The 72,089-nt window shown below is 42.0% G+C and overlaps 2 protein-coding genes across 2 annotated transcripts; one reads left to right on the top strand and one right to left on the bottom strand.

Moving 5' to 3' along the window:
* Window positions 1–3,528: 3,528 nt before the first annotated feature.
* Window positions 3,529–23,030, top strand: LIM2 (lens intrinsic membrane protein 2). The gene is made up of 4 exons (XM_044278697.1): window positions 3,529–3,703; window positions 3,901–4,050; window positions 22,714–22,848; window positions 22,969–23,030. The coding sequence occupies exons 1-4, from the start codon at window positions 3,529–3,531 to the stop codon at window positions 23,028–23,030; spliced, it is 522 nt and encodes a 173-aa protein (XP_044134632.1).
* A 5,786-nt stretch (window positions 23,031–28,816) lies between these two features.
* Window positions 28,817–50,339, bottom strand: LOC122927117 (serine/threonine-protein kinase PknH-like). The gene is made up of 5 exons (XM_044278698.1): window positions 50,189–50,339; window positions 45,703–45,875; window positions 44,817–44,945; window positions 31,223–31,345; window positions 28,817–29,595 (listed from the first exon to the last, which is right to left on the bottom strand). The coding sequence occupies exons 1-5, from the start codon at window positions 50,200–50,202 to the stop codon at window positions 29,246–29,248; spliced, it is 789 nt and encodes a 262-aa protein (XP_044134633.1). The 5' UTR covers window positions 50,203–50,339; the 3' UTR covers window positions 28,817–29,245.
* Window positions 50,340–72,089: the final 21,750 nt, after the last annotated feature.

Raw genomic sequence — 72,089 nt, forward strand, 5'->3', positions numbered from 1 at the left:
AAAACTGTCGCCCTCATCATATCCATTCATGGGACCAGAATGCCAGCTAAGCACATGCCTTTATCAGGAACCCACCCAGCTCTCAGCCTGGAGGGGCAGGGGGCCGGCTATTCACCCCTTTCTATCAGCCCTGAGAGGGAGGTATCCCGAATTAAAAAGATTTTCCTCCGTCAACAGAAACCCTGCTCCATGTTCAGCATCATGGGTTTTTTGGACTGGAGCCTAGTGTGATCCCTTTCAACGCTGTCCTGCGCTGGAGTGAGAACCTCTGTCTGCTCACCTCTTGTTAGGACACAGGTAAGGGGCTCACCTTCTCCGCCGTCCGCCCGCAGGGTGCCTCTGGTCACCTGAGGCACAGCTTTATTATTGCCACGCAAAACTCCACACACGAGGCAAATTAACGTAAGATTGCGCTGCGAAAATATTCTGCAAACTTTACGTTGCAAGTCATTGTATGGAGCAACTCCGAAGTGCCATAACTTTCCTTTTTTTTTCCCGTTCACATAGCCGCATGCGGGCTTGTTTTTTGCGCGACAGGCAGCACTTTTTAATGTCACCATTTAATATTGTATACAATGTACCAGGAATCTGGAAAAAAACATTCCAAATGGGGCGGAATTGGAAAAAAAGGCAATTGTGCCATGGTTTTATGGGTTTCGTTTTTACAGACTTCCCTAACACGGTAAAAATGACCGGTTCCCCTAATTCTCGGGTCAGTATGATTACAGCAATACCGAATTTATAGAGTTTTTCTTGTGTTTTAATACTGGAATTTTAATTTTTTTACAAAAATGCTTTTTTTCTTTGCATCGCCATATTCTGGCACTTGTGATCCCATAAGTTTTTATATTTCCTGTGAGAGCTCATTTTTGCCGGCCAATCAGTTTTTATTGATACCCTATGACTTTTTTTCCAGTGTTTTTGGGAGGTGAAAAATGCAAATCATCCATTTTTTCATTACGGCATTCACCGTCTTGGATAATTACGTTTCTGTTTTAATAGATTGGGCATTTTGGGACGCGGCGGCACATATGATCTTTATTTTTATTATGGCGAAAGAGGTATTATTTAAATATTTATATTTTTTATATTTGCTAAGCGCCCCTAGGAGGCTTAGATCTTCAATCTTTAGATCGCTTGTCCCTTAGGCCTCATGCACACGAATGTATTTTCTTTCTGTGTCTGTTCCGGGTTTTTTTTGCGGACCGTATGCGGAACCATTCATTTCAATTGGTCTGCAAAAAAAACTGAAGTTACTCCGTGTGCATTCCGTTTCCGTATGTCCGATTTTCTGTTCCGCAAAAAAATAGAACATGTACTATTATTGTCCGCATTGCGGACAAGGATATTACTGTTCTATCAGGGGCCAGCTGTTCCGTTCCACAAAATACAGAATGCTCACGGAAGTTATCCGTATTTTTTGAGGACCGCAAAATACATATGGTTGTGTGCATGAGGCCTTACACTGCAATGAATTAGAATTGTAGTGCATGGCAGAGTCGCTGTTTTATTATGGAGCCCCGCCACCTGCAGACCTCCATAACAACTACAGCTGTGATAGTGTGGAACTTTTCAGAAGACACATGCTATTAACACGAGTGAACTGCTTCCCTGATCTCAGCACAGGGAAGCCATTCAGGTCCAGTGAGTGCAGCATTCTCTGGGAAAGCCATCTCAGAGATCCCTGCCGATCATCTGAGACGGCACCGGCGCTCCTGTGAGCGCTGAGCCTTCTTACAACTAACCAAACACAGCGCCATACATCGTATAGCGACTGTGTTTGGTGCTCATTCACTTTAGTGGGGCTGAGCTGCGCCTAGGCCATGTGACCGATGACCCAAAACATTATGCCCTCTCTACCAAGCCCAAACCATGATGTCCCCTCCATTAGCCCAAAATCATGATGCCCAAACCATGATTTCCCCCTCCATCAGCACCAAACCATGATGGTCATCCAACATTATCAAACCAAGATGCTCCTTCCTTCAGCCCCAAACCATGATGTTTCCTTTACCACCACCAAACAATGAGGTTCTCTCCACCAGCTCAAAACCATGATGTCCCCTCCACGAGCCCCAAACCTTGATTTCCCCTCCACCAGCTCTAAACCATTAAGCCTGCTTCACCTCTCCAAACCATGATTTTTCCTCCGCCAGCCCCAAACCATGACGTTCCCTCCACCAGCTCCAAACCATGATGCTCCCTCTACCAGTCCAAAACCATGATGTCATCTCCACCAACCCCGACATTCCCTCCACCAGTCCCAAACTCTCATGTTCCCTCCACCAGCCTCAAACCATGATGTTACCTCCACTAACCTCAAACCATAATGGCTCATCCACCAGCCCCAAACCATAATGCTCCCTCTACTAGCCCCAAACCATGATGCTCCCTCTACTAGCCCCAAACCATGATGCTCCCTCCACCAGCCCCAAATTATTATGTCACTTCCACCAGAACCACCCATGACATTCTCTCCACCAGTCCCAAACCATGATGCTCCCTCCACCAGCTCTAAACAATAATGCCACCTCCACCAGTCCCACCCATGACATTCTCTCCACCAGTCCCAAACCATGATGTTTCGTCCACCAGCCCCAAACCATCATGTCACCTCCACCAGTCCCACCCATGACATTCTCTCCACAGGCCCCAAACCTTGATGTCCCCTCCACCAGTGCAGAGCTGTATTCCAGAGTGGTTAACTCACAATAGATATGTTATGCACACCTGACATCCTTAGGAGGATGGGCTGAAAGGTATAAATCTGTGTGCACAAAGACAAAGAACTCAGCTCCAATGAGAACATTATCCAGTTAGGATGTTGTAGGTCACTATATCTTTCTTGTATTACTATGGGGCGCCAGCCATGTGCTATGAGGGTAGCAGGACGATGGGAGCTCCCCTATTGTGTTGTAGGCCAGGTGATTATTAGTTACCTTTACTATTCTGTATGTGATTTGTCTGTTTTAAGATGGTCTTTATTAAAAATATGGAGTCCCTTTTTCTATACAGAGCTGAGATGCTCTAGTAGCACCCTTTGGATTTTGGAGAGCTGACAGACTCCTTATCTCTGATCTCTTACCTCCTCAAAACTCATTATAGCTCAGTTCTTATCTCACTGATAAGAGTGTGGCTTAAATAAATCTTTTAATTATCGTTAAAACAAGGAAGATGATAAATCTCACCATATGTTTGAAGGAGATAAAATACTGAAAAACAGGGGCCCTTAATGGTGTCATCCACTTTGCTATTAGATTATTCCTCCACACAACATCCTTCTGAATCCCCGATCCATTATAGAGACCAATGGTAGATTTGCTATGGGGCCCTTCTCTTCTGTGTTGACCACTGGTGGTACCTAACTGTAAACCTGCAATAAGTTCCACTCCATCTGTGTACATAATTCAGTAAATCATAGGACCTCATAGGCACTACATTAGCAAATATTTAATGGCCCTAGTAACGTATAATTATATACTCTGTATAACTTGTCATCTTCTCCAGACATCATCTTCTGCTGTCAAGATGTATAGTTTCATGGGTGGAGGCCTCTTCTGCGCCTGTGTAGGTAACATCCTCTTAGTCGTTTCCACCGCCACAGACTACTGGATGCAGTATCGACTGTCTGGGACATTTGCACACCAAGGCCTGTGGAGATACTGTGTGACCGGAAAATGCTACATGCAGACGGAGAGCATCGGTAGGTATCCATCACTCTAGGCCATGGGATCGTTTGGCTTCTGCACATCAGCACAAGCCCAGCATAAGTGACCCACCTTATCTCTGCTATGACAGAGAAGTTTTATATTGCACAGGTGTCCTATAATGTTGTATTGGTCCCTATACTATACAGGGCTCAGTGTTTTGCTGTAGAGCTGAACTCTTCCTCTCTTCCAGCGTACTGGAACGCCACAAGAGCGTTTATGATCCTCTCCACACTGTCCTGCTTTGCTGGGATCATTGCTGGGATCTTGTCCTTTGCACATTTCTCTACTTTTCAGAGATTTAACAGATCATTTGCTGCAGGCATCATGTTCTTCATCTCCAGTAAGTAAACGTGTCCTGTATACATGACACTGCAGTGTCCACTATAGAGAAAATCTAACTGATAATGCTAGGCTATAGTGTGCAGTATTATAGTAGTAATATGCCTATACATAGGAGCAGTATTATAGTAGTTATATTCTTATACATAGGAGCAGTATTATAGTAGTAATATGCCTATACATAGGAGCAGTATTATAGTAGTTATATTCTTATACATAGGAGCAGTATTATAGTAGTTATATTCTTGTACATAGGAGGCAGTATTATAGTAGTTATATTCTTGTACATAAGAGCAGTATTATTAGTTATATTCTTATACATAGGAGCAGTATTATAGTAGTTATATTCTTATACATAGGAGCAGTATTATAGTAGTTATATTCTTGTACATAGGAGCAGTATTATTAGTTATATTAGTTACATTTATTGTACATAGGAGCAGTATTATAGTAGTTATATTCTTGTACATAGGAGCAGTATTATAGTAGTTATATTCTTGTACATACGAGGCAGTATTATAGTAGTTATATTCTTGTATATAGGAGCAGTATTATAGTAGTTATATTCTTGTACATAGGGGCAGTATTATCGTAGTTATAATCTTGTACATACCGTAGGAGCAGTATTATAGTAGTTATATTCTTGTACATAGGAGCAGTATTATAGTAGTTATATTCTTGTACATAGGAGCAGTATTATAGTAGTTATATTCCTGTACATAGGAGGCAGTATTATAGTAGTTATATTCTTGTACATAGGAGCAGTATTATAGTAGTTATATTCTTGTACATACGAGGCAGTATTATAGTAGTTATATTCTTGTATATAGGAGCAGTATTATAGTAGTTATATTCTTGTACATAGGGGCAGTATTATCGTAGTTATAATCTTGTACATACCGTAGGAGCAGTATTATAGTAGTTATATTCTTGTACATAGGAGCAGTATTATAGTAGTTATATTCTTGTACATAGGAGCAGTATTATAGTAGTTATATTATTGTACATAGGAGGCAGTATTATAGTAGTTATATTCTTGTACATAGGAGCAGTATTATAGTAGTTATATTCTTGTACATACGAGGCAGTATTATAGTAGTTATATTCTTGTATATAGGAGCAGTATTATAGTAGTTATATTCTTGTATATAGGAGCAGTATTATAGTAGTTATATTCTTGTACATAGGAGGCAGTATTATAGTTGTTATATTCTTGTACATAGGAGGCAGTATTATAGTAGTTATATTCTTGTACATAGGAGGCAGTATTATAGTTGTTATATTCTTGTACATAGGAGGCAGTATTATAGTAGTTATATTCTTGTACACAGGAGGCAGTATTATAGTAGTTATATTCTTGTACATAGGAGCAGTATTATAGTAGTTATATTCTTGTACATAGGTGGCAGTATTATAGTAGTTATATTCTTGTACATAGGAGCAGTATTATAGTAGTTATATTCTTGTACATAGGAGCAGTATTATAGTAGTTATATTCCTGTACATAGGAGCAGTATCATAGTAGTTATATTCTTGTACATAGGAGCAGTATTATAGTAGTTATATTCTTGTACATAGGGGCAGTATTATCGTAGTTATAATCTTGTACATACCGTAGGAGCAGTATTATAGTAGTTATATTCTTGTACATAGGAGGCAGTATTATAGTAGTTATATTCTTGTACATAGGAGCAGTATTATAGTAGTTATATTCTTGTACATAGGTGGCAGTATTATAGTAGTTATATTCTCGTACATAGGAGCAGTATTATAGTAGTTATATTCTTGTACATGGGAGCAGTATTATAGCAGTTATATTATTGTACATAGGGGCAGTATTATAGTAGTTATATTCTTGTACATAGGAGCTGTATTATAGTAGTTATATTCTTGTACAAAGGAGCCAATTTTTATTACTAAAAACAAACAGAAATATGAAATATACATTTTCAACAAACGTTTGAAAAACAATGGTCATTAAGCAGAAATCATAAACCTCTACTGCACAGTAAACTCATAATTTCAATATATCATGATTCTATTTCTGTTAAACGGATAGAAAAATAATATCAAACATAATCCAATTGCATTAAAAGTATAATCAATCCATATACACATTCCTCCATAAAGTCACGTCGTTCTTACTTCCGTGACTTCCAGGGATTTGATCCACCTCAGCTCTGACATAATGAGGGTCAATGCTTTTGTGTGCTGGAATGGCTCGTTACTGATGGACACTCTGGTTCTGCTATTCCAGTAATAGTACTTGATGATGGTAATGATGAAATACATGGTCCCCCGGTCAATGTCACCTACATTATATGGTCCCCCATAGATGATATCTGGGTATTTTAGAGACTGCAGTCTTGGGATTTTTAGCCTACTGGATATTTCCTGCCATATTTTTCTCCCTCCTCAGCACTCTGATATAAAATGTGCCATGGTCTCCTCCTGCTGACAACCCAAGGGACACATGCGATCTGACATGATCAAAAAATTTAAATTCTCGTTAACAAAAAGCTTCCCATGCAAGGACAGCCAAGCAATGTCATTAAATTTAGGGGGAGCCTCACCGCATTAAGGAACCTCAGACTGTCCTGTAAGATGGTGGTCGGACAGTCTTTCAGTGTGGGCTGTAAACAGAAGAAGGTCTAACATACCCTAAAGCACAGCTCTTTCCTGGTCTTAGCCTGAATGGAAGACTTCTCTATACCCCACTTCTTCAAGCATCTGAGACCATAGTCCAGGTACTGGGGGAGGTAGTCACGAGTCAATCTCCCCCTATTGAGACTGCTGCCTTGTTCCCAAGATTCTGCAAAAGGCAATATCCAGTCCATGACACTGTTTACCCACAGGGAGATGTTCTCCGAGTCCAGGCAACCAAAATTAACTTTTAGGAACAAGGAGTCAAAGAACACCCTTGGATTTATCATATCCAGCCCACCCTCTCTCCTCTGTAGGTAAGTAATCCCTCTTTCAACTGGGTTCAACCTGTTCCCCCAAATAAGTTGTAAGAACAGGCTAAAGAGCCTAGCTGAGAAAGATTCTGGCAAAGGAAAGACAACAGAGACATATAAGAACACAGGGACCAGGTGAATCTTCAACATGTTAACCCTTTCTCTATAGGTCAGCCTCCAGTTCTTCCATCGCTCAGCCTTTGCATTTCTGGCTTCCAACCTTTCTTCCCAATTTATCCTGGCATTATCTTCCCTCCCGAATTTAACCCCAAGGATTTTAATACAGGTGGAGGCTTTCGCAAATTGTGTCAGATCAAAGTCTGGATCATAATTCAGTGTCCAGAAAGCTTGACTCTTCTCAAGATTGACCAGAGACCCTGAGGCCTCCGAGTAGCTTCTGATGGCTGCCGACAACATCTGCACCTAACGAGGCTCAGATATCTCCACAGTTACTTCATTTGCGTAGGTAACAACACTCAGAGGCAAGCAGTGGGGGTCCGGCACCCCTGAAAATCACACTCCTGCAGTGACCTCAGGAACGGGTCTCAGGCAAACACATACAGCAGTGGAATCAACGAGCAACCCTGTCTCACCCCCGCCTCAACCCTGAACATGTCACCCTGCCAACCATTGACCAGAGGAAAGCTCTCTGCCTCTCTATATAAGGTTTTTAGACAATCAATAAATTGTCCTGGAATACCGTACTTCATAGATACTCATGGTCTACTCTGTCAAAGGCTTTAGCCTGGTCAAGACCTACAACATATCCACCACACCTCAGAGCTTTACATCTCTCAAACATCTCCCTTATCGAGATGACTGCTCCAGAGATGTTCCGCCCTTTTACTGTGCCGAACTGACAGCCTGCCAACAGTGCCCGGGACTAATCTAGAGAACAGGATTTTTGCCAGAATCTTCCTGTCGACATTCAAGAGGGCAATCGGCCTCCACTTCTTGATGTCACTAGACTCCTTACCTTTAGAGAACAGTATTAACGAGGACACCCTTATGGACGGAGGCATCAGGTGATTTTCTAGACAGTTATTGTACACATCCATGAGAATTGGCGCCAAGTGGTTTTTAAATTTCTTATAAAATTCTCTTTATCCAAAACCTTCCTCTGAAACAAGTCAGCATAGTAAGATCTCACCACCCCCAGGATACCCTCCTGAGATTCCTGCAAAACACCCTATGAGTCAGTGAGACCTGTGACCACTTTTTTTTCCACACGCTCCCGGCAGTTCTCAAAGGAATTAGGTGACCCTAAGGTCCCATAATCCCATTCAAGAACCAGGGAGGTGTACCTGCTGTACTGATACTGACTTATTTCAGATTTCAGTTGGTTGATCTTTTGGTTTTCATTGCCACCCGCCAAATACAGTGACTCCCATTCTTTCCACAGCTTGAGATACTGGCCATACTTACTCTTCCCTTTCTTAAAGGGGTTGTCCGGGACCAAATGTTTTTTTAAAAAAAACACGTTTACTCACAATGTACATCTAAGTAAAGGCCTCCATACATTTTCAGCTATTTTTGCCACTTCTTTGTGGCTCCAACGGTCCCCCACTCATTGTTTAGATATCTGTTTATCTTTACCTGACTTCCGGCTGCACTGCCCTGTGGGTCCTGGGGCAGCGCAGCATCAGGTGGTTACAGCTGTCTCTCTGCTCCGCTGTAACTCCGCCCCCTCATCAAAATTCACCTCAATTCATTCTGAAGCTCACCGGACTGGAGGGGCGGGGCCGAGCTTGTTAAGGGGCGGGGCTTAGCGGGATGTCGGCCAGCCACTGTAACTCCGCCCCTCATCTATATTCACCTCGATTCATTTGCTGCCAGTGACGTCACCGGGCTCCCTGAGCAGCGGAAGTGGAAGCTTTGCTTGCCTGCAAGGGACCCGGTACGTCACTGAGGAGAAGAAAACAGTAACTTCCGGCCATGAATTTCAAAGATGAAAACGGGGCTGCAGAAATCTGTGACAAAGGTACTACCTGCTTGTATGTAATGTGTATGCCACACTTGTACTATTAGAGCAATGTCCCCAATCCCGGAAAACCCCTTTAAATGACAGTCTCCTAAAGAGGGATCTGATCTCCTCCTTGACGTCCTCCCACCAGTCAGCCATATTGTCATAAAAGTCTACCCTCTGTAGTTGATGCTGAAAAAGAGAGAGGACACAATCCTGGACAGAAGGATCCTCCAGAAGACTGGAGTTAAGTCTCCACAACCCCCTACCAATATCAGGTCTCTTCATGGATACCAAGCAGAAAAACAAGGCCAGATGATCTGAATAAGAGACTACTCGCTCCTTCATCCCACTGACAGTCTCTGCTGAAATTAACAAGAGTCAAATATATCCTACTTCTTCTGTCGGCACAAGAGTAGGTGAAGTTTGGCTTCCTACCTCCCTGGGTGAACACATCAGTGAGGCCTGCCTGAGAGATCATGTTATTTAAGACCTTAGAGTCCCTGGTCACTGCTCGGCCAGAGGATCTGTCACCTGATGTTCTAGCGACATTAAAATCTCCAGCCATTACTTCAGGTAAAGAGATATTGCTTCACCTCAATAAACAACTGGATCCTTTCCGCCACTGACTGTGGTCCATAAATATTAATGAGCCGGAGCCTCCTACCATTAACAGTGACTTCTAGAACCAGACGTCTTCCCATAGCTACCTCTGTCAACGGATGTACTGTCACATTATTGGTGGTGAAAATGAGGCATAAGGCTCCACAGCCAGTGACCAGAAAAAAGGACCAGACCTCCATTCTTTTTATGCCTCACCTAAAAGCCCATCCGCACCCAGATACCTGAGATGGTCGTACACCGCGTGTGTCATACTCCTTACTTTTATGCTGTTCACATTACTTGAAGCTATTTTTAAAGAAAACGTGGCCATCAGAGCACAAAAAAGTAAAAGCAGTAATGTCCCCATCATCATAGCTCAGAGTCTGAGCTGTTCTGTCTGCCACTTGTTTCCATGTCTGACTCTACCTGATCTTCTATGGCAAAGGGTCTCCTTTTTGTTGGGGGGTCTCCTGTGTCGCCTTCACCTTCATTGTCTATCTTTTGTAGCGCTCGCTCATAATCACCATCTGACTGTCAGAAATTCATACCTATTAGATATCACCATTACATCTGCACCTGTACTTTTTCTTGGCCCTAGGGCCCATGTTGTAATCTGCCTCAGGCTTATGGGAGGACATGTCTTTTTTCCTCCGTTTGCCCTGCTTACTCTTGCTCTCCTCAGGTACAAATGGTGATACAGACGACGCTTCATCTGTTGTTGGACCTGAGGGACAGTCTCCATATCACCCTGCCCACTCTCTGAGCCCTGATGTTCTGGCTCTACACTATCCGACCTCTGCTGGACTTCTTGTCTGATCAGTATTGTCCCTGACATCAAGGCCTCCTCCTCTACAGCCTCTGCCTCTTCCACCAGTTCCTCACCAGGAAGCTCTTTACAGATGTTATGCCATGCTTCTGGGCAATCTCTGTAAGGGAGGCCAATATTTCCACACAAATTGCATCTGATGGTCTGACAGCTTGCTCTTGCATGGCCGACCTCACCACACAGATTGCACTTCACCACAGTGAAGGCACTGGCCAGATAACCGGCCTTGCCACATCTGAAGCACTTCCTGGGCTGACTAGGGTAGAAGCAGACGTCTTTCTGTCTCCCAATGTAGAAGGATTTGGGTAGATGGCATGCAATATTATTGTGATGGCGCAGTTTGACCAGGACCTTCCACCCTCCCGTCCAGATACCATTATCTTCCCTGTTCTTAGTTAGGTCAGACATAAGGTTGCAGTGTCTCCGGAGCCACACCACAATATCCTGGGGAGTGACAGTGTCTGGTTTGGAGATTGGAATAAAAATGAATTTACTCCAACCTTCTGTGTCCCTAAGCCTGGGGAAACTAGTCCAGTACCTATCCAGATTAGACATGAGCTTAAAACTGACATCATAACCCTGTCTATCTGGTAGGTTTATCACTGCCAAGATGTCTGCTGGCATTAAACCCATCTGGCGACACAGAAGTTCTCAGACCACAAACCTCCTATCGGGGAGGTCTTCTTTGGCGCCTCAGTTCTTTGAACCTCACCACGTTTCTTCTTTTAAAGGCCTGGCCTGTATATAGGGTGGCCACTGGCTTCATCCCAAAAAGCCGGACCTCCCCAGCCAGGCACCCAAATGGATAAGCCACGCCCGACTCTGTGAAGCCACGCCCCCATTGCTGGCCGGCCGGGGAAAAACGGGGGGAGAAGAGGGAAGAACTCTCTTAATGGAAGGTGAGCTGGGGGCAGCCGGGGCGCCTCTCTCCCCCTCAGTCAGCCATGTCTGCGGCTCTAGTGACTGACTGGGGGTGAGAGAAGCCTCATTAAGTTGCTGCAGCCCACGGTCAGACAGCGCAGTGCTGCTGTCTGAGCGTGAGCTACTGCAAGGGTGGACATCCCTGTGTCCGTCCAGGCCCTGCGCCGGACAGAGGAGAGGGAGCCTGAAAACCGGACTGTCCGGCCTAAAACCGGACGTCTGGCCACCCTACCTATATAGAGGAGAAGAATGGAGCGCCACGGCTCCAAGCATTTCTAGGGGGGTCCTGGCGAGTCTCACAGGCCTGATCTACAGGGGGGGAGTCTGTTCTAGAGAGGTCTGTACTACCTTGTGTGGTTGTAGGTTAAGGGGGGAAATCCTGCACATTACTCTGCACAGCTTCTCCCACCCCGTCCAGCTCTATGTCACCATCAGCTAATTCCCACACAGATTGCATGTCCCGTCCTGACGCAGCAGGTCCATGTCCGCCATCAGTCCCAGTCTGTTCCCCAGCAATAGAGCTCTGCTCTGTCACCACATCACCCTGACACCTTGATGAATGTCCACTGTTCTGCTGCTGTGCAGTGCCTGCTGGGACTTGTGGTGCCTCTGCTAGTTCCTGGGCTTCATACTCCTGCTCAGGGACAGCTGTAGAACTCTGTGGTGGCTGCTGCACACTGCCTGCTGGGAGTTGTGGTGCAGGTCTCTGTGGCTGCTGTTTTACAGTGGCTGCTTGGGCTTGTGGTGCAGGTCTATGTGGCAGCTGTTGCATGGTGCCTGCTAGGACTTGTGAAATATGGCTCTTTTTCAAGGTGCCTGCTGGGACTTGTGGTGCAGGGCTCTGTTGTTGTACTTGCGTCCCTCTGCGTGTATCTCCCTCTTTGAATGAGAAGCTTGCAGCCTGCAGCACAGGCCGTGTCATCTGCTGGGGCTCATCTGGGGTAATATCTGACCGTGATTCAGCGTCAGAGGATCTCGAATCAAGTTCTGGCTATATGTGTTCTGGCTATATGTGGCAAACCGCTCCTGGCTCCTATAAGCCTCTGTCAGGGGCCCCATCTTCTCCAGGACACAGTCCATCTCCCTCACCACCCCAGCCAGCTCTACGCTCAGTGAGTGCAGTCTGCCATCATACAAGGTGTTACTCTCAGGGTTTGCAGTCTTTAGTTTATACAGACAGTCTTTCTGCATCTGCAGCATTTCCTTATGGTGGTTCAGCTCCCCCGATCTCCTTACCAGCCCTGAGATCTCCTCGCGCTGCCTCCTTTACCGGTGGTCTTGCTTTCGGACCATTCCAGGCTTGATGGTCTCACAACTGGCTCCAGAATCTGCACCTGTGATAATCCTGGAGGCTCCTGCAGACTTTGCTGCAGGTTTCCCCTGGGCCATCTCCACAGGCTTCTCAGCATGCTTGATGATCCCAACACCAGCCTGAGATCTTGTGCAACCTGAGCACGCCATGTTGGACACCAGATCATGCTGCTGCAGGTTCTCCTGCAATGTCAGTCTCTCCAGGGAGGTTCTCCACTGTCTGTAGGTGGAGGGGTGAGCTCTGTCCTCCATGCTGGGCACCTTGCTGGATGTTCTTTGTATTTTTTAAGTTTCCACCATAACATTCCCTTTCAGACGCGCTTGGCTTTCCAGGATTCTGTACAACATGCATTGCAGACTCTCACCTCACTTTCCTTAGTACATGTTGCTGTTTCTTCTTTCTTTTCTTTAATCCAGGGATGGACAGACTATAGCTATTAGGGCATGCTGGGAGTTGCAGTTTTGCAACAGCTGGAGGGCCGCAGGTTGAGCATGCCTGCTTTAGTCAATTCCATTTCGTCCTCTTCTTTCCTTGTGCTTACAACACTTCCATCTTGAGCATTTCTTTGCTCAAAGTTCACTTTGGGATTTGCATCCACCATTGAAAGAGCCTGGGAATTTTCTCCCAGTGAAGGCCTGGAAGCCTGGGCCTTGTATGAGGAAGTTCCCCACCCCGGGTAGCCCCTCTCTGGGCTTTCTCCAGACACCAGGAGAGCTACAACACACAGCCTCTCAGCTAGGAGGCAGTATTATAGTAGTTATGTTCTTGTACAGAGGAAGCAGTATTATAGTAGTTATATTCTTGTACATAGGAGCAGTATTATAGTAGTTATATTCTTGTACATAGGAGCAGTATTATAGTAGTTATGTTCTTGTACAGAGGAAGCAGTATTATAGTAGTTATATTCCTGTACATAGGAGGCAGTATTATAGTAGTTATATTCTTGTACATAGGAGCAGTATTATAGTAGTTATGTTCTTGTACAGAGGAAGCAGTATTATAGTAGTTATATTCCTGTACATAGGAGCAGTATTATAGTAGTTATATTCTTGTACATAGGAGGCAGTATTATAGTAGTTATATTCTTGTACAGAGGAGCAGTATTATAGTAGTTATATTCTTGTACATAGGAGCAGTATTATAGTAGTTATATTCTTGTACATAGGATGCAGTATTATAGTAGTTATATTCTTGTACATAGGAGGCAGTATTATAGTAGTTATATTCTTGTACATAGGAGAAGTATTATAGTAGGTATATATTCTTGTACATAGGAGCAGTATTATAGTAGTTATATTCTTGTACATAGGAGCAGTATTATAGTAGTTATATTCTTGTACATAGGAGCAGTATTATAGTAGTTATATTCTTGTACATAGGAGCAGTATTATAGTAGTTATATTCTTGTACATAGGAGCAGTATTATAGTAGTTATATTCTTGTACATAGGAGGCAGTATTATAGTAGTTATATTCTTGTACATAGGAGCAGTATTATAGTAGTTATATTCTTGTACATAGGAAGCAGTATTATAGTAGTTATATTCTTGTACATAGGAGGCAGTATTATAGTAGTTTATATTCTTGTACATAGGAGCAGTATTATAGTAGTTATATTCTTGTACATAGGAGCAGTATTATAGTAGTTATATTCTTGTACATAGGAGGCAGTATTATAGTAGTTATATTCTTGGACATAGGAGCAGTATTATAGTAGTTATATTCTTGTACATAGGAGGCAGTATTATAGTAGTTATATTCTTGTACATAGGAGGCAGTATTATAGTATTATATTCTTGTACATAGGAGGCAGAATTATAGTAGGTATATCTTGTACATAGGAGCAGTATTGGAGAGTAGTTATATTCTTGTACATAGGAGCAGTATTATAGTAGTTATATTCTTGTACATAGGAGGCAGTATTATAGTAGTTATATTCTTGTACATAGGAGCAGTATATAGTAGTTAGATTCTTGTACATAGGAGCGTAGTATAGTAGTTAGATTCTTGTACAAGGAGGCAGTATTATGTATTATATTCTTGTACATAGCGAAGCAGTATTATAGTATTTATATTCTTGTACATAGGAGGCAGTATTATAGTAGTTATATTCTTGTACATAGAGGCAGTATTATAGTAGTTATATTCTTGTACATAGAGGCAGTATTATAGTAGTTTATATTCTTGTACATAGGAGCGTATTATATAGTTATATTCTTGTACATAGGGACAGTATTATAGTAGTTATATTCTTGTACATAGGAGCAGTATTATAGTATTTATATTCTTGTACATAGGGAGGCAGGATTATAGTAGTTATATGCTTGTACATAGGAGCAGTATTATAGTAGTTATATTCTTGTACATAGGAGCAGTATTATAGTAGTTATATTCTTGTACATAGGAGGCAGTATTATAGTATTTATTTCCTTGTACATAGGAGCAGTATTATAGTAGTTATATTCTTGTACATAGGAGCAGTATTATAGTAGTTATATTCTTGTACATAGGAGGCAGTATTATAGTAGTTATATTCTTGTACATAGGAGGCAGTATTATAGTAGTTATATTCTTGTAAATAGGAGCAGTATTATAGTAGTTATATTCTTGTACATAGGAAGCAGCATTATAGTAGTTATATTCTTGTACATAGGAGCAGTATTATAGTAGTTATATTCTTGTACATAGGAGGCAGTATTATAGTAGTTATATTCTTGTACATAGGAGCAGTATTATAGTAGTTATATTCTTGTACATAGGAGGCAGTATTATAGTAGTTATATTCTTGTACATAGGAGGCAGTATTATAGTAGTTATATTCTTGTACATAGGAGGCAGTATTATAGTAGTTATATTCTTGTACATAGGAGCAGTATTATAGTAGTTATATTCTTGTACAGAGGAGCAGTATTATAGTAGTTATATTCTTGTAATAGGAGCAGTATTATAGTAGTTATATTCTTGTACATAGGAGCAGTAATTATAGTAGTTATATTCTTGTACATAGGAGCAGTATTATAGTAGTTATTGTCTTGTACATAGGAGGCAGTATTATAGTAGTTATATTCTTGTACATAGGAGCAGTATTATAGTAGTTATATTCTTGTACATAGGAGCAGTATTATAGTAGTTATATTCTTGTACATAGGAGCAGTATTAGTAGTTATATTCTTGTACATAGGCAGTATTATAGTAGTTATATTCTTGTACATAGGAGCAGTATTAGTAGTTATATTCTTGTACATAGGAGCAGTATTATAGTAGTTATATTCTTGTACATAGGAGCAGTATTATAGTAGTTATATTCTTGTACATAGGAGGCAGTATTATAGTAGTTATATTCTTGTACATAGGAGCAGTATTATAGTAGTTATATTCTTGTACATAGGAGGCAGTATTATAGTAGTTATATTCTTGTACATAGGAGCAGTATTATAGTAGTTATATTCTTGTACATAGGAGCAGTATTATAGTTTATATTCTTGTACATAGGAGCAGTATTATAGTAGTTATATTCTTGTACATAGGAGCAGTATTATAGTAGTTATATTCTTGTACATAGGGAGCAGTATTATAGTAGTTATATTCTTGTACATAGGAGCAGTATTATAGTAGTTATATTCTTGTACATAGGAGCAGTATTATAGAGTTATATTCTTGTACATAGGAGCAGTATTATAGTAGTTATATTCTTGTACATAGGAGCAGTATTATAGTAGTTATATTCTTGTACATAGGAGCAGTATTATAGTAGTTATATTCTTGTACATAGGAGCAGTATTATAGTAGTTATATTCTTGTACATAGGAGCAGTATTATAGTAGTTATATTCTTGTACATAGGAGCAGTATATAGTAGTTATATTCTTGTACATAGGAGCAGTATTAGTAGTTATATTCTTGTACATAGGAGCAGTATTATAGTAGTTATATTCTTGTACATAGGAGCAGTATTATAGTAGTTTATTCTTGTACATAGGAGCAGTATTATAGTAGTTATATTCTTGTACATAGGAGCAGTATTATAGTAGTTATTCATATTAGTATATTCTTGTACATAGGAGCAGTATTATAGTAGTTATATTCTTGTACATAGGAGCAGTATTATAGTTTATTTCTTGTACATAGGAGCAGTATTATAGTAGTTATATTCTTGTACATAGGCAGTATTATAGTAGTTATATTCTTGTACATAGGAGCAGTATTATAGTAGTTATATTCTTGTACATAGGAGCAGTATTATAGTAGTTATATTCTTGTACATAGGAGCAGTATTATAGTTATATTCTTGTACATAGGAGCAGTATTATAGTAGTTATATTCTTGTACATAGGAGCAGTATTATAGTAGTTATATTCTTGTACATAGGAGCAGTATTATAGTAGTTATATTCTTGTACATAGGAGCAGTATTAGTAGTTATATTCTTGTACATAGGAGCAGTATTATAGTAGTTATATTCTTGTACATAGGCAGTATTAGTAGTTATATTCTTGTACATAGGAGCAGTATTATAGTAGTTATATTCTTGTACATAGGAGGCAGTATTATAGTAGTTATATTCTTGTACATAGGAGCAGTATTATAGTAGTTATATTCTTGTACATAGGAGCAGTATTATAGTAGTTATATTCTTGTACATAGGAGCAGTATTATAGTAGTTATATTCTTGTACATAGGAGCAGTATTATAGTAGTTATATTCTTGTACATAGGAGCAGTATTATAGTAGTTATATTCTTGTACATAGGAGCAGCATTATAGTAGTTATATTCTTGTACATAGGAGCAGTAGTATAGTAGTTATATTCTTGTACATAGGAGCAGTATTATAGTAGTTATATTCTTGTACATAGGAGCAGTATTAGTAGTTATATTCTTGTACATAGGAGTATTATAGTAGTTATATTCTTGTACATAGGAGCAGTATTATAGTAGTTATATTCTTGTACATAGGAGCAGTATTATAGTAGTTATATTCTTGTACATAGGAGCAGTATTATAGTAGTTATATTCTTGTACATAGGAGCAGTATTATAGTAGTTATATTCTTGTACATAGGAGCAGTATTATAGTAGTTAATTCTTGTACAGAGGAGCAGTATTATAGTAGTTATATTCTTGTACATAGGAGCAGTATTATAGTAGTTATATTCTTGTACATAGGAGCAGTATTATAGTAGTTATATTCTTGTACATAGGAGGCAGTATTATAGTAGTTATATTCTTGTACATAGGAGCAGTATTATAGTAGTTATATTCTTGTTACAATTTATGGAGCATTATTATAGTAGTTATATTCTTGTACATAGGAGCAGTATTAATAGTAGTTATAATTCTTGACATAGGAAGCAGTATTATAGTAGTTTATATTCTTGTACATAGGAGCAGTATATAGTAGTTATATCTTGTACATAGGAGCAGTATTATAGTAGTTATATTCTGTACATAGAGCAGTATTATAGTAGTTATATTCTTGTACATAGGAGCAGTATTATAGTAGTTATATTCTTGTACATAGGAGAGTATTATAGTAGTTATATTCTTGTACATAGGAGCAGTATTATAGTAGTTATATTCTGGTACATAGGAGGCAGGTATTATAGATAGTATATTCGTGTACATAGGAGCAGTATTATAGTAGTATATTCTTGTACATAGGATGCAGTATTATAGTAGTTATATTCTTGTACATAGGCAGTTATATAGTTATATTCTTGTACATAGGCAGTATTATAGTAGTTATATTCTTGTACATAGGAGCAGTATTATAGTAGTTATATTCTTGTACATAGGAGCAGTATTATAGTAGTTATCTTGTACATAGGAGCAGTATTATAGTAGTTATATTCTTGTACATAGGAGCAGTATTATAGTAGTTATATTCTTGTACATAGGAGCAGTATTAGTAGTTATATTCTTGTACATAGGAGCAGTATTATAGTAGTTATATTCTTGTACATAGGAGCAGTATTATAGTAGTTATATTCTTGTACATAGGAGCAGTATTATAGTAGTTATATTCTTGTACATAGGAGCAGTATTATAGTAGTTATATTCTTGTACATAGGCAGTATTATAGTAGTTATATTCTTGTACATAAGAGCAGTATTATAGTAGTTATATTCTTGTACATAGGAGGCAGTATTATAGTAGTTATATTCTTGTACATAGGAGCAGTATTATAGTAGTTATATTCTTGTACATAGGAGCAGTATTATAGTAGTTATATTCTTGTACATAGGAGCAGTATTATAGTAGTTATATTCCTGTACATAGGAGCAGTATTATAGTAGTTATATTCTTGTACATAGGAGCAGTATTATAGTAGTTATATTCTTGTACATAGGAGCAGTATTATAGTAGTTATTTCTTGTACATAGGAGCAGTATTATAGTAGTTATATTCTTGTACATAGGAGCAGTATTATAGTAGTTATATTCTTGTACATAGGAGCAGTATTATAGTAGTTATATTCTTGTACATAGGAGCAGTATTATAGTAGTTTATTCTTGTACATAGGAGCAGTATTATAGTAGTTATATTCTTGTACATAGGAGCAGTATTATAGTAGTTATATTCTTGTACATAGGAGCAGTATTATAGTAGTTATATTCTTGTACATAGGAGCAGTATTATAGTAGTTATATTCTTGTACATAGGAGCAGTATTATAGTAGTTATAGTCTTGTACATAGGAGCAGTATTATAGTAGTTATATTCTTGTACATAGGAGATAGTATTATAGTAGTATATTCTTGGTACATAGGAGCAGTATCTATAGTAGTTATATTCTTGTACATAGGAGCAGTATTATAGTAGTTATATTCTTGTACATAGGAGCAGTATTATAGTAGTATATTCTTGTACATAGGAGCAGTTATTATAGTAGTTATATTCTTGTACATAGGAGGCAGTATTATAGTAGTTATCATTCTTGTACATAGGAGCAGTATTATAGTAGTTATATTCTTGTAACATAGGAGCAGTATTATAGTAGTTATATCTTGTACACTAGGAGCAGTATTATAGTAGTTATATTCTTGTCAGTAGGAGGCAGTATTAATAGTAGTTATATTCTTGTACATAGGAGCAGTATTATAGTAGTTATATTCTTGTACATAGGAGCAGCATTATAGTAGTTATCTTGTACATAGGAGCAGTATTAGAGTATTATTATTCTTGTAATAGGAGGCAGTATTATAGTAGTTATATTCTTGTACATAGGAGCAGTATTATAGTAGTTATATCTGTACAATAGGAGCAGTATTATAGTAGTTAGCTTCTTGTACATAGGAGCAGTATTATAGTAGTTATATTCTTGTACCTAGGAGCAGTATTATAGCTAGTTATATTCTTGTACATAGGAGCAGTATTATAGTAGTTATATTCTTGTACATAGGAGCAGTATTATAGTAGTATATTCTTGTACATAGGAGCAGTATTATAGTAGTTATATTCTTGTACATAGGAGCAGTATTATAGTAGTTATATTCTTGTACATAGGAGCAGTATTATAGTAGTTATATTCTTGTACATAGGAGCAGTATTATAGTAGTTATATTCTTGTACATAGGAGCAGTATTATAGTAGTTATATTCTTGTACATAGGAGCAGTATTATAGTAGTTATATTCTTGTATAGGAGCAGTATTATAGTTTATATTCTTGTACATAGGAGCAGTATTATAGTAGTTATATTCTTGTACATAGGAGCAGTATTATAGTAGTTATATTCTTGTACATAGGAGCAGTATTATAGTAGTTATATTCTTGTACATAGGAGCAGTATTATAGTAGTTATATTCTTGTACATAGGAGCAGTATTATAGTAGTTATATTCGTACATAGGAGCAGTATTATAGTAGTTATATTCTTGTACATAGGAGCAGTATTATAGTAGTTATATTCTTGTACATAGGAGCAGTATTATAGTAGTTATATTCTTGTACATAGGAGCAGTATTATAGTAGTTATATTCTTGTACATAGGAGCAGTATTATAGTAGTTATATTCTTGTACATAGGAGCAGTATTATAGTAGTTATATTCTTGTACATAGGAGCAGTATTATAGTAGTTATATTCTTGTACATAGGAGCAGTATTATAGTAGTTATTCTTGTACATAGGAGCAGTATTATAGTAGTTATATTCTTGTACATAGGAGCAGTATTATAGTAGTTATATTCTTGTACATAGGAGCAGTATTATAGTAGTTATATTCTTGTACATAGGAGCAGTATTATAGTAGTTATATTCTTGTACATAGGAGCAGTATTATAGTAGTTATATTCTTGTACATAGGAGCAGTATTATAGTAGTTATATTCTTGTACATAGGAGCAGTATTATAGTAGTTATATTCTTGTACATAGGATGCCAGTATTATAGTAGTTTATTCTTGTACATAGGAGGCAGTATTATAGTAGTTATATTCTGTACATAGGAGGCCAGTATTATAGTAGTTATATTCTTGTACATAGGAGCAGTATTATAGTAGTTATATCTTGTACATAGGAGCAGTATTATAGTAGTTATATTCTTGTACATAGGAGCAGTATTATAGTAGTATATTTCTTGTACATAGGAGCCGTATTATAGTAGGTATATCTTGTACATAGGAGCAGTATTATAGCTAGTTATATTCTTGTACAATAGGAGCAGATTATAGTAGTTATATTCTTGTACATAGGAGCAGTCTTAGTAGTTATATTCTTGTACATAGGAGCAGTATTATAGTAGTATATTCTTGTACATAGGAGCAGTATTATAGTAGTTATATTCTTGTAATAGGAGCAGTATTATAGTAGTTATATTCTGTACATAGGAAGCGTATAGCTAGTTTTAGATTATAGTAGTTATATTAGTGTACATAGGAGCAGCTATTATAGTAGTTATATTCTTGTACATAGGAGCAGTATTATAGTAGTTATATTCTTGTACATAGGAGCAGTATTATAGTAGTTAGATTCTGTACATAGGATGGCAGTATTATAGTAGTTATATTCCTTGTACATAGGAGCAGTATTATAGTAGTTATATTCTTGTACATAGGAGGCAGTCATTATAGTAGTTATATTCTTGTACATAGGAGAAGTATTATAGTAGTTATATTCTTGTACATAGGAGCAGTATTCTAGTAGTTATATTCTGTACATAGGGCAGTATTATAGTAGTTATATTATTGTACATAGGATCAGTATTATAGTAGTTATATTCGTGTACAAGGAGCAGCATTATAGTAGTTATATTCTTGTACACAGGATGCATGATTATAGTAGTTATATTATTGTACATAGGAGCAGTATTATAGTAGTTATATTCTTGTACATAGGAGCAGTATTATAGTAGTTATAGTCTGTACATAGGAGGCAGTATTATAGTAGTTATATTCTTGTATATAGGAGCAGTATATAGTAGTTATATTCTTGTACATAGGAAGCAGTATGATAGTAGTTATATCTTGTACATAGGAAGCAGCATTATAGTAGTTATATCTTGTACATAGGAGCAGTATTATAGTAGTTATATTCTTGTACATAGGAGGCAGTATTATAGTAGTTATATTATTGTACATAGGAGCAGTATTATAGTTATATTCTTGTACAGGAGCAGTATTATAGTAGTTATATTCTTGTACATAGGAGCAGTATTATAGTAGTTATATTCTTGTACATAGGAGCAGTATTATAGTAGTTATATTCTTGTACATAGGAGCAGTATTATAGTAGTTATATTCTTGTACATAGGAGCAGTATTATAGTAGTTATATTCTTGTACATAGGAGCAGTATTATAGTAGTTATATTCTTGTACATAGGAGCAGTATTATAGTAGTTATATTCTTGTACATAGGAGCAGTATTATAGTAGTTATATTCTTGTACATAGGAGCAGTATTATAGTAGTTATTCTTGTACATAGGAGCAGTATTATAGTAGTTATATTCTTGTACATAGGAGCAGTATTATAGTAGTTATATTCTTGTACATAGGAGGCAGTATTATAGTAGTTATATTCTTGTACATAGGAGCAGCATTTAATTCATTATATTTTAGTTTTTTAACTGATGCCTCCATTTTCATGTTTACAGCTCTTTTTGTATTACTGGCTATGGCAATTTACACTGGAGTAACAGTTAACTTTTTGGGAAAGCGGTTTGGCGACTGGCGTTTCTCCTGGTCCTACATCTTGGGCTGGGTTGCTTTGCTTATGACATTCTTTGCAGGTAAGATTCGAGAACAGGTCGCAGTACAAATCTGTGGAAATAAAGTTGTCAAAAAAGACCCGTATAGATCCATTTGCCTTTCACTGCTCATTGATTGAACCATATCTTTTTTTTTTTCAGGAATATTTTACATGTGCGCCTATCGAATGCATGAATGTCGGCGAGTCACCGGACCTCGCTAAAATGGCGGGAGTAGTAATAAAGACAATTCTATGGCATGATGTTCAGCAACGTTCTCTCCGCATCTTCCAGGACAAGGTGGTGACAAGATTCTGCGCACACTGGACACCTTATCACCACATACATATATACACAGGACCCGATCCGCAGCATCGGGGTTCATATACTTTAATGGGCATTTCCACCCATCATGACAAATATGACCTGTCTGTAGTCTTCTCTTCCATCAGTGTCAGGGAAAGCTGGGTGATAGGCAGCTTTACTAGCAATGTGTAGTTATATAGTAATACACTCAATTACTAGGCTGAATTGTTTTTCAGGAAAGCTGGGTGTCACTTATAGAAGTGTATTCACTTGTTTTTTAGTTCACATATTATAGCCTTTAGTCCTCCCAGAGTGGTTATCGCCCAGGTTATCACCCAGAGCAGTCATCTCCCAGGTTATCACCCAGAGCGGTCATCTCCCAGGTTATCACCCAGAGCGGTTATGGCCCAGGTTATCACCCAGAGCGGTCATCTCCCAGGTTATCACTCAGAGCGGTCATCTCCCAGGTTATCACCCAGAGCGGTCATCTCCCAGGTTATCACCCAGAGCGGTTATCGCCCAGGTTATCACCCAGAGCGGTCATCTCCCAGGTTATCACCCAGAGCGGTCATTTCCCAGGTTATCACCCAGAGCGGTCATCGCCCAGGTTATCACCCAGAGCGGTCATCTCCCAGGTTATCACCCAGAGCGGTCATCTCCCAGGTTTTTACCCAGAGCGGTTATCGCCCAGGTTATCACCCAGAGAGGTCATCTCCCAGGTTATCACCCAGAGCGGTCATCTCCCAGGTTATCACCCAGAGCGGTCATCTCCCAGGTTATCACCCAGAGCGGTCATCGCCCAGGTTATCACCCAGAGCGGTCATCTCCCAGGTTATCACCCAGAGCGGTCATCTCCCAGGTTATCACCCAGAGCGGTCATCTCCCAGGTTATCACCCAGAGCGGTCATCGCCCAGGTTATCACCCAGAGCGGTCATCTCCCAGGTTATCACCCAGAGCGGTCATCTCCCAGGTTATCACCCAGAGCGGTCATCTCCCAGGTTATCACCCAGAGCGGTCATCTCCCAGGTTATCACCCAGAGCGGTCATCTCCCAGGTTATCACCCAGAGCGGTCATCTCCCAGGTTATCACCCAGAGCGGTCATCTCCCAGGTTATCACCCAGAGCGGTCATCTCCCAGGTTATCACCCAGAGCGGTCATCTCCCAGGTTATCACCCAGAGCGGTCATCGCCCAGGTTATCACCCAGAGCGGTCATCTCCCAGGTTATCACCCAGAGCGGTCATCTCCCAGGTTATCACCCAGAGCGGTCATCTCCCAGGTTATCACCCAGATCGGTCCTCTCCCAGGTTATCACCCAGAGCGGTCATCTCCCAGGTTATCACCCAGAGCGGTCATCTCCCAGGTTATCACCCTGAGCGGTCATCTCCCAGGTTATCACCCTGAGCGGTCATCTCCCAGGTTATCACCCAGAGCGGTCATCTCCCAGGTTATCACCCAGAACGGTCATCTCCCAGGTTATCACCCCATAGGTATAATTCAGAAATCTAGGAAAACTGGGTAAAACCCCATGAGAACTGTAAAAACAGTAGCCATATTACTTCTCACCCAGCTTTCCCAAAAAGGGCGCCCTGAGCAGGAGTATTTTAGGGGTCTTTGTTATTTTCAGGGTAAATGCTCATTAAGGAAGAATCGTGCATACCGGTAATTTTAAGTCTCTTTTTTGCTGGGGCAGAGCGGTTATGATCATTTACTGGTGTGAATCTTCGCTGTGTGGCATGAAAATAAAAACCAACCAGGGTTGGAGATTGATTACACTGAGTCCTGATTGTTTTACACAGATCTCTGAAACTACAACTCCCAACATGTAAGCTGAAAAAATCTGCAACAGAAAATCTACGGACGGATCCGTTATTTCAATGCATTTTTCAGACGGATCCGGCAGGCAGTTCTGACGACGGAACTGCCTGCCGGAATCGCAAGTGTGAAAGTAGCCTTAGTGCGGTATTTTTTGGCAATGAGAGTATAAAAGCGCCATTCTCTAACATTCACAAACGAGTGCACAATCAATATCAAATAATACATTTGAGGTTCCCCGCTTTCCTGAAGACACCGATCACGTGATCAAATTCAACCAACGCGGATTTTGATTTTCCATTACATACAGGTTATGTGTCGGAGTAGCTGCCACCTTTTGTGATTGGACGGGTTCTTGCTCCGATTGGCTGTTTAGGGTTTTGGTGTTTCCCCTCATGGGAGGGAATCCCACAGCCGATACCTTGTATATAATCTCTTGATTGCAGAGTTCAGATCAGCAGGGAATTTGAAATGTATTATTTTATATTGATTCTGTGCAGGGGTTTTTTAAGCAAAAGAATAAGAAACACTTCTGTGCCCTGTGCTGAAGAATTCCAGTGGACTCTCAGCTAACATCTGGAGCTGGAATTTTTCCTGCAGAAAATACACCAAAAATTACACGTGCAAAAAAAATATATAATTAAAAAATGCAAAAGGCTATAAAAAAAGAATATGGGGCAGATTTATAAAAACTGTCTAAAAGAGAAACTGTTTGCTGGCAACACAGCAACCCAACCCATCACAGCACAGGTTTTGGTGTTCAAGAGCAGAATGTGAAATGAAAGCTGCACTGTGATTTGTCGCTGTTTGCAAAAAAGTCAGTTTCTGTTTTAGACAGTTTCATAAATCTGCCCCTATGTGTGAATCCGGTCATAGAGGCAAAAATGTGATCATCCAATAAACACAGTGACAACCATTTCACATACAAAAAGAGGTTTGTCATAGCCCCGCCCCCGAGGACCTTAGTGCAGTTTAAAAGGAACCTGTCACCTGGAATTAGCCCTATTACCTGCAGCACTGCTTTTTATTTTCATACTGCTCTCATGCATTCTGAAAGCTCCGCTGTGCTACATTGTCTGAATTGCTGAGCTTGCATGCAAATAATGGAGATCAAGTAGAGCAGTCTTGGCTAGAGTTGTTGCGATACCAAATTTTTGATTCGGTTTCGATACCATGAAAAAGTATTGCGATATTCGATACCATTCGATACCACGCGAAAAAAAATAAACCAAAAAAGCCACGTGCATTCCGCATGTTTAAAAATGGCGAATCGCGCAGTTTTTATTAATTTTTTTGTGTTCCGGCGTTCACCACCTAGATTTTTTTTTATATTTTAATAGTTTGGACTTTTCTGACGTGGCGATATGTAATATGTTTATTATTTATATATTTTATATATGTGAAATTGGGAAAAGGGGGTCATTTATACTTCATATTTTGGTGGGGGTTTTTTTTACTTTTTTTTTTACACTTTTTATTTAATAACTATTTCCCCCCTTAGGCTACTTTCACACTAGCGTTCGGGTGTCCGCTTGTGAGCTCCGTTTGAAGGGGCTCACAAGCGGCCCCGAACGCATCCGTCCAGCCCTAATGCATTCTGAGTGGAGGCGGATCCACTGAGAATGCATCCGTCTGCCAGCGCTCAGCCTCCGCTCCGCTCAGCAGGCGGACACCTGAACGCTGTTTGCAGCGTTCGGGTGTCCGCCTGGCCGTGCGGAGGCAAGCGGATCCGTCCAGACTTACAATGTTTACAATGGAAGTCAATGGGGACGGATCCGTTTGAAGATGACACAATATGGCTCAATCTTCAAACGGATCCGTCCCCCATTGACTTTCAATGTAAAGTCTGGACGGATCCGTTCAGGCTACTTTCACAGTTAGAATTTTTTTTACAATATAATGCAGACGGATCCGTTCTGAACTGATCCACCGTCTGCATTATAATGCAGACGGTGGATCAGTTCAGAATGGATCCGTCTGCATTATATTGTAAAAAAAATTCTAACTGGTTGCCATGGTAACATCCCTGCTGCTCTGTGCCTTGTGCACACAGCATCAGGGATGTTACCATGGCAACCAGTTAGAATTTTTTTTACAATATAATGCAGACGGATCCGTTCTGAACTGATCCACCGTCTGCATTATATGAGCGGATCCGTCTCAGACGGATACGTTCTGAACGCAAGTGTGAAAGTAGCCTTAGGGGCTAGAACCTGGGATCTTTCATCCCTTGTCCTATTCAGCTCTATCAGGGTGAATAGGACTTCACACTGTCCCTGCTGCTCTGTGCCTTGTGCACACAGCATCATGGATGTTACCATGGCAACCAGGGCTTCTGTAGCGTCCTGGCTGCCATGGTAGCTGATCGGAGCCCCAGGCTTACACAGCTGGGGCTCCGATCAGAAGCTGCCACTGCACCACCAATGAGGGGGAGGGGAGAGGTCCCTGTGGCCACTGCCACCAATGATTTTAATACTGGGGGGTTGAGAGGGGCCGGCGCACTGTGCCACCAATGATTTTATTGGGATGGGGGGTTGAGGGGCACACTGAACCACCAATGATAAATTACCCCTTTATACAGGAGGCGGGTACTGGCAGATCAGCAGTTAACCCCTCAGGTGCGGCACCTAAGGGGTTAACTGCCTCTGATCGCAGCTCCCTGTCAGCGGCAGGGTGCCGGCAATGCGATTCTGCTGCCGGCACCCGCCTCCTGTATTGTGTTAAAGACTGACTTTCACTATCAGGCCACACAGAGCGGCGCCCAGCGATGTCTCAGCACTCACCATTAGTCCTGGGCGCCGCTCCGTTCGCCCGCAGTGCTCCATTACTGTCTCCTCTCCTGCTCCACATGCTGCTGATTACTATCGGAGCGATGGGAGGAGACATCAGCTTCACTAGTGGGCATTCCTTCTCCCTGGCTGTAGCGCTGTCCAATCGCAGCGCAGGGAGAAGGAACGCCCACTAGTGAAGCTGATGTCTCCTCCCATCACTCCGATAGTAATGAGCAGCATGTGGAGCAGGAGAGGAGACAGTAATGGGGCACTGCGGGCGAACGGAGCGGCGCCCAGGACTAATGGTGAGTGCTGGGGCATCGCTGGGCGCCGCTCTGTGGGAAATGGGAATAGTCCTATTTGGTAGCGCAGTGCGCCCGCCCCTCCTCCGCCCCTCTATCCCCATGGGCGGCGCAGTGCGCCTGCCCCTCCTCCCCCCCTCTCTCCTCATTGGTGGCAGCGGCAGCAGCACAGGGGGAGGGAGGACAGCTTCCTTCTCCCTGTGCTGCTGAGAGAACATGAGCGCGCCGAAGGCAGCGCGCTCATGTTCAGAGATACTAGACTGCGCAGAAGCGCAGCCCAGTATCGAAAAAACGTAAATCCCGGTATCGTATCGATCCCGGGACAAAAGTATTGATTGGGTATCGAAATTTCGATACCCGCAACAACCCTAGTCTTGGCAATGTAGTACAGCGAAGCTTTGAAGGCACATGAGAACTTATGAAAATAAAAGAAAATAGTGCTCTAGACTCCCTATCTGCAGTAATACTCATATAATACTGCAGTTACTAGGGCTACATCCAAATTACAAATTCCCTTTAAAAGGACACTAAGCCCACCCGATAGACTGTGCTATGCCTAGGTCAGGTCCTGTAGGGGCAGAGCATGACACAAGAAGTCAAAGAACACCAGTTGGAGAATCCCTGTGTCATGCTCCACCTTCATTAAGCACTAACACTTTGGCCCTGCCCCCGAGGAGCATCAGCCTGATTTAATTACTGAAAGTGCTCCTTTAATTGCTCTTATTTTTGTCATGATCAGATTGTCTATTTTTATGGGAATATTATAAAGATTATGGAAGACTCCCCACAGAGAACAGGTAGATAAAATAAATAATCTGCTGATTAAGAACTGCTTTATTACCATAAAACTACAAAGTGACAAGATGGAGATTGACAAACTTACATACATTTTGCACATTTTCAAGTCTTAAGAGGAATAATAAGAAAATAAATTAAATACTGCACTATTTATCTGTGACACTAAATATATACTCATGCATAAGGGTCAGAGGACTGCTTTTTTCTGATACAGAGCTCCAAATCCCCTGCTTATTACATAATTCTGACTTTCTGCTGTCACCACTAGAGGGAGCTCAGCAGCTCACTGCATACTGGTTATACAGCAGTATACTATAAGCTTAGCTCCCTCTAGTGTTAGTTGCAGGTAAGAAGAATCATACTTTTTAACTTTATGTCAATGCAGGGGATTTGGAGCTCTAGAACAGGTATTTCCCTTTAAGAGACTATGATGCTGGTTGGCGCAGGTTAAGTTCCTGGATAGGGTGGCGGTTGACTTCCTGGATAGGGCACAGGTTGAGTTCCTGGATAGGGCGCAGGTTGAGTTCCCGGATAGGGCGCAGGTTGAGTTCCTGGATAGGGCGCAGGTTGAGTTCCCGGATAGGGCACAGGTTGAGTTCCCGGATAGAGCACAGGTTGAGTTCCCGGATAGGGCACAGGTTGAGTTCCCGGATAGGGCACAGGTTGAGTTCCCGGATAGGGCACAGGTTGAGTTCCCGGATAGGGCACAGGTTGCGCATTATTTCTTTGAATGAGGTTTTGTAATGAGGTGGAGGCTTTGTCAGGTTCTAGACATTCATGAACTAAACTCATGATACCTGCAAAGAAGGAAAAAGGAGCTCAGTTACAAGATGTCTGCTGCATGTGGCCCTTGGACAAATAACACCTGTGAGGAATATGGGTTATCATTTACTGGCAGCCCTGATTTTCATATTGTTCACCTTTTGCATACAGTCAGTGTACATGCAAAATATGTTCTAACCCCCCAGCCATCTGCTGTCAGATAGCAAGGTAGAAAACCCCCCAGGGGTCCAGGCTTCAAGGAGGCCCCAGATAGATAAAGTCACACCTCTTCCAGCTGACAGGCACCAAGAGGATGTAGCAGGAAAACTCCCGGCAGGAGGTCTTAGCCCTGGACCAGATCTATCACTTTCCCACAGACATGTTGGCACCGACATTTCATAAGGAATTATGAACCTTCCGTCCATCCCAGGCATAATTCGGTTATCTTTTTGCGATCCTGGGGCAAAGCCAAGCATCCACGTGGTCCTGGCTTGATGCTAGGATGCCTGGGAGGGGAAATATATATATCTCCCCACAGAAACCCAATAACGGTACCATGCTTGGATTCTACTGGTAGCCGGAACCCAGGTGGATCCTTTGGTCCCAGAACCATCTTCCCATGACCTTCTGGCCTGAAGCTATGAACCCTAAAGGGTTTTGTGGGTCATTTGCTGACAGCCCAGCAGAGGGGGGGTGGACCCCTCCCAAAGGCCGGGAGGGGAGGGGCCGGCTACAGGTTAAAAGGCTTGTGCCAGCAAGCGGGCGTGTCTTTCTCTGAAAAGGGGTCACATCGTGCAATGTGTTTGGAGAGACCTGGAAACAGCTGACATCACTGCCCCCCACGTGACTGCAGCCAAGGACTATTACCCCATCCTAACTCAAAGGAACATTCATCTACCCGGTAACTGACTTGTACTCTGTGTAATCCTGCTTGTACCATATTACCTGTATCTGTAACCTCAGACCACTGTATATATTCTTTGTGTATATTGTGTTATATCTAGTGCGCCCTTAAGGTGATTAAATATATAATTTAATCTTGTGCTATCTTGTATCTCGATCACGAATCCCCACGTCCGTGTTTTGGCCTAGTTATAGGCTACCGCGGGTTGGTTTCTCACCCTATATAATGCCGTTAGCGGACCGGGCTTATATCAAACGAGAAGCATGTGGCAGATACCCGGGGTGAGACGGCGCTGTTTTCACTGCGGCAGTGACCAGGCTCCCTCAGCTTGTTGCCTCTCTGTGCCCGCGTGGACCAAGCTGACCTTACATGCTCCTCCAGGAGGGTGTAACGTCACATCTTGGTAACCAGGCACCATACCGCGTCTCGTGAGTCCACGTAGTTAATGTCGAGGGGTGGTATCCGTCACAACACCTTACAGGTTGTTTTTTTTCCTGAAAACATTTTACCCCTAACACCCAATGAGTCCTGGTCACCATCTGCTCATCAACTGACCCAGCACCAAAGGGCAATACCAGCAGGACTGCATGCCCACATAAGGGACATAAGTTGTCTTTTCATAACTCCATATTCAGGAAAGAAGTTCCCCTTGAGGTTGGTTTTCCCCATAGTACGGCTTCCCCGCTTCCATCATCCTACCCTATCCCAGGTCATGTTAATAGACATTTCCCCTTTAGAAATGTAAACACAATACCTACCACATATAACAACTAGAACTGTGCCCAGCCAGCCTAATGAGAAGCCATACAACAATTTTTCCAGATCTGAAGCCAACGCAAAGAAAACGGTTGCAGAAACCATTCCGCCAATTCCAAGGAATGCTGAAAGAGATGCAACAATGTTACACATCTGATGTTTAGTGATGAGCGGCAGGGGTCATATTCGAATTCGCGATACTCCGCTAATATTTTGTAGAATATTCGTTATATGCTACGATTTTCTTTACTCGAAAAATCGTCAAGGTAATGATAGTGTAACATGCGAATTTTCGTAAGAATTTTTCAACTTAACACTATTAGACAAAGAAGATTATAGCACTATATTGGCTAAATTGCTCTATATTCGTTTTTTTTTATGAATATTCCCTATATTGCTATATAATCTTGTTTTAGAATATTACGAATATTTGAAAAAACTAAGTTATAGCAATATAGCGAATATTCGAAAAAAAAACGAATATAGAGCAATTTAGCTAAGCTAGTGCTATAATCTTCTTTGTCTAAAAGTTGTAAGTTTAAAAATTCGCTATAAAAATCGCATTACGAAAATTCGCAAACAACACTACTCCTAAAGTCAAATATACTGCAGCCTTCTCATTGGCCCACAAGCTAGAAGCAGGGCGGGATCATGTGTACTGATTAAAAAAATTATTTGAATATTCGAAATTACGAATATATATCACTATATTCGAAATATTCACGAATTTTCGAAGTACCTATATTCGCAATAAAAATTTGAAATTCGAATATTCGTGATCAACACTACTGATGTTCTCTGCTACATTCAGAACTGTTGGTCTCCAGGGATCAGGAAGCTGTGGGAGATCGGATAACGGGCTGCTGCCAAAATATCTCGTTCTTATGGATTTTTCTGGGCTTGTGAAAAAAACACCATAAAATTTTGTTTGTTTGTTTTTTACAAACATTTTTGGGAGTGGCATTTTTTAATTGTAACTTTTTTTTTCTATTGAGAAGTCTATGGGAAAATAACAGGAACAGAGTATCTTTAACATGCTGATGAAAAAAAAGCAGTGTTTGTAGTACATACGATTTCTTATTACCATTTTTATTTTATTTCTTTATTTTTGGCTGTAAAAAATTCTGTAACACTTAACTTTGAAAAACAAACAATCCTTACAGAGTGGGGCCAGCGGGTAAGTAACATGTATACATACAGCGCTCATGTGATAGATCTGTGTATATACATACAGCGCTCATGTGATGGATCTGTGTATATACATACAGCGCTCATGTGATAGATCTGTGTATATACATACAGCGCTCATGTGATAGATCAGTGTATATACATACAGCGCTCATGTGATAGATCTGTGTATATACATACAGCGCTCATGTGATAGATCTGTGTATATACATACAGCGCTCATGTTATAGATCTGTGTATATACATACAGCGCTCATGTGATAGATCTGTGTATATACATACAGCGCTCATGTGATAGATCTGTGTATATACATACAGCGCTCATGTGATAGATCTGTGTATATACATACAGCGCTCATGTGATGGATCTGTGTATACATACGGCGCTCATGTGATAGATCTGTGTATATACATACAGCGCTCATGTGATAGATCTGTGTATATAGATACAGCGCTCATGTGATAGATCTGTGTATATACATACAGCGCTCATGTGATAGATCTGTGTATATACATACAGCGCTCATGTGATAGATCTGTGTATATACATACAGCGCTCATGTGATGGATCTGTGTATATACATACAGCGCTCATGTGATGGATCTGTGTATATACATACAGCGCTCATGTGATAGATCTGTGTATATACATACAGCGCTCATGTGATAGATCTGTGTATATACATACAGCGCTCATGTGATAGATCTGTGTATATACATACAGCGCTCATGTGATAGATCTGTGTATATACATACGGCGCTCATGTGATAGATCTGTGTATATACATACAGCGCTCATGTGATGGATCAGTGTATATACATACAGCGCTCATGTGATAGATCTGTGTATATACATACAGCGCTCATGTGATCTGTGTATATACATACAGCGCTCATGTGATAGATCTGTGTATATACATACAGCGCTCATGTGATAGATCTGTGTATATACATACAGCGCTCATGTGATAGATCTGTGTATATACATACAGCGCTCATGTGATGGATCTGTGTATATACATACAGCGCTCATGTGATAGATCTGTGTATATACATACAGCGCTCATGTGATAGATCTGTGTATATACATACAGCGCTCATGTGATAGATCTGTGTATATACATACAGCGCTCATGTGATAGATCTGTGTATATACATACAGCGCTCATGTGATAGATCTGTGTATATACATACAGCGCTCATGTGATAGATCTGTGTATATACATACAGCGCTCATGTGATAGATCTGTGTATATACATACAGCGCTCATGTGATAGATCTGTGTATATACATACAGCGCTCATGTGATGGATCTGTGTATATACATACAGCGCTCATGTGATAGGATCAGTGTATATACATACAGCGCTCATGTGATAGATCTGTGTATATACATACAGCGCTCATGTGATAGATCTGTGTATATACATACAGCGCTCATGTGATGGATCTGTGTATATACATACAGCGCTCATGTGATAGGATCTGTGTATATACATACAGCGCTCATGTGATAGATCTGTGTATATACATACAGCGCCTCATGTGATAGATCTGTTGGATACATGGTAATAACTACAGGCTCATGTGATGGATCTGTGTATATACATACAGCGCTCATGTGATAGATCTGTGTATATACATACAGCGCTCATGTGATAGATCTGTGTATACAGCGCTCATGTGATGATCTGTGTATATACATACAGCGCTCATGTGAGGATCTGTGTATATACATACAGCACTCATGTGATAGATCTGTGTATATACATACAGCACTCATGTGATAGATCTGTGTATCTACATACAGCGCTCATGTGATAAGGATCTGTGTATTATACATACAGCGCCTCATGTGATAGATCTGTGTATATACATACAGCGCCTCATGTGATAGATCTGTGTATCTACATACAGCGCTCATGTGATAGATCTGTGTATATACATACAGCGCTCATGTGATAGATCTGTGTATATACATACAGCGCTCATGTGATAGATCTGTGTATATACATACAGCGCTCATGTGATAGATCTGTGTATATACATACAGCGCTCATTGTGATAGATCTGTGTATATACATACAGCGCTCATGTGATAGATCTGTGTATATACATACAGCGCTCATGTGATAGATCTGTGTATATACATACAGCGCTCATGTGATAGATCTGTGTATATACATACAGCGCTCATGTGATAGATCTGTGTATATACATACAGCGCTCATGTGATAGATATGTGTATATACATACAGCGCTCATGTGATAGATCTGTGTATATACATACAGCGCTCATGTGATGGATCTGTGTATATACATACAGCGCTCATGTGATAGATCTGTGTATATACATACAGCGCTCATGTGAAAGATCTGTGTATATACATACAGCGCTCATGTGATAGATCTGTGTATATAATACAGCGCTCATGTGATAGATCTGTGTATATACATACAGCGCTCATGTGATAGATCTGTGTATATACATACAGCGCTCATGTGATAGATCTGTGTATATTACATACAGCGCTCATGTGATCTGTGTATATACATACAGCGCTCATGTGATAGATCTGTGTATATACATACAGCGCTCATGTGATAGATCTGTGTATATACATACAGCGCTCATGTGATAGATCTGTGTATATACATACAGCGCTCATGTGATAGATCTGTGTATATACATACAGCGCTCATGTGATGGATCTGTGTATATACATACAGCGCTCATGTGATGGATCTGTGTATATACATACAGCGCTCATGTGATAGATCTGTGTATATACATACAGCGCTCATGTGATAGATCTGTGTATATACATACAGCGCTCATGTGATAGATCTGTGTATATACATACAGCGCTCATGTGATGGATCTGTGTATATACATACAGCGCTCATGTGATAGATCTGTGTATATACATACAGGCGCTCATGTGATAGATCTGTGTATATACATACAGCGCTCATGTGATAGATCTGTGTATATACATACAGCGCTCATGTGATAGATCTGTGTATATACATACAGCGCTCATGTGATAGATCTGTGTATATACATACAGCGCTCATGTGATAGATCTGTGTATATACATACAGCGCTCATGTGATAGATCTGTGTATATACATACAGCGCTCATGTAGATCTGTGTATATACATACAGCGCTCATGTGATAGATCTGTGTATATACATACAGCGCTCATGTGATCTGTGTATATACATACAGCGCTCATGTGATAGATCTGTGTATATACATACAGCGCTCATGTGATAGATCTGTGTATATACATACAGCGCTCATGTGATAGATCTGTGTATATACATACAGCGCTCATGTGATCTGTGTATATACATACAGCGCTCATGTGATCTGTGTATATACATACAGCGCTCATGTGATAGATCTGTGTATATACATACAGCGCTCATGTGATGGATCTGTGTATATACATACAGCGCTCATGTGATGGATCTGTGTATATACATACAGCGCTCATGTGATAGATCTGTGTATATACATACAGCGCTCATGTGATAGATCGGTGTATATACATACAGCGCTCATGTGATAGATCTGTGTATTACATACAGCGCTCATGTGATGGATCTGTGTATATACATACAGCGCTCATGTGATAGGTCTGTGTATATACATACAGCGCTCATGTGATAGATCTGTGTATACATACAGCGCTCATGTGATAGATCTGTGTATATACATACAGCGCTCATGGTGATCTGTGTATATACATACAGCGCTCATGTGATAGATCTGTGTATATACATACAGCGCTCATGTGATAGATCTGTGTATATACATACAGCGCTCATGTGATAGATCTGTGTATATACATACAGCGCTCATGTGATAGATCTTGTGTATATACATACAGCGCTCATGTGATAGATCTGTGTATATACATACAGCGCTCCTGTGATGGATCTGTGTATATACATACAGCGCTCATGTGATGGATCTGTGTATATACATTACAGCGCTCATGTGATAGATCTGTGTATATACATACAGCGCTCATGTGATAGATCTGTGTATATACATACAGCGCTCATGTGATAGATCTGTGTATATACATACAGCGCTCATGTGATGGATCTGTGTATATACATACAGCGCTCATGTGATAGATCTGTGTATATACATACAGCGCTCATGTGATAGATCTGTGTATTACATACAGCGCTCATGTGATAGATCTGTGTATATACATACAGCGCTCATGTGATAGATCTGTGTATATACATACAGCGCTCATGTGATAGATCTGTGTATATACATACAGCGCTCATGTGATAGATCTGTGTATATACATACAGCGCTCATGTGATAGATCTGTGTATATACATACAGCGCTCATGTGATATATCTGTGTATATACATACAGCGCTCATGTGATAGATCTGTGTATATACATACAGCGCTCATGTGATGGATCTGTGTATATACATACAGCGCTCATGTGATAGATCTGTGTATATACATACAGCGCTCATGTGATAGATCTGTGTATATACATACAGCGCTCATGTGATAGATCTGTGATATACATACAGCGCTCATGTGATAGATCTGTGTATATACATACAGCGCTCATGTGATAGATCTGTGTATACATACAGCGCTCATGTGATAGATCTGTGTATATACATACAGCGCTCATGTGATAGATCTGTGTATATACATACAGCGCTCATGTGATAGATCTGTGTATATACATACAGCGCTCATGTGATAGATCTGTGTATATACATACAGCGCTCAATGTGATAGATCTGTGTATATACATACAGCGCTCATGTGATAGATCTGTGTATATACATACAGCGCTCATGTGATAGATCTGTGTATATACATACAGCGCTCATGTGATAGATCTGTGTATATACATACAGCGCTCATGTGATAGATCTGTGTATATACATACAGCGCTCATGTGATAGATCTGTGTATATACATACAGCGCTCATGTGATGGATCTGTGTATATACATACAGCGCTCATGTGATAGATCTGTGTATATACATACAGCGCTCATGTGATAGATCTGTGTATATACATACAGCGCTCATGTGATAGATCTGTGTATATACATACAGCACTCATGTGATAGATCTGTGTATATACATACAGCGCTCATGTGATAGATCTGTGTATATACATACAGCGCTCATGTGATAGATCTGTGTATATACATACAGCGCTCATGTTATAGATCAGTGTATATACATACAGCGCTCATGTGATGGATCTGTGTATATAAATACAGCGCTCATGTGATGGATCTGTGTATATACATACAGCGCTCATGTGATGGATCTGTGTATATACATACAGCGCTCATGTGATAGATCTGTGTATATACATACAGCGCTCATGTGATAGATCTGTGTATATACATACAGCGCTCATGTGATAGATCTGTGTATATACATACAGCGCTCATGTGATGGATCTGTGTATATACATACAGCGCTCATGTGATAGGTCTGTGTATATACATACAGCACTCATGTGATAGATCTGTGTATATACATACAGCGCTCATGTGATAGATCTGTGTATATACATACAGCGCTCATGTGATGGATCTGTGTATATACATACAGCGCTCATGTGATAGATCTGTGTATATACATACAGCGCTCATGTGATAGATCTGTGTATATACATACAGCGCTCATGTGATGGATCTGTGTATATACATACAGCGCTCATGTGATAGATCTGTGTATATACATACAGCGCTCATGTGATAGATCTGTGTATATACATACAGCGCTCATGTGATAGATCTGTGTATATACATACAGCGCTCATGTGATCTGTGTATATACATACAGCGCTCATGTGATAGATCTGTGTATATACATACAGCGCTCATGTGATAGATCTGTGTATATACATACAGCGCTCATGTGATAGATCTGTGTATATACATACAGCGCTCATGTGATCTGTGTATATACATACAGCGCTCATGTGATCTGTGTATATACATACAGCGCTCATGTGATAGATCTGTGTATATACATACAGCGCTCATGTGATAGATCTGTGTATATACATACAGCGCTCATGTGATAGATCTGGTATATACATACAGCGCTCATGTGATGGATCTGTTATATACATACAGCGCTCATGTGATGGATCTGTGTATATACATACAGCGCTCATGTGATAGATCTGTGTATATACATACAGCGCTCATGTGATAGATTCTGTGTATATACATACAGCGCTCATGTGATAGATCTGTGTATATACATACAGCGCTCATGTGATAGATCTGTGTATATACATACAGCGCTCATGTGATGATCTGTGTATATACATACAGCGCTCATGTGATAGATCGTGTATATACATACAGCGCTCATGTGATAGATCTGTGTATATACATACAGCGCTCATGTGATAGATCTGTGTATATACATACAGCGCTCATGTGATGGATCTGTGTATATACCTACAGCGCTCATGTGATAGATCTGTGTATATACATACAGCGCTCATGTGATGATCTGTGTATATACATACAGCGCTCATGTGATAGGATCTGTGTATATACATACAGCGCTCATGTGATGGATCTGTGTATATACATACAGCGCTCATGTGATGGATCTGTGTATATACATACAGCGCTCATGTTGATGAGATCTGTGTATATACATACAGCGCTCATGTGATAGATCTGTGTATATACATACAGCGCTCATGTGATAGATCTGTGTATATACATACAGCGCTCATGTGATAGATCTGTGTATATACATACAGCGCTCATGTGATAGATCTGTGATATACATACAGCGCTCATGTGATGGATCTGTGTATATACATACAGCGCTCATGTGATAGATCTGTGTATATACATACAGCGCTCATGTGATGGATCTGTGTATACATACAGCGCTCATGTGATAGATCTGTGTATATACATACAGCGCTCTGTGATAGATCTGTGTATATACATACAGCGCTCATGTGATAGATCTGTGTATAGCATACAGCGCTCATGTGATAGATCTGTGTATATACATACAGCGCTCATGTGATCTGTGTATATACATACAGCGCTCATGTGATAGATCTGTGTATATACATACAGCGCTCATGTGATAGATCTGTGTATATACATACAGCGCTCATGTGATCTGTGTATATACATACAGCGCTCATGTGATAGATCTGTGTATATACATACAGCGCTCATGTGATAGATCTGTGTATATACATACAGCGCTCATGTGATAGATCTGTGTATATACATACAGTGCTCATGTGATGGATCTGTGTATATACATACAGCGCTCATGTGATAGATCTGTGTATATACATACAGCGCTCATGTGATGGATCTGTGTATATACATACAGCGCTCATGTGATGGATCTGTGTATATACATACAGCGCTCATGTGATAGATCTGTGTATATACATACAGCACTCATGTGATGGATCTGTGTATATACATACAGCGCTCATGTGATGGATCTGTGTATATACATACAGCGCTCATGTGATGGATCTGTGTATATACATACAGCGCTCTTGTGATAGATCTGTGTATATACATACAGCGCTCATGTGATAGATCTGTGTATATACATACAGCGCTCATGTGATGGATCTGTGTATATACATACAGCGCTCATGTAATAAATCTGTGTATATACATACAGCGCTCATGTGATGGATCTGTGTATATACATACAGCGCTCATGTGATAGATCTGTGTATATACATACAGCGCTCATGTGATGGATCTGTGTATATACATACAGCGCTCATGTGATGGATCTGTGTATATACATACAGCGCTCATGTGATAGATCTGTGTATATACATACAGCACTCATGTGATGGATCTGTGTATATACATACAGCGCTCATGTGATGGATCTGTGTATATACATACAGCGCTCATGTGATAGATCTGTATATACATACAGCGCTCATGTGATAGATCTGTGTATATACATACAGCGCTCATGTGATAGATCTGTGTATATACATACAGCGCTCATGTGATGGATCTGTGTATATACATACAGCGCTCATGTGATAGATCTGTGTATATACATACAGCACTCATGTGATAGATCTGTGTATATACATACAGCGCTCATGTGATAGATCTGTGTATATACATACAGCGCTCATGTGATGGATCTGTGTATATACATACAGCGCTCATGTGATGGATCTGTGTATATACATACAGCGCTCATGTGATAGATCTGTGTATATACATACAGCGCTCATGTGATAGATCTGTGTATATACATACAGCGCTCATGTGATAGATCTGTGTATATACATACAGCGCTCATGTGATAGATCTGTGTATATACATACAGCGCTCATGTGATAGATCTGTGTATATACATACAGCGCTCATGTGATAGATCTGTGTATATACATACAGCGTCATGTGATGGATCTGTGTATATACATACAGCGCTCATGTGATAGATCTGTGTATATACATACAGCGCTCATGTGATAGATCTGTGTATATACATACAGCGCTCATGTGATAGATCTGTGTATATACATACAGCGCTCATGTGATCTGTGTATATACATACAGCGCTCATGTGATAGATCTGTGTATATACATACAGCGCTCATGTGATAGATCTGTGTATATACATACAGCGCTCATGTGATGGATCTGTGTATATACATACAGCGCTCATGTGATGGATCTGTGTATATACATACAGCGCTCATGTGATAGATCTGTGTATATACATACAGCGCTCATGTGATAGATCTGTGTATATACATACAGCGCTCATGTGATAGATCTGTGTATATACATACAGCGCTCATGTGATGGATCTGTGTATATACATACAGCGCTCATGTGATAGGTCTGTGTATATACATACAGCGCTCATGTGATAGATCTGTGTATATACATACAGCGCTCATGTGATAGATCTGTGTATATACATACAGCGCTCATGTGATAGATCTGTGTATATACATACAGCGCTCATGTGATAGATCTGTGTATATACATACAGCGCTCATGTGATAGATCTGTGTATATACATACAGCGCTCATGTGATAGATCTGTGTATATACATACAGCGCTCATGTGATAGATCTGTGTATATACATACAGCGCTCATGTGATAGATCTGTGTATATACATACAGCGCTCATGTGATAGATCTGTGTATATACATACAGCGCTCATGTGATAGATCTGTGTATATACATACAGCGCTCATGTGATAGATCTGTGTATATACATACAGCGCTCATGTGATGGATCTGTGTATATACATACAGCGCTCATGTGATAGATCTGTGTATATACATACAGCGCTCATGTGATAGATCTGTGTATATACATACAGCGCTCATGTGATAGATCTGTGTATATACATACAGCGCTCATGTGATAGATCTGTGTATATACATACAGCGCTCATGTGATAGATCTGTGTATATACATACAGCGCTCATGTGATGGATCTGTGTATATACATACAGCGCTCATGTGATAGATCTGTGTATATACATACAGCGCTCATGTGATGGATCTGTGTATATACATACAGCGCTCATGTGATAGATCTGTGTATATACATACAGCGCTCATGTGATAGATCTGTGTATATACATACAGCGCTCATGTGATAGATCTGTGTATATACATACAGCGCTCATGTGATAGATCTGTGTATATACATACAGCGCTCATGTGATAGATCTGTGTATATACATACAGCGCTCATGTGATAGATCTGTGTATATACATACAGCGCTCATGTGATGGATCTGTGTATATACATACAGCGCTCATGTGATAGATCTGTGTATATACATACAGCGCTCATGTGATGGATCTGTGTATATACATACAGCGCTCATGTGATAGATCTGTGTATATACATACAGCGCTCATGTGATAGATCTGTGTATATACATACAGCGCTCATGTGATAGATCTGTGTATATACATACAGCGCTCATGTGATAGATCTGTGTATATACATACAGCGCTCATGTGATAGATCTGTGTATATACATACAGCGCTCATGTGATCTGTGTATATACATACAGCGCTCATGTGATAGATCTGTGTATATACATACAGCGCTCATGTGATCTGTGTATATACATACAGCGCTCATGTGATAGATCTGTGTATATACATACAGCGCTCATGTGATAGATCTGTGTATATACATACAGCGCTCATGTGATGGATCTGTGTATATACATACAGCGCTCATGTGATAGATCTGTGTATATACATACAGCGCTCATGTGATAGATCTGTGTATATACATACAGCACTCATGTGATAGATCTGTGTATATACATACAGCGCTCATGTGATAGATCTGTGTATATACATACAGCGCTCATGTGATAGATCTGTGTATATACATACAGCGCTCATGTTATAGATCAGTGTATATACATACAGCGCTCATGTGATGGATCTGTGTATATAAATACAGCGCTCATGTGATGGATCTGTGTATATACATACAGCGCTCATGTGATGGATCTGTGTATATACATACAGCGCTCATGTGATAGATCTGTGTATATACATACAGCGCTCATGTGATAGATCTGTGTATATACATACAGCGCTCATGTGATAGATCTGTGTATATACATACAGCGCTCATGTGATGGATCTGTGTATATACATACAGCGCTCATGTGATAGGTCTGTGTATATACATACAGCACTCATGTGATAGATCTGTGTATATACATACAGCGCTCATGTGATAGATCTGTGTATATACATACAGCGCTCATGTGATAGATCTGTGTATATACATACAGCGCTCATGTGATAGATCTGTGTATATACATACAGCGCTCATGTGATAGATCTGTGTATATACATACAGCGCTCATGTGATAGATCTGTGTATATACATACAGCGCTCATGTGATAGATCTGTGTATATACATACAGCGCTCATGTGATGGATCTGTGTATATACATACAGCGCTCATGTGATGGATCTGTGTATATACATACAGCGCTCATGTGATAGATCTGTGTATATACATACAGCGCTCATGTGATAGATCTGTGTATATACATACAGCGCTCATGTGATAGATCTGTGTATATACATACAGCGCTCATGTGATAGATCTGTGTATATACATACAGCGCTCATGTGATAGATCTGTGTATATACATACAGCGCTCATGTGATAGATCTGTGTATATACATACAGCGCTCATGTGATAGATCTGTGTATATAAATACAGCGCTCATGTGATGGATCTGTGTATATACATACAGCGCTCATGTGATAGATCTGTGTATATACATACAGCGCTCATGTGATAGATCTGTGTATATACATACAGCGCTCATGTGATAGATCTGTGTATATACATACAGCGCTCATGTGATAGATCTGTGTATATACATACAGCGCTCATGTGATAGATCTGTGTATATACATACAGCGCTCATGTGATAGATCTGTGTATATACATACAGTGCTCATGTTATAGATCTGTGTATATACATACAGCGCTCATGTGATATATCTGTGTATATACATACAGCGCTCATGTGATAGATCTGTGTATATACATACAGCGCTCATGTGATGGATCTGTGTATATACATACAGCGCTCGTGTGATAGATCTGTGTATATACATACAGCGCTCATGTGATAGATCTGTGTATATACATACAGCGCTCATGTGATGGATCTGTGTATATACATACAGCGCTCATGTGATGGATCTGTGTATATACATACAGCGCTCATGTGATAGATCTGTGTATATACATACAGCGCTCATGTGATAGATCTGTGTATATACATACAGCGCTCATGTGATAGATCTGTGTATATACATACAGCGCTCATGTGATCTGTGTATATACATACAGCGCTCATGTGATAGATCTGTGTATATACATACAGCGCTCATGTGATAGATCTGTGTATATACATACAGCGCTCATGTGATGGATCTGTGTATATACATACAGCGCTCATGTGATAGGTCTGTGTATATACACACAGCACTCATGTGATAGATCTGTGTATATACATACAGCGCTCATGTGATGGATCTGTGTATATACATACAGCGCTCATGTGATAGATCTGTGTATATACATACAGCGCTCATGTGATAGATCTGTGTATACACATACAGCGCTCATGTGATGGATCTGTGTATATACATACAGCGCTCATGTGATAGATCTGTGTATATACAGCGCTCATGTGATAGATCTGTGTATATACATACAGCACTCATGTGATAGATCTGTGTATATACATACAGCGCTCATGTGATAGATCTCTCATCACTTTTGATAATCGCGTTGACCCTTGTTCTTACCATTGAAGATACTGGTTTTTCCGATCAGCTTCTTGCTGTCCTCCTCTCCGGCCCAGACGCTCAGAATTACGCAGGCGTTGGTCAGAATGTTTAATATGAGGAAGAAGACGAGGAAGACCTTGGCGTGGACTGAACGAGAGAGGAAAGGAGACATTCTTACATGAAGAGAAGAGACAGCACAGAAGATGGCGAGACGCGTCCAGACCAGTGGGAGGAAGACCGTGCCAACCAGACCAGTGGGAGTAAGACCGTGCCAACCAGACCAGTGGGAGGAAGACCGTGCCAACCAGACCAGTGGGAGGAAGACCGCACCAACCAGACCAGTGGGAGGAAGACCGCGCCAACCAGACCAGTGGGAGGAAGACTGTACCAACCAGACCAGTGGGAGGAAGACCGTGCCAACCAGACCAGTGGGAGGAAGACCATGCCAACCAGACCAGTGGGAGGAAGACCGTGCCAACCAGACCAGTGGGAGGAAGACCGTGCCAACCAGACCAGTGGGAGGAAGACCGTGCCAACCAGACCAGTGGTAGGAAGACCGTGCCAACCAGACCAGTGGGAGGAAGACCGTGCCAACCAGACCAGTGGGAGGAAGACCGTGCCAACCAGACCAGTGGGAGGAAGACCGTGCCAACCAGACCAGTGGGAGGAAGACCGTGCCAACCAGACCAGTGGGAGGAATTGGTTTTCGGAAAGGTGGGTGACAACCAATATGGACTGTATTATAGCTTCAATGTCCAGTTAGGGAAACCTGTCGGACAGATCCATCTACATGGCTCAATCTGCCATTCAGGACACAGCTGGCTGACAACCCCGTGAGGGCAGGATGGCAGCCATATTGGTTGTCATCCAGCTTTCCCAGATGTGAGGATATGCAGCCACTTACTGATGAGGGAGTGGGATTCGCAGATATTTACGAAGCACCTCTTCCAGATTCCGACGTGCACCCCAGACACCGATAAGGCCCAGTAATTTGTGGATATGGCGATGAGGAGGAAGAGATTGCTGAACGTCAGCATGACCGCCACCGCCAGCCTGAGCCCGAAGGACGTGGAGCGGCTGAAAGGGAGAGAAAACACTGTCATCCAAAGAGACCTCCACAGCTGGCGTATCTAAGCCCAAAGTGTGTGCCACTGTGCTGCTGAGCCACTGTATCTAAGCCCATAATGTGTGATACTGCGCTGCTGAGCCACTGTATCTAAGCCCAAAGTGTGTGATACTGTGCTGCTGAGGCACTGTATCTAAGCCCATAATGTGTGATACTGTGCTGCTGAGCCACTGTATCTAAGCCCAAAGTGTGTGATACTGTGCTGCTGAGCCACTGTATCTAAGCCCAAAGTGTGTGATACTGTGCTGCTGAGCCACTGTATCTAAGCCCATAATGTGTGATGCTGTGCTGCTGAGCCACTGTATCTAATCCCAAAGTGTGTGATACTGTGCTGCTGAGCCACTGTATCTAAGCCCAAAGTGTGTGATACTGTGCTGCTGAGCCACTGTATCTAAGCCCAAAGTGTGTGATACTGTGCTGCTGAGCCACTGTATCTAAGCCCAAAGTGTGTGATACCGTGCTGCTGAGCCACTGTATCTAAGCCCATAATTTGTGATACTGTGCTGCTGAGCGACTGTATCCAAAGTGTGTGATACTGTGCTGCTGGGCCACTGTATCTAAGCCCAAAGTGTGTGATACCGTGCTGCTGAGCCACTGTATCTAAGCCCAAAGTGTGTGATACTGTGCTGCTGAGCCACTGTATCTAAGCCCATAATGTGTGATACTGTGCTGCTGAGCCACTGTATCTAAGCCCAAAGTGTGTGATACTGTGCTGCTGAGCCACTGTATCTAAGCCCAAAGTGTGTGATACCGTGCTGCTGAGCCACTGTATCTAAGCCCATAATGTGTGATACTGTGCTGCTGAGCCACTGTATCTAAGCCCAAAGTGTGTGATACTGCGCTGCTGAGCCACTGTATCTAAGCCCATAATGTGTGATACTGTGCTGCTGAGCCACTGTATCTAAGCCCAAAGTGTGTGATACTGTGCTGCTGAGCCACTGTATCTAAGCCCAAAGTGTGTGATACTGCGCTGCTGAGCCACTGTATCTAAGCCCATAATATGTGATACTGTGCTGCTGAGCCACTGTATCTAAGCCCAAAGTGTGTGATACTTTGCTGCTGAGCCACTGTATCTAAGCCCAAAGTGTGTGATACTGTGCTGCTGAGCCACTGTATCTAAGCCCAAAGTGTGTGATACTGTGCTACTGAGCCACTGTATCTAAGCCCAAAGTGTGTGATACTGTGGTGCTGAGCCACTGTATCTAAGCCCAAAGTGTGTGATACCGTGCTGCTGAGCCACTGTATCTAAGCCCATAATATGTGATACTGTGCTTCTGGTCCGCTGTATCTAAGCCCAAAGTGTGTGATACTGTGCTGCTGAGCCACTGTATCTAAGCCCATAATGTGTGATACTGCGCTGCTGAGCCACTGTATCTAAGCCCATAATGTGTGATACTGTGCTGCTGAGTCACTGTATCTAAGCCCATAATGTGTGATACTGTGCTGCTGAGCGACTGTATCTAAGCCCAAAGTGTGTGATACTGTGCTGCTGAGCCACTGTATCTAAGCCCAAAGTGTGTGATACTGTGCTGCTGAGCTACTGTATCTAAGCCCATAATGTGTGATACTGTGCTGCTGAGCCACTGTATCTAAGCCCAAAGTGTGTGATACTGTGCTGCTGAGCCACTGTATCTAAGCCCAAAGTGTGTGATACTGTGCTGCTGAGCCACTGTATCTAAGCCCAAAGTGTGTGACACTGTGCTGCTGAGCCATTGTATCTAAGCCCATAATATGTGATACTGTGCTTCTGAGCCACTGTATCTAAGCCCATAATGTGTGATACTGTGCTGCTGGTCCACTGTATCTAAGCCCAAAGTGTGTGATACTGTGCTGCTGAGCCACTGTATCTAAGCCCAAAGTGTGTGATACTGTGCTTCTGAGCTACTGTATCTAAGCCCATAATGTGTGATACTGTGCTGCTGAGCCACTGTATCTAAGCCCATAATGTGTGATACTGCGCTGCTGAGCCACTGTATCTAAGCCCAAAGTGTGTGATCCTGTGCTGCTGAGCCACTGTATCTAAGCCCATAATATGTGATACTGTGCTGCTGAGCCACTGTATCTAAGCCCATAATGTGTGATACTGTGCTGCTGGTCCGCTGTATCTAAGCCCATAAGGCCTACTCTGTGGAATACTGCGCTGCTGAGCAAGTGTATCTAAGCCTATCATGTGTAATATTGTCTGTTTGAGCTGATGTATCTTAGCACAAAAAGTGTAAAACTGGCTGTTAAACCAGTGTATCTAAGCTTATCATGTGTGCTGAGTTTTTTATGTGTGCTGGTGTATCTAAGCCTATTATGTGTTACACTGTCTGCTGAGTTGGTGTATCTAAGCCTTTCGTGATACTGTTTGTGAATTTAAATTTCTACACGTGTCATGTGTTCTGGGCCAGTGTATCCAAAGCATGTGAGATACTGCTCGCTGCAGCCATCGTTTGTGATACTATCTCCTGTGTGCCAGCGTATCTAATCTCATGGTGTGTGATACTGTCCGCTGAGCCTCTGTATCTAAGTCATGTAATTTCTGTAATTTCTTTCACATATTGTGAGAAGGGGGAGAACCTCCGCCCCCCCCCCCCTATAATGGGACCCCCATTATTGATCCCTTCCCCAGCCAATATTATTTTCCGCTGCTCCGGAGGTTGACCTTACAAAATCTCCATATTACAGTACTGCCCCCAGTATAACCCATCAGCCCCACCAGTCTCCTCCTGTCCCCTGTACATGCTGCCCCCAGTATAACCGATCAGCCCCACCAGTCTCCTCCTGTCCCCTGTACATGCTGCCCCCAGTATAACCCACCAGCCCCACCAGTCTCCACCTGCCCCTGTACAGTGCTGCCCCCAGTATAACCCATCAGCCCCACCAGCCTCCTCCTGTCCCCTGTACATGCTGCCCCCAGTATAACCATCAGCCCCACCAGTCTCCTCCTGCCCCCTGTACATGCTGCCCCCAGTATAACCCATCAGCCCCACCAGTCTCCTCCTGCCCCCTGTACATGCTGCCCCCAGTATAACCCATCAGCCCCACCAGTCTCCACCTGCCCCTGTACAGTGCCACCCCTAGTATAACCCATCAGCCCCACCAGCCTCCACCTGCCCCCTGTACAGTGCTGCCCCCAGTATAACCCATCAGCCCCACCAGCCTCCACCTGCCCCCTGTACAGTGCCGCCCCCAGTATAACCCATCAGCCCCACCAGTCTCCACCTGCCCCCTGTACAGTGCCTCCCCCAGTATAACCCTTCAGCCCCACCAGTCTCCACCTGCCCCCTGTACAGTGCCACCCCCAGTATAACCCTTCAGCCCCACCAGTCTCCACCTGCCCCCTGTACAGTGCTGCCCCCAATATAACCCATCAGCCCCACCAGCCTCCACCTGCCCCCTGTACAGTGCTGCCCCCAGTATAACCCATCAGCCCCACCAGTCTCCACCTGCCCCCTGTACATGCTGCCCCCAGTATAACCCATCAGCCCCACCAGTCTCCACCTGTCCCCTGTACAGTGCCACCCCCAGTATAACCCATCAGCCCCACCAGTCTCCACCTGCCCCTGTACAGTGCCACCCCCAGTGTAACCCATCAGACCCACCAGTCTCCACCTGCCCCTGTACAGTGCTGCTCCAGTATAACCCATCAGCCCCACCAGTCTCCACCTGCCCCTGTACAGTGCCACCCCCAGTATAAACCATCAGCCCCACCAGTCTCCACCTGCCCCCTGTACAGTGCCACCCCCAGTATAACCCATCAGCCCCACCAGTCTCCACCTGCCCCCTGTACAGTGCCATCCCCAGTATAACCCTTCAGCCCCACCAGTCTCCACCTGCCCCCTGTACAGTGCTGCCCCCAATATAACCCATCAGCCCCACCAGCCTCCACCTGCCCCCTGTACAGTGCTGCCCCCAGTATAACCCATCAGCCCCACCAGTCTCCACCTGCCCCCTGTACAGTGCTGCCCCCAGTATAACCCATCAGCCCCACCAGTCTCCACCTGCCCCCTGTACAGTGCCACCCCCAGTATACCCCATCAGCCCCACCAGTCTCCACCTGCCCCCTGTACCACTGCTGTTCTCCATAGAGGAGATCATCACAGGTGTCTAGTATCATGGAGGTAGGAGAGGCACTATTATGAAGGGGAGGGGGAGGCCTGCATCGCATGAGATGCCATAAAATTCACAAATCGGAGTAATGCTGAGTATGTGGTCCCATGCTAAGTTTTGTTTTGGGGCCCCCTGGTTGATATGCAGAACCCCACCATAGACGCGGTACCTGAGTTCGCTCATGATGCCTTCTGCAGCTCAGGTCTTGGAGGTTAGGAGCCGATGGTCCTGGGAAGACATTTATATCTACTCCCCCCTCTTCTGCTGTTTGTGTAATGATTGCACCATGCAGGATCGGGGCGATGTTGTAAATTGGAGAAGTGCTGGGCCCGGCGCGGCCTCCTACAGTAGATGTTGTCACGTTCTGCAGCTGCTTCCCCTTTTCTCATTGGTTGTCAGAGTAATCACCGCTAGAAGGAAATATAAAATTGGGAACACCAGATCCGTACTGACCTGCGTGATAAGGTCACAATGGACGCTGTAAAAACAAAATCCCAAAAATCCCATAGTGGAATTGTGTTTTTGTTTTTTATTTCACCCTCACAATGAATATTTTTGTCAGGTGTTCAGTACAAGACGTGATAAATGAAATGTCTTGCAAACAATGAGCCGTCATCCGGCTACGTGAAGAGAAAAGTAAGGAAAAAAGGCGTGGTCCTAGGAAGACGGGGAGGAAAAAAACTAACCCAGTCCTGAGGGGAAGGGGAGACATTGGGGTTTTGTTAGTGGAAGGTGGGGTTGTATAAAAAGAAACAAAGAAGAATAAGACTTATACATTGTATCCTTCTATTCAGATTTATGGGAAGAAAATGATGCAAATGAGCTCTTATCAAGCTCCGCCTCTAATGCCACCTGTTGTAAGGCAGTTATCCTATAAATCAATGTTCAACCCTTTAAAATAGGCCTTGAGAAATGATTTGGATATTATGTAAGCCAGCATCTCATCTGTAGACAGCTGTTTCGGGGTAATTGCCCCTCATCAGTGCAGAGCAGAGAGTGCTTGCTTAATTGTGTGAGAGGCCTAAGTCAGGATTTTGGGGGTACTATCTCTTCTTGGGGAGAGAGCGCCTTAGTCAAGGAGAGGTAGTACCCCCCTGTAAAGGATCTCCTAGCACCCCGACTGGGTACCTCCGTTGATGGATGCTCCCAGTGCCTCCCGAGGACTCCAAGCACTCCGCTCGACACCGATACCACCACAGGAACCAGGAACAGCTCTTACAAGAGCTAGAAGTAATAGCCAGGGGAGTATACACATATAGCAATCCCCACACACATGAGACGAGGCTCTATGTTGAATGTAAAATAGCAACTCTTTATTTGGAAACACAAGCATTGATTTATACACATCCTCCAACAAGGTTACCACCCACCGGGTTTTGTAAAAACAGCCAATCACATGCATTTACCGTATTGACACCTTCCCAGCAATTGTACACAAAACCCCCTTCCCTCTGTCTGTAACGCAATCAACATAATACAATGAGCATTGTCTTTGACACAATTAACTAACACACTGGCATTGTCTGAGACGCAATTAACTAACACACTGGCATTGTCTGAGACGCAATTAACTAACACACTGGCATTGTCTGAGACGCAATTAACTAACACACTGGCATTGTCTGAGAGGCAATTAACTAACACACTGGCATTGTCTGAGAGGCAATTAACTAACACACTGGCATTGTCTGAGAGGCAATTAACTAACACACTGGCATTGTCTGAGACGCAATTAACTAACACACTGGCATTGTCTGAGACGCAATTAACTAACACACTGGCATTGTCTGAGACGCAATTAACTAACACACCGGCATTGTCTGAGAGGCAATTAACTAACACACTGGCATTGTCTGAGAGGCAATTAACTAACACACTGGCATTGTCTGAGACGCAATCAACAAAATACAATTACCAAACGTAATGGGATAACTTAATCACTCACAGACAGAAACCACACATTTTTTCCAAAACACAGAAAACACCTCAAAACCCCACATATCCCCATAATGTATACATCCATGGATAGCTCTGATCTGGGTGAACAACATATCCAAAAATCACCCAGATACGAGCAGGGGTTCCCGAATTCCATGGAAGTCACATTTTGCTGGCCGCAAGCATGGATTTACTGCCCAAAACAGTTCCACAGATTTAAGCTGTGCGGCCGGTCTGCCTTCTCCTTCAAAGGTAGTATGGGCCATAATCCTGAGGCAAGAGGCTGGCAAACAGGCCCCTCCAAAACCCAGTGGCGAGGTTGGTTTCGCCACCCCCCCCATATCCTGACTTGGCCTCTCACCCAGTTAAGCCAGTACTCTCTGCTCTGCACTGATGAGGGGCAAACACCCTGAAACAGCTGTCTGCAGATGAGATGCTGGCTTACTTAATATCCGAATCATTTCTCAAAGCCTATTTAAAAGGTTGAACATTGACTTATAGGATAACTGCCTCACATCAGGTGGCATCAGAGGCGGAGCTTGTTAAGAGCTTATTTGCATCCCTTTCTTCCCAGAATTCTAGAGGAGCATGTATGGCCTATAAGTCTCCTCACGCCGATTAAGGCGCTGTCTCCCCAAGGAGAGATAGTACCCCACAAATTCAGATTTATATGAAGTTTGTATGAAGCACAGAGAAGGCTGGGCCCCACAGGGCGGAACTTTTTAGTTATAGATATGCTGCGGTAGCTGTCAGAGAATAGGAAAATTAATCTTTTATACCCAAGACCACTCCAGACCCAATCCTTCTTACAGCTGATGTTCTGCTACAATTGTTTCCAGTCTAGACAATCCTCTGTGAGTTACGCATCAGCAGCACAAATATCCCTGTCCTGACAGTTTGTTACAGTGTATCTGTGCAGGTAAATGCATCGTCCTATCTGGACAGACCCTGTACGTACTGTACAATCCCCGGCTTCTCCTTTAGGCCTCATGCACACAACCGTATGTATTTTGTGGTCCGCAAAAAACTGATCCGCAAAAAACACGGATGACGTCCGTGTGCATTCCGTATTTTGAGTAACTGAACAGCTGGCCCCTAATAGAACAGTAATATCCTTGTCCGTAATGTGGACAATAATAGGACATGTTCTATATTTTTGCGGAACGGAAATACGGACATATGGAAACGAAATGCACACAGAGTACCTTCTGGTTTTTTTGCAGACCCATTGATATGAATGGTTCCATATACCGTCCGCAAAAAAAATGGAACGGACAAGGAATGAAAATACGTTTGTGTGCATGAGGCCTTACAGACCGTGTCAGTATGTACTGCTGCCTCTGGCATTCTGTTTACATGCTGCACCTTCCCCATGTGCACGCTGGGTGACGTCTCTAGGGTTTGGGAAGTTGCACGTCTCTGGTTACACTTCCTCCTCACATCCAGATTTTCAGTTTTTATTACTCAAGAGAACGAGAAATATTTCACCAACTGAACCTTGTGTAATAAGAAGAGGAAATCAGAAGCATCTTCTATCTGTCTGTCTATCTATCTGTCTCATATCTATTATCTATCTCATATCTATCTAATACCTATCTATCTCATATCTATCTGTCTGTCTATTATCTATCTGTCTGTCTATTATTTATTATCTATCTGTCTGTCTATCTATTATCTATCTGTCTGTCTATCTATTATCTATTTCATATCTATCTATCTCATATCTATCTATCTCATATACACTCACCTAAAGAATTATTAGGAACCCCATACTAATCCGGTGTTGGACCCCCTTTTGCCTTCAGAACTGCCTTAATTCTACGTGGCATTGATTCCACAAGGTGCTGATAGCATCTTTAGAAATGTTGGCCCATATTGATAGGATAGCATCTTGCAGTTGATGGAGATTTGAGGGATGCACATCCAGGGCACGAAGCTCCTGTTCCACCACATCCCAAAGATGCTCTATTGGGTTGAGATCTGGTGACTGTGGGGCCATTTTGGTACAGTGAACTCATTGCCATGTTCAAGAAACCAATTTGAAATGATTCAAGCTTTGTGACATGGTGCATTATCCTGCTGGAAGTAGCCATCAGAGGATAGGTACATGGTGGTCATGAAGGGATGGACATGGTCAGAAACAATGCTCAGGTAGCCCGCGGCATTTAAACGATGGCCAATTGGCACTAAGGGGCCTAAAGTGTGCCCAGAAAACATCCCCCACACCATTACACCACCACCACCAGCCTGCACAGTGGTAACAAGGCACGATGGATACATGTTCTCACTCTGTTTACGTCAAATTCAGACTCTACCATTTGAATGTCTCAACAGAAATCGAGACTCATCAGACCAGGCAACATTTTTCCAGTCTTCAACAGTCCAATTTTGGTGAGCTCGTGCAAATTGTAGCCTCTTTTTCCTATTTGTAGTGGAGATGAGTGGTACCCGGTGGGGTCTTCTGCTGTTGTAGCCCATCCGCCTCAAGGTTGTGCGTGTTGTGGCTTCACAAATGCTTTGCTGCAGACCTCGGTTGTAACCAGTGGTTATTTCAGTCAACGTTGCTCTTCTATCAGCTTGAATCAGTCGGCCCATTCTCCTCTGACCTCTAGCATCAGCAAGGCATTTTCGCCCACAGGACTGCCACATACTGGATGTTTTTGCCTTTTTACACCATTCTTTGTAAACCCTAGAAATGGTTGTGCGTGAAAATCCCAGTAACTGAGCAGATTGTGAAATACTCAGACCGGCCCGTCTGGCACCAACAACCATGCCACGCTCAAAATTGCTTAAATCACCTTTCTTTCCCATTCTGACATTCAGTTTGGAGTTCAGGAGATTGTCTTGACCAGGACCACAACCCTACATGCATCGAAGCAACTGCCATGGGATTGGTGGACTAGATAATCGCATTAATGAGAAATAGAACAGGTGTTCCTAATAATTCTTTAGGTGAGTGTATATATATCTGTCTGTCTGTCTAATATATATATCTGTCTGTCTATTATCTATCTGATATATTTCTATCTATCAATAAAGCTTAATTGGCAGGTCTAAAGTTAAACATTAGTATTGCCAAAGCAAGTGCGAAATAGGGGGTTGAGAAATGGGGACACACCCGGGGTCAGTGTATAGAAATCCGTGGCGTATCTTGACAGGGGGGGAAGGGGTGCAGACACACCCCGGGTCAGAGTATCGGAGTCCATAGGCATATCAGGCTCCTCTCGGTCTGTGGCAGGCACTGATATATTGTGTTGCTATGTCCACAGTGTTCTCTTCCTCTCCCAGCAGGATGGGCAGCTTCTCTTCCTCCTCCATGGAGCTGAAGTCTGTGCAGAGATCAGACAGTCTCCTAAAGTAGGATGTCCTTCACTGCTGAATATTTGGGACAGTATATCAGGAAGTGGGCCTCATCCTCCACCGCCTCCAGGTGGCACTGCTGGCACAGTCTGCTTTCTCTAGGCATGTAGCTCTGTCGATGCCGTCCGGATTCGACGGCCAGGCTGTGGGCGCTCAGTCTGTAGCGACCAGGGGCGGATTAAGTGTAGGATCGGCCCGGGGCTGTCTATCCAACTTGGGCTTCTCCCTCCATTTAACTTAAATTTTGTTTCTGTATGAAGAGGCTGCAGTGCTTCCTCGGCCATATGACATCACATTCATCGTTACGTGGCCTCGGTGCAGCTCTGTCTCATCTGAGTGATTGGGGCTGAGCTGTAATACCAGCGCAGTGCGATCAAATGGACAGCGCTGTGCCTGGTAAGGAGCAAAGAGGCTGCGGCGCTCACTGGGACACCGCGGTCTCCTCAAACAGCTGATTAGCGGGGGTGCCAGGAGTCAGACCCCCACCATCTCATACCTCTCTGAGTACAGATGTCATAGATGTTACCTGCAGTCCTATGTAACACCCCAATAACACAGTGATTATTGTTTTATGTGGGGTGTTACATAGGACTGCATGGAACATCTACTACATTATCTGCACACAGAAAGTTATCACTGTTATCCGGGCTGTTACATAGGACTGCAGGTGACATTAAAATTTTAGTTGCCACATTTAAAATACATATAATTATAATAAAAAAAAGACTTGGAGGAGAAGATGAGACGCAGGTCACAGTAGTGAGCGAGCTCTACATATAGGGGAATACAGCACCACATACCTGTTACATTCCAGTGACATTCTCCTGTCCTGTAGATCTTCTCTTTCCTCTTCTCCTCCGTTTGACCCAGACCGCCATGGCAAATTCTTTCAGCCTCATGTAGTCTCTACATAGTTTGTTACACAGAAGCGTTAGATTTCTCATAATTGGGGTCATTTCTCAAACTGGTGTAAAGTAGAACTGCCTGATGTGCCCATAGCAACCAATCAGATTCCACCTTTCATTTTACAGAGGAGCTGTCACATATGAAAGGTGGAATCTGGTTGCTATGGGCAACTAAGCCAGTTCTACTTTACACCAGTTTTATAAATTGTTCCAAAGGTCCCTAATAGTGTCTATAGCAGTTATAATGTCCCCTAGAGACCCCCAGTAATAATAACACCCTATATTGTGCTCCAGGTAATAATGCCTGTATAATGTCCCCAAAAATAATGTCCCCTAATAGCAACTGCCACCACACTGCCCCATATAGTAATTTCCCCCACACTGCCCCCAATTAAGTAATTTCCCCCATGGAAACATTTGCCCCCTTTGTCCCTGCAGTAATATGTCCTCCTCTGCCCCCCAAAGTTGGCACACACACACACACACACACACAAAAAAAGGCTAATACTATACTAACCTCTGTCCGGAATGGTGAGGCAGGCGCTCATACATCAAATCCCTGCTCGTGACACTATACAGGCGCACAATGACATCATCACGCATGCCGCACTTTTACCACCACATAGGCCTTAGGCCTACTATCCTGAAGCCTATGCCGGTGATAGGCGGCAGGGCAGGGAACTATGTGCTCCTGTGCCCCGCCGCAGTATGTGGACGTTCGGGTCAGCGTTGGGCCCCCCTGTGATGCCGGGCCCGGGGCTATAGACCCAAACACCCCAATTATAATCCGCCACTGGTAGCGGCTCAGGATTTTCCGGTCTCTGGGGTTCCCTAGTTCCTCCAGATATGGGGCCAGTTTGTAGTCTCTCTGCAGGCTTTAGTTATAGTACACCGTCAGCTTCTATGATGCTCTCACCTCCTTCCTCTAAGAGATACTTAAGATACTATCTAATTTCAATATCTATCTATCTAATATTTATCTACCTGTCTATCTATTATCTATCTATCTATTATCTATCATCATTATCAATCAATCAATAAAGCTTTATTGGCAGCTCTAAAATGATACATTATAGCATAGCATGTAGGAAATAGGGGTTTGAGAAATGGGGACACACCCCGGGTCGTTGTATAGGACTCCGTGGCGTATCATGACAAGGGGGAGGGGGTGCGGTCATCCCCCGGATCAGAGTATCGGAGTCCATGGCATATCAGGCTCCTCTCAGCCTGTGGCAGGCACTGATATATTGTGCTGCTATGTCCACAGTGTTCTTATCCTCTCCCAGCAGGATGGGCAGCTTCTCTTCCTCCTCCATGGAGCTGAAGTCTGGGAGTAGATCAGAGAGTCTCCTAAAGTGGATGTCCCTCACTGCTGAGTATTTGGGACAGTATATCAGGAAATGGTCCTCATACTTCACCGCCTCCAGGTGGCACTGCTGGCACAGTCTGCTTTCTCTAGGCATGTAGCTCTAGTCGAATGCCTGTCCGGATTCGACGGCCAGGCTGTGGGCGCTCAGTCTGTAACAGCTCAGAATTTTCCGGTCTCTGGGGTTCCCTACTGCAGCTTCTGGGATGCTCTCACCTCCTTCCTCCAAGAGATACTTAATCTATCTAATTTCAATATCTATCTATTATCTATCTATCTGCAGCTGGCCAGCTAAGACCTGTCCTAGGTTGCTAACATAAGCTTATATGTTTATAAAGCTAGACCTACCAATAACCTTAATACAGTTCCTATGTTTGTGTGCTAAAGACAAAAGCAGAGTTATTTACAGTGACTTCATGTTTGGATGTCATAAAACTGTTACATATATTATGTTCACAGAAGCAGAAAAGATAATATGCCTTTAAGATTCATTTTATAATGTAAGGTAAGCTCAATGACACAGCAGAAACAACAGAAAGCATAGAGTTAAACAGTTGTTGCTGGGCAGGAGTTTTGACCAATCACAGCCAGCCTCACACACAGCAGGAGTTTTGACCAATCACAGCCAGCCTCACACACAGCTTGTGTAGGGAAATTCCCCTAGCAGGAGCTGCTAGAATCATTACACCAGAGGAGAGAAGCTGAACAGACATTCACTCCACTAAGAGCTGTGTTTTATGGAAGCAGAGAGGCCAAAATAGGTATTTAAAACAGTTATATAATGTTCCTACTGTTAATATAGTGATTAGAACTGTATACTGAACCAGTTATATGTGTGTTTACTTACAGTTCCACCAATTACAAATACCATACAAACGAGTTGCTCATACCAGATCATACTGAGCCATATAAAGCTAATTTCAACCATACAATCCAAATTGCAATCTGCAAACTGCTCAAAGCAATTGTATAGAGCAAACTGCAAACCAAGTTGAGCAAGTGAACTATTTTTTAACCTCAAATATACCTCTCAGAGAGATCATAAAGTGCTTAAAGGGTTTCTGTCACTAGAATTTTCAGTATTACACTGGCTGACATTAGCGATGTGCTAATGTCAGCTGCACCTAAAACTCTGCTATTCTAATGATTATCCTGTTCCCCTGTTACTGTAGAATTCTTACTTTTATAATATGTAAATGAGCCTCTAGGAGCAGGGGGGGGGTGCATTGCTCCTGCAACTAGAGGCTCCCAGTCTCCAACCTCAAGTCACGCCTTCCAAGTGTTGATTGACAGGGCCAGGCATCGATGTCTCCCTTAAGATTGACATTTGTTCCTGCTCTTCAGAATAAGGTCAGAGCTTTCCTTTTATTACTTATCACTGCATATAGGTTTTGGTATAAAGTGAAATTTTCGTGTTCAAGAATAAAAGACAAAGGACAGTTTGTAATACATGGACTCTAAAGTATTTAAAGTGAAAGTAATTTATTTCTGCATTTGTCAGTATTGCATTTAAAGTGAAAGGGATCTTACATTTGAATTGATTATGATAGCATTGAAAGTAAAATGTTTGCGCCTAGTATTACCATGCCACTGTTAGAAGATAAAAAGATCAAGTAGAAGTTGAAGAGCAAGGGAACCTGTCTGAGGTAGAAGAGTCTGATGCAGCATTAGTCTTGCCTCAAACAAATATAGCCCAAACAGATGAACTAAGACGTTCATCACGTGTCCGACCCCAAGGATGCTGGAAAATCTGGAGCAAGAAGCAGCATTAAAAGGTTCACCCGGATGTATGATAGGTGGAAATTATACATTAAAGACATTCGTAGAAAGCTAAAGCAAGAAAGTATAAAAAGGAACTTGAGTGACATGGTAGAGACAGTAGAATAATCTGAATCAGAGCTTATAAGAGCATATGTCAACCTGCAGTCGTTTACAACGCCTTCCCAGGATATTGTACTGCGATCACTAAAAACTTTGTAAAGCTCATGAGAGAACTTTCATCTGCAGCAAACTATGATGAAGTTAAAGCAAGAAAGAGAATGAATGAGCTTTTTATGAGAGACTATGCTAGGTCCTTAGGGGGAACCACAATCTCAAGTGTGACTTCCTTCACTAGCAGAAGTGCCACCCATATATCACAGTCCTCAAATACTTCAGCCAAAAGAGAGGAATTAGCTGAACAACTTGCTGTCAAGAGAGCAGAAATTGAAATTTGAAGCTGCCATCGAGGCACAGCGCCATCCAAATGGAAGCTGAATTGAAAAGTCTGGAAAGGCAAAAAGAAGTTAAGATCATAGAAGCCAGACTCAGAGTACATGAAGAGGATATGAATCAGAGTAGTCATAGGTTCAAATCTGTACTAAGTGAAGAAGCAGACTCCTACTTTCCTACATACTCCCAAGAGAATGGAAGGAAATTTCCAGCATGTAGTGAAGAAATAAGTCATTATCCTTCCATCACTGCTCAGAAAGACAAAGAGAGGCCTAGTCCAGTGTTAGGAAAAAGGTGTGTGGATTAACCCTCTATATCTATCGGAAAAGAAGAAGAAAGGGACTCACCTAATTCAGAACTAAGTGAAAAAATAGAACCGGATGATTCTATTCCTAGATGCCACGGCAATGCTCAGGAGAATGTTACAACCATTGTCCCAGCAAGACCTCAGAGAACAGTCCTAGCTAGACTTCCCGTTCCGGAACCTACTGTATTTTCAGGAGACGTACTGAAGTTCATAGAGTGGAAGGCAAGTTTTGAAATGATCATCGAGCATCATTGCTTCAGTCGACAAGTTATTCTACCTTCAGAGATATGGTGGAGGAGAAGCAAAGAAAGTTCTTGAAGGTAACTTCTATAGAAAAAACAAAGAAGCCTAGAAACAAGCTTGGGAAAAATAAATGTGAGATATGTTATCCTTTCTTAGTACAAAGAGCTTTTAGAGAGAAATTGAATAACTGGCCTAAAATAGGTCCTAAAGAACACTTCAAACTTCAAGAGTTCGGTGACTTCCTGCAAGCGTTCAGCAATGCCATCCCACATGTTCAAGGTCTAAAAGTACTGAACGACTATCTTGAAAACCACAGGATGCTAGCCAAGCTACCTGAAGAAGTGGCTTCTAGATGGAATCGATATGTGACTGAACAGTTAGATCTAGGCAAGAACTTCACAAGTTTTAAAGAGTTCTCTGAGTTCGCATGTAATCCAGTAACAGCATCTTACGTTTTAAAATCCTTAGAAGAAAGGCCTGCAAGAGAAATAAGATTTGCAAGAGCAACTAGCTTTGCAACCAACACAGCAGCTAAAGGTCCAGATACCTACGAAAGCAAGTTCAAAGTCACTACTGGGATCAGTAGAGAGACAGAACCAACAAATCTTCAGACTACCTTCAAGTGTATGTTCTGTGGAGAGAACCACTCCATACACAAGTGCCAACAATTAAAGGAGAAGTCCCCAGATGAAAAGAAAAGGTGTGTACTTGAGAACCAACTGTGTTTCGGGTGTCTAAGAAAAGGCCATGTTACTAAGAAAAAGGCCACATGCAGCATTTGCAAAGGAGAAAGGACGCCATCCTACACCACTACATGAAGAACATCCAAAGAAAGATAAATCCTCAATACCTAAAGATACTGAGGAAGGAAAGAAAGTATCGGTATTCTCATGCAGAGTGAGGTAAGGAGAAAGAAACGGCACATCAATGGTTGTACCAGTGTGAATTTGAAATCCTAAAAGGAGGAACAAGAGGGTGTACGCCTATGCGCTACTGGATGCCCAGAGTGACGTCACCTTCATTGATCAAGAAATCTGCAAGAAATTTCAAGTGGCTACAGAACCAGTGAAGTTCAAACTCACCACAATCACAGGGAGAGACACATTAGTGAACAGTCAAAGGGTCAAAGGATTGAGAGTTAGAAGACTTCATTTAAACTTCACATTAGATCTACCTCCAGCTTATACAAAAGACGATATACCTCTAGATCAAGATCGCATACCTACCTGTGAAACAGCCAATAAATGGGAGCACCTATCTGTCATATCTCATGAAATGTCCCCACTGAAGGAGGTTGGTGTTGGACTGTTGATAGGCTACGATTGTCCAAAAGCCTTGGTACCACGAAAGGTAATCACAGGAGGAAAGAGTGAACCCTACACTGTTCAAACTGATCTAGGATGGGGTGTTGTTGGAGGAAAATAGCAGATCGCAAACTCAAGACAGGTGATAGGATTGTGTCATCGAATACCTGTCCAAGAGTAACCAACTGTAAGTCCAGCAAAAGTAATCAACATCCTTGAATACGACTTTGCAGACATAAGTTCCAAAGAAAAGAGTGTATCCCAAGAAGACATAAAGTTCGTACACACTCTAGAAGAAAGTATTCAGCAGAATCAACACGATCATCTTGAAATGCCCTTACCTTTTAGAGAACGTCTGCCAAATAACAGAAATCTTCAAAAAAAGATTGAAATGTTTGAAGAAAAGGATGGGAAGAGATCCCAAACACAAGAATAATTATTTGAAATTCATGGAAGTCATCCTCGAAGAAGGACATGCAGAGAAAGTAAAAAACCAACCTAAAGAAGAAGTGTGGTACATCCCACATCAAGGTGTTTACCACTCAAAGAAACCAGATAAGATTAGAGTAGTATTTGATTGCTCAGCAAAGTACAATGGTGTTGCTTTGAATGATCATCTACTAAAAGACCAGATCTTACAAACGCTCTGCCTGGAGTACTCTGTAGATTCAGAAGGTATCCCTTAGCGGTAACGTTGAAAGGATGTTCCACCAGTTTCATGTGAAGAATGAAGATAGAGGCTTCCTGAGGTTTCTATGGTGGGAGGATGAAGATACAGAGCCAGCAGAATACACAGGGAAAGTACACTTGTTTGGAGCAGCATCGTCTACAGGTTGCGCCAATTATGGTATGAAGTATCTGGCCAATCAGAATTAAAAGGATTGCCCATCGGCAGAAAATTTTCTGAAGAAAAACTTTTATATAGATGATGGTCTCATAAGTCTAGAGTCCACAGAATCTGTAATCAAACTAGTGAAAGAAGGCCAAGAGATATGTGCAAGAGGAAACCTGCGCCTTCACAAATTAATCTCAAACAACAGGGAGGTACTGGAATCCATTAGTGACTCTGAACGTGCATCAACAATGAAGAATGTAGATCTCAATTACCGTATGATCATCTTCCAGTTCAAAATGTACTTGGATTGGGATGGAATGTAGAGAATGACAAGTTCTTCTGTGAAGTATCTATTGAAGAGAAAGTTGCAACTATACGTACCATTCTTTCCGCAGTGGCTTCTATATTTGATGCATTGGGATTCTTGGCCCCAATAATCGTCAGAGCAAAAGAAATACTACAAGAATTATGCAGACAGAAGTTGGGATAAGACGAGCCCATACCTGAAAATTTGAGGCCAAGGTGGGAGAGTTGGATAAGACACATTTAAAACTTGAGAGAAGTTCGGATACCCAGATGTTTTGTACCTCATGATTTCGGAAAGTACAAGAAAATAGAACTTCATCATTTTTCAGATGCCAGTAGTTATGGTTATGGTCAGTGCTCCTGTGCCCTGGTTATGGGGAAGGCCAGAGTTGCACCTACCAGTATTCAGACAATACCAAGACTTGAACTGACAGCAGCCGTAGTTTCAGCATCAGTAACCAAGTTTCTGAGAGACGATTTGGAATTGAAAATGAATAAAATTTTTGGACAGACTCACAAGTTGTCCTAGGATACATAAACAACAAAGCTCAAAGATTCCATATCTTTCTCGCCAACAGAGTTAAGAAAATTTGGGAAATAACAAATCCGGAACATTGGCATCATATTGACACAAAGCATAACCCAGAAGATTATGCTTCAAGAGGCCTGATTGTAACTGAATTGAAAATTTTTATTTGGTTCACCGGCCCAGAGTTCCTTTGGGAAAAGGAAATTACGTCCAGTAAAGTTTACACAGAATTGTCTATGGATGATCCAGAAGTAAAAGTCGTACAAGCATTGAGCACTGCTGCCAAGTGTCAAGATGACATACTTGAAAGACTAGCCAGATGTTCAAAATGGAATACGGTCATAAACGTAGTAGCTCAAATTCAACGTTTGGCAAAGGGAATCAGATAGTGAAAGGAAGCAAAGTTATAGCAAAGTATATAAGTAAATGTGTAGTCTGCAGAAAGGCACGTAGACCTACTGAAGAGCAAAGATCGGCAGATTTACCGGCAGATCGTGTAAACCCATCACCACCATTTCTTTATAGCGGAATGGATTGTTTTGGCCCATTCATCACCAAACAGAACCGCAAGGAGTACAAAAGATATGGACTAATATTAACATGTCTGAGCTCCAGAGCAATTCACCTGGAAATGTTAGAAAATATGTCAACTGACGCATTTATCAACGCCTTAAGATGTTTCATAGCCATTAGAGGTACCGTCAGAGAGCTTAGATCTGACCAAGGATCCATTTTGTCAGAGCGAAGAATGAATTGAAGAAAGCTCTAAATAAGATCGATAAAGAAAAAGTAACTGAGTATTTGTTAGAGAAACAGTGTGATTTTCATATGAATGCTCCACATGCAAGCCATACAGGAGGAGTTTGGGAAAGACAAATCAGAACTATAAGAAATGTGTTAAGTTCAGTGTTGATAAAGAACGCCGGAAGAATAGATGATGCTTCACTTAGGACCCTATTCTATGAAGTAATGTCAATTGTTAACAGTCGTCCACTTACAGTTGAAAACATTAATGATCCAACAAGTTTGGACCCTTTAACTCCCAACCATCTACTTCACCTTAAGTCTGATTACATACAGCCATCGCCTGGCAAGTTCACCATAGAGGATTTATAAGGTAAAAGGAGATGGCGAAGAGTTCAATATCTATCAGAACAGTTTTGCAATAGATGGAGGAAAGAGTACTTAGCCAATCTTATGCTAAGAAGTAAATGGCTAACACCCAGAAGAAATGTCCAAGTTGGTGACATAGTGTTAGTGAAAGAAGAAGATTTATCTAGAAGTTAATGGAAATTGGCCAAAGTTCTAGAAGTTCAAAAGGATGAAGACAAACTAGTAAGAAGAGTGTTGTTACAAATAGGAGACTCAAAACTTGACAAAAAAAGGAAAATGTCTCACTACTCCACTCAAGTTGGAATGTCCTATACAGAAGTTAGTTGTTCTACTTAAAGGGAACCTGTCACCGGGATTTTGTGTATAGAGCTGAGTACATGGGCTGCTAGATGGCCGCTAGCACATCCGCAAAACCCAGTCCCCATAGCTCTGTGTGCTTTTATTGTGTAAAAAAACCTGATTTGATACATATGCAAATTAACCAGAGATGAGTCCTGTCCCTGACTCCTCTCACGTACAGGACTCATCTTAGGTTAATTTGCATATCTATCAAATCGTTATTTTTAAACAATAAAAGCACACAGAGCTATGGGGATTGCGGATGTGCTAGCGGCCATCTAGCAACTCATGTCCTCAGCCCTATACCCAAAATCCCGGTGACAGGTTCCCTTTAAAGAGTGATACAAGACACTTGGAAGTTGAGAACCTGATGGAAAATTCCTCAAATTATGTTCAAGTCCTACCACTAAGAACATAGAATTATAGATAATTTTGGTGGGAGTGTAGCTGGCCAGCTAAGACCTGTCCTAGGTTGCTAGTATAGCTTATATGTGTATACAGCAAGACCTGCCAATAACCTTAATACAATTCCTATGTTTGTGTGTTATAGACAAAAGCAGAGTTATTTACTGTGAATTCATGTTTTGATGTCATATAACTGTTATATATATTGTGTTCACAGAAGCAGAAAAGATAATATGCCTTTAAGATTCATTATATAATGTGAGGTAAGCTCAATGACACAGCAGAAACAACAGAAAGCATAGAGTTAAACTGCTCCTGCTAGAATCATTACACCAGAGGAGAGAAGCTGAACAGACATTCACTCTACTAAGAGCTGTGTTTTATGGAAGCAGAGAGGCCAAATAGGTATTGCAAACTACAAATTCAAACTACAAATTCAAATTCAAACTACAAACCATTTGCAAATTACAAAGTTCACAATTGAAAACTACGAAGTTCACAATTGCAACCATTCAAATTCCATATGACACAGCAGAAACAACAGAAAGCATAGAGTTAGACTGTTGTTGCTGGGCAGGAGTTTTGACCAATCACAGCCAGCCTCACACACAGCAGGAGTTTTGACCAATCACAGCCAGGGGCTGCTAGATTCATTACACCGGAGGAGAGAAGCTGAACAGACATTCACCCCACTAAGAGCTGTGTTTTATGGAAGCAGAGAGGCCAAATAGGTATTCAAAACAGATATATAATGTTCCTACTGTTAATATAGTGATTAGAACTGTATACGGAACTGGTTATATGTATGTTTACTTACAGTTCCACCAATTTCAAACTACAAACCAATTGTAAATTACAAAGTTCACAATTGCAACCATTCAAATTCCATATTGCAATCCAAATTGCATACAACCATACCAGATCATACTCAACCAATCTGCAAATAGTTACTGCTAACTGCATATTGCAAAGTGCGACTAAATTCAGCAAGTGAACTATTAGTTAGACCTCAGATATACCTCTCAGGGAGATCATAAAGTGATTAAATAACTTAAAGTGAGAGTACAGATACTGAAGAGAGAAATATATCCACCATTTTATGCTGAATGACAAGATTGAACAGTTGAACCACCATCTTATGCATACCGCCATATTGTGATATCTTTTCAACATGTGTTATGTACATGGACTATCTGCTGCGGAGGCGGCAGTGTTATATATGAAGAAAAGTTGAAGTTGTTTATTTGAAGCATTTGGTGTGCTCTTTAACCACTTAAGGACCACAGGTTTATACCCCCCTAGTGACCAGGCCCTTTTTTACAAATCGGCACTCCACAACTTTAGCGGTTTATCGCTCGGTCATGCAACTTACCACCCAAATTAATTTTACCTCCTTTTCTTCTCACTAATAGAGCTTTCATTTGGTGGTATTTCATTGCTGCTGACATTTTTACTTTTTTTGTTATTAATCGAAATTTAACGATTTTTTTGCAAAAAAATGACATTTTTCACTTTCAGTTGTAAAATTTTGCAAAAAAAACAACATCCATATATAAATTTTTCTCTAAATTTATTGTTCTACATGTCTTTGATTAAAAAAAATGTTTGGGTAAAAAAAAAATGGTTTGGGTAAAAGTTATAGCGTTTACAAACTATGGTACAAAAATGTGAATTTCCGCTTTTTGAAGCAGCTCTGACTTTCTGAGCACCTGTCATGATTCCTGAGGTTCTACAATGCCCAGACAGTAGAAACCCCCCACAAATGACCCCATTTCGGAAAGTAGACACCCTAAGGTATTCGCTGATGGGCATAGTGAGTTCATAGAACTTTTTATTTTTTGTCACAAGTTAGCGGAAAATGATGATTTTTTTTTATTTTTATTTTTCATATTCCACTAACTTGTGACAAAAAATAAAAACTTCCATGAACTCACTATGCCCCTCACGGAATACCTTGGGGTGTCTTCTTTCCAAAATGGGGTCACTTGTGGCATAGTTATACTGCCCTGGCAATTTAGGGGCCCAAATGTGTGAGAAGAACTTTGCAATCAAAATGTGTAAAAAATGGCCTGCGAAATCCGAAAGGTGCTCTTTGGAATGTGTGCCCCTTTGCCCACCTAGGCGGCAAAAAAGTGTCACACATCTGGTATCGCCGTACTCAGGAGAAGTTGGGGAATGTGTTTTGGGGTGTCATTTTACATATACCCATGCTGGGTGAGAGAAATATCTTGGCAAAAGACAACTTTTCCCATTTTTTTATACAAAGTTGGCATTTGACCAAGATATTTATCTCACCCAGCATGGGTATATGTAAAATGACACCCCAAAACACATTCCCCAACTTCTCCTGAGTACGGCGATACCAGATGTGTCACACTTTTTTGCAGCCTAGGTGGGCAAAGGGGCACATATTCCAAAATGCACCTTTAGGATTTCACCGGCCATTTTTTACAGATTTTGATTTCAAACTACTTCGCACACATTAGGGCCCCTAAATTGCCAGGGCAGTATAACTACCCCACAAGTGACCCCATTTTGGAAAGAAGACACCCCAAGGTATTCCGTGAGGGGCATGGCGAGTTCCTGGAATTTTTAATTTTTTGTCACAAGTTAGTGGAATATGAGACTTTGTAAGAAAAAAAAAAAAAAAAGAAAAATCATCATTTTCCGCTAACTTGTGACAAAAAATAAAAAATTATAGGAACTCACTATGCCCCTCACGGAATACCTTGGGGTGTCTTCTTTCCAAAATGGAGTCACTTGTGGGGTAGTTATACTGCCCTGGCATTCTAGGGGCCCTAATGTGTGGTAAGTAGTTTGAAATCAAAATGTGTAAAAAATGACCTGTGAAATCCGAAAGGTGCACTTTGGAATGTGGGCCCCTTTGCCCACCTAGGCGGCAAAAAAGTGTCACACATCTGGTATCGCCGTACTCAGGAGAAGTTGGGGAATGTGTTTTGGGGTGTCATTTTACATATACCCATGCTGGGTGAGAGAAATATCTTGGCAAAAGACAACTTTTCCCATTTTTTTATACAAAGTTGGCATTTGACCAAGATATTTATCTCACCCAGCATGGGTATATGTAAAATGACACCCCAAAACACATTCCCCAACTTCTCCTGAGTACGGCGATACCAGATGTGTCACACTTTTTTGCAGCCTAGATGCGCAAAGGGGCCCAAATTCCTTTTAGGGGGGCATTTTTAGACATTTGGATCCCAGACTTCTTCTCACGGTTTCAGGCCCCTAAAAAGCCAGGGCAGTATAAATACCCCACATGTGACCCCATTTTGGAAAGAAGACACCCCAAGGTATTCAATGAGGGGCATGGCGAGTTCATAGAAATTTTTTTTTTGGGCACAAGTTAGCGGAAATTTTTTATTTATTTTTTTCTCACAAAGTCTCCCTTTCCGCTAACTTGGGACAAAAATGTCAATCTTTCGCTGCTGGATGGCCGCACGAGCTTGAGCTCCTCCAGCATTCCGGCTCATTTGCCCTAATTAAGCCTATAATTTTGCTATATTATGGGGAAACCTGGCAAGGACAAGACTAGAGGAAGTGCAGAGACGACCTCGCGGCACTCCAAACAGCCCGAGATGGAGAAATTCCTCCGGAAAACGCAGAGGCTTGTGGCACAGAAAGGCCCCAATATGGCGGAATCTGTTGCGCACGACTCCGATATAGGAGATCTCTCAGATGCATGCAGCGGCTCCGATGTTTCGGAAAGGAGACCCAGAGAACCACCTATGTCAGAGCGGACTCTCCGACGGGTCCTGGAATCTGCCCTTTCACCGATTAAACAGGATCTTTTTGATATAAAAGATGACCTGAGGCATCTAGGCCAGAGGGTGGTCGCGCTAGAAGAAGCGCAAGAATCTATCATATCCTATGAAAGCAAAGCATCGGAGGTGCTGGCGACTCATAAGGCCTTACTGAATGAAGCTTTCTTTAAGCTTGAGGATCAGGAGAACCGCAGCCGAAGGCGCAACATCCGAATTCGCGGCCTACCTGAATCGATTGCGGCCGAGGCCTTACCGACAGTGGCACGCGAAATTTTCTCCATGCTGCTAGATTCTGAGAGAGCGGCCAGCATTGTAGTGGAGCGGATACACAGGGCGCTGCGCCCCAGGCCTAAGCCGCAAGAACCCCCACGTGACGTCATCTGCGGCCTTTTAAGCTACGTGGATACTGCGGCCCTCTTGAAGAAACAAAGAGAGATGGATGTCCTTGAGTATGACGGCACACCATTTCAGATGTACCAAGATTTGGCGCCATCCACCTTGGCGAAGCGACGCCTGCTGAAGCCCCTCCTGGATGTCCTGAGGAAAACATCTACGCCATTTCGGTGGCTATACCCCTTTGGACTGGCTGTCTCCAGGAACGGTAAAGTACTCACCATTCGGTCTCCTGCGGACCTCGCTTCGGTCTGGAATTCGCTGGATGTCCCTCCGGTGGATATTCCTTCCTGGTTGCCGGCCGACCAAGATGGCCCCCTACCTGCTCCACCACGTGTCTCGGCCTGGCAGAAGGCCGCATCAGGCAGACCGGAGCGCCCGGGTAGAGGCAAGATGGAGAGGGCCCCCACTTGATTTACGTTATGTTTCCTGTAAGTTGGAAGGCCTGCGATGTCACCTTTTTTCACCAGGCTTAGAGATGTATGCTTAACATCCTCCAGTTTTGATATAACTAGAGGAGCACCTGGCTTCTCTTTCTGCTCTTTTTTGGGCCTGGTTTATTTGTTTTTTCCACGTTTGCTGTTGGAATACGATGTCATGGAAGAAGGGTACGGCTTCTTTATCTTGTGCTGAACGTTATCTCTGAACTGAGAACTTGGTTTCCCCCCTGAAGGGTAATGACCGGATCGTTACCGGTGCTGGACGCATTTTCTGTTGTTGGTCTCTTTTTGTTATAGACCATAGGGTGCTTTTCCTGCCCCCTCGCCAGTCCAACCCTGTCTTGGATGGTGATAGGTGAAGCACTCACTCCTTTTTGGATGTATGCTCTATCTGAGCTGGCATATAGCCAGTTTACCATGTTGATTGATGTTTTTCTTACCCCTTTTTTTGTTTCCCCCTCCCCTTCTTTTCCTCATTTTCCTTACTCTGCTCATACATACTATGCGCTCTTTGACACTTCCATGGGTATATTACGCTATTTCTCCTTTGAACACCTGCTGTCATGTCTTCCATTGTAGTCGCCTCACTAAATGTTCATGGGCTGAACGAGCCATGCAAAAGGTCCCAAATCCTTTCTCTCCTTCTGAGGGATAAAGTCTCAGTGGCCTTTCTGCAGGAGACTCATTTCAGAACAGGTAAAATCCCCAACCTCCCCCCTAAGAAATTTGTCCAGTGGTTTCATAGTACGCATGATTCTGCCAGTAGAGGAGTCAGTGTGGTTCTGCACAAAAATCTCCCATTTAAGCACACCTCTGTTTCGGCGGATCCGGAGGGTAGGTTCATTTTTGTAAAGGGGGTTCTGGGTGATTCACCAGTTACATTTGCCAATCTCTATGCGCCCAACAGGGGCCAAGTACCATGGCTCGTTCAGACCCTTGATTTGCTATCAACTTTCTCTGATGGATTATTAGTCTTAGGGGGCGACTTCAATGTGGCCCTGGAACCGGCGGTGGACACCTCAGTGGGTAGACCGTCTGTGTCTTATAGACTTTTGAAACGGCTTAAAACCTCCCTGAGAAAATTGAAGGTCCGAGATGTCTGGCGTACCTTGAATCCCAATGGCCGAGATTATACATTTTATTCCCATGCCAAGTCGTCCTTCCATAGATTGGATTACTTGTTCCTATCTGACTCACATATACGTAATGTCTCTGGGGCCCGGATTGGCAGTATCACACTGTCTGATCACGCTCCTGTCATCATTCAACTCTCTCTGTCCGGACCACAAAGAAAAGAACGCTTATGGCGTCTAAATGACACCTTGATTTTGGATCCCACCCACGCTTGCAAGATCAAGGCTGTGATTTCCGAATTTTTTGAGCTTAACGGCACACCTGATCCTCCTCCTTCTCCTTCTATACTGTGGGAATCCCATAAGGTAGTACTAAGGGGAGAGCTTATCGCATTGGGGGCTCATATGAAGAAGCAAAGGACGCAGGCAGTGGATGCTTTGCTAGCGGAGATTGCTCGCCTTGAATCCTTCCACAAGGAGTCACAGGCCAAACACTATATGACGGAACTTACTGAAGCCCGAGTGCGCTTAAAAAACCTATTAAATGTCACTTCAGCTAAATTAGTCCTGCGCTCACGATTTAGAGCCTATGCACATGGGGATAGAGGAAACAGACTGATGTCGGCGATTGCCAAGAAGCAGTTCTCTGACTCCTTTGTTTCCTCTATTAAGGACCCCAAGGGTAAAATGCACAAATCCACTCCTGATATTGCTAAGACATTTTGCGCCTTCTATGAAGCTTTATATAACTTACCTTCCCCTGAGGGAGCCACTGCTGGCGATCTTTCAGAGGCCACAGATAAGTTTTTACAGACTCTAGACCTTCCCTCTATATCCTCAACCAAGGCATCACAGCTAACTAGACCCATTACTGATTCTGAGATTCATAAGGTGCTCGCGTCCATCCCTTCGGGCAAAAGCCCGGGCCCAGATGGTTTCTCTATTACTTATTACAAGTCCTTTAAGGACGTCTTAATTCCCCGTTTCAGGGATTTATGTAATTACCTTCTTTCTGGTGGCTCCCTAGCTCCTCACTCTTTATTGGCACACATCACTGTCCTGCATAAGGAGAATAAGGACCCGACTTGCTGCAGTAACTATAGGCCGATCTCGTTGCTTAATTGTGATGTGAAGTGGTGGGCGAAGATCTTGGCTACAAGGCTTCAGGAAGTTCTTCCTGACATTGTCCATGAAGAACAAGTTGGCTTTGTCCATGGC

Source organism: Bufo gargarizans, chromosome 2 (genome assembly GCF_014858855.1).
Source record: "Bufo gargarizans isolate SCDJY-AF-19 chromosome 2, ASM1485885v1, whole genome shotgun sequence".
NCBI lineage: Eukaryota > Metazoa > Chordata > Amphibia > Anura > Bufonidae > Bufo > Bufo gargarizans.

Coding starts and splice junctions, on each gene's coding strand:
- LIM2 (XM_044278697.1), top strand. CDS start 3,529: ATGTATAGTTTCATGGGTGGAGGCCTCTTCTGCGCCTGTGTAGGTAAC. Junction 3,704..3,900: donor CATGCAGACGGAGAGCATCG/GTAGGTATCCAT, acceptor CCTCTCTTCCAG/CGTACTGGAACGCCACAAGA. Junction 4,051..22,713: donor CATCATGTTCTTCATCTCCA/GTAAGTAAACGT, acceptor TCATGTTTACAG/CTCTTTTTGTATTACTGGCT.
- LOC122927117 (XM_044278698.1), bottom strand. Junction 44,946..45,702: donor CGAATCCCACTCCCTCATCA/GTAAGTGGCTGC, acceptor TCTCTCGTTCAG/TCCACGCCAAGGTCTTCCTC. Junction 29,596..31,222: donor AGTTCTAGTTGTTATATGTG/GTAGGTATTGTG, acceptor CCTTCTTTGCAG/GTATCATGAGTTTAGTTCAT.